The sequence below is a fragment of the Lepus europaeus genome, chromosome 10 (genome assembly GCF_033115175.1).
Source record: "Lepus europaeus isolate LE1 chromosome 10, mLepTim1.pri, whole genome shotgun sequence".
In the NCBI taxonomy this organism is placed as follows: domain Eukaryota; kingdom Metazoa; phylum Chordata; class Mammalia; order Lagomorpha; family Leporidae; genus Lepus; species Lepus europaeus.
Genome location: NC_084836.1, coordinates 121,764,062 through 121,834,793, shown reverse-complemented (window position 1 = coordinate 121,834,793; position 70,732 = coordinate 121,764,062). Strand labels below are relative to the sequence as shown.

Genomic DNA, 70,732 nt, shown 5'->3' with positions numbered 1-70,732 from the left:
CCACGCAGAGCCACCCCACACAGAGCCACCCATACAGAGCCTCCCCACACAGAGCCACCCCACACAGAGCCACCCCCACCCAGAGCCTCCCCACACAGAGCCACCCCCACCCAGAGCCTCCCCACACAGAGCCACCCCCACCCAGAGCCTCCCCACACAGAGCCACCCCCACCCAGAGCCTCCCCACACAGAGCCACCCCACACAGAGCCACCCATATAGAGCCACTGTCACACAGAGCCACCCCACATGGAGCCACCCCATATAGAGCCACCGCCATGCAGAGCCAGCCATACAGAGCCACCCCACACGGAGCCACCCCACGCAGAACCACCCCCACCCAGAGCCACCCCACCCAGAGCCACCCCACGCAGAGCCACCTCCACCCAGAGCCACCCCACCCAGAGCCACCTCCACCCAGAGCCTCCCCACACAGAGCCACCCACACAGAGCCACCCCACACAGAGCCACCCACACAGAGCCACCCCACGCAGAGCCACCCCACACAGAGCCACCCCACGCAGAGCCACCCCCACGTCCACTCCTTCCTGCTTGGTCTGGTGACAGAGGAGGTTGGGAGTGACACGTGGAGAGGGCGGTGTGATACCCCCGGGGCTGCTTTTTTGGGGGAAGGGGTCATACAAGGCGAAGGGCCCCAGGGGCGGAGGAGCCTCGGGAGCGAGCCCGGCGGGGGGCCGAGAAGTGAGGGAGAAGGGATGGGGTCGGGCCATGCCTCCCCCGCCTCGCTATCCGGGGCCACTCGCACCACTCCACCCAGGACAATGGCCGCTTTTCTGCCCCTTGCCAGCACCACGCATGGCCCTGCCCGGCCATCTGACACCATCGCCCACTCTGACGGGTGCCATCGCCCGTGCTGCACCCCCACGGGCCCTGCTGGGTGACGCGGGCTGCGCATGCGCCCAGCCATGGTCCTCAGGGCGCTCTTGGCCTTCCCGGGGCGGGTGGGGGAGGGGCGGGGGGCACGTCCTCTCGTAGCCCCTCTCCTCTCCTGCTCCTTCTTCCCTGGCCTTCCAGACACCCCCCAGCCATGCCAAGGACAGATCAGGCCCTGTCCTCCTCTCTGTCGCTGGCCGCCCCAGACCCCTGCCCCCGGCCTTGGCCTCGGCCCGTGGCCCTCGCGGCTCTCAGATCGGCTTGGCTCGTCCCCTGGCCACGGCCTCACGGCCCTGACCTTTACACCCCACTGCCCCGCTTTCCTCTGACCAGGGGCCCCCCGCTGAGCCCCCATGTCCCACTGGCCTCTGCCCTCGGGCGTCTAACCACGCAGCAAGTGGATCGATGGTGGCTGTTTGGGCATCTGAATTTCCAACTAGAAACTGAAAGGGGCTGTGGGGGAGAGACGCCCCCTCGGGCTCGCCCTGCCTCTCGGCCTCCTGTCTCTGGGGACAACTCGGCTGCCCCGCCATCCCCCTGCTGCCGTGGGTCTGTGTCCGCCTGCGCTGCTGGAGCTGTCGATGCCGGTGTGGAGCAGTCGGTCCTCCGCGGCCAGCAAGCAAGGGAAGGGCCCGCCTCCGAGCTCAGCGGCGCAGCCCCTCCCGGCAAGGCCGCGGACGCCTGCCAGGGCAGGGGGCTGCCAGGCACCGGCTCCGGCTCCGGCTCCGGCTCCGGCTCAGGATGAATGCTGACCGCCCTACTCTGAATTAGCCCGGCACCGGGTCCCATCCCCCAGACCCCTGTGCTCTGCAGACAGAGCCTTGGGATGTGGTGGTCAGGGGTCCCACACTCCAAGGGACCCAGGAAGATTCTCCTCACCAGGGTGCCCACGTGTCGCTGTCCTCCTTGTCCAGGGGGGCCCTGACTGTGCCCCCAGTGCACACTGGGAATGCAGAGGCACCGGGAAGGCCCAAGGGTCTCGGGGCTGTGTGCTGATGACTCAGCCACCTCTCCCGTCCCTACCTCTGGCTCTGATCACGAATCTCCAACAATGATGCCTCCCCCAGACTGTGCGGGGCTCAATCAGCTGAAATTGCTCTAACTTATTATCCATTCTTCTTCCAAAAAAAAAAAAAAACCCACCAAGTTAATATTCTTGTAGGGCTCAGACAGCTGAGGGTTCCTGGCACACTCAACGAAGTCCGAGAAGCGCATTACTCACGGCCTTCGGCGTGGGCTCGGGGGCGGGGGAGCCTGGTGGGCACCAGTGGGGGGCACTCAGGAAGCCTCGTTTCCAGGGACCTGGGCGGCCATGCCACCATCTATCATCAAATCTGAATCTTTTAATAAAATTAAACAGCCTGAAAAATGTTCTCGCTGGTTATTAAAGTCAACCAAGGGGAATATGATTCTAAAGGAGAGGAAGTGCAGTGTCGTGCAGAGAAATGTGCAAAAGACAATAAAACCAGCGGAGGTCAGCTCCGTCTGTGGGCTCTGCCTGGTGCCGCAGCCCCGCCCTGCCCAAGCCCTCCACTGCGGCTGGCTGAGGCCTGTCCTACCTCCCCAAGTCCAGGCTGCACAGGCCTGTTTCCTGTTTATGCTGTGCCATTGCTGCCTCAGGGCCTTTGCACACACTGTGGCCCCTGCCAACCTACCTCCCCCCCGCCCAGACCTCCGGACACTTGGTTCTTTCTCTTCATTCAAGTCCCAGACTGAAGGGCCCCTCCTCCAATGCCCACCATCCACACCCCAAAAAGTAGCTCCCTCTCCCCCGGTCTCTCCTCCTTCACCTCTCTCCCTGTCACCTTCTGCCCACTGCTCGCTCTGTGAAATGGCCTTGTTCTCCTGGCTCTGCCCTGAATATCAGCACTTGGAGTCAGTACATGGGGACACAGAGGAGGGCCCGGGCTCACTGCACCTGTCCCAGCACAGGGGGGCAACCGCCGTCAAGCCTCAGGCCCCGACCTGTGAGCAGGTCACCGCCACTTCAGGTGCACGAGGTGAGGCTCCGCTAGGGGCTGTGGCTCTGAGCACCTGGCACGTGCAGACTCGAGAGGGGCAGGGGCTCCCTGAGGCCACACAGCAAGTGCGGCCCCGGAGCGCGGGATCCGGGCTCCAGCAGGGATAGCACTGGTGTTCCCTAGCGGGACCCAGCAGCAGGCTGCTGACGAGCAGGTGTGCGTCGGCCCAGACAGACGTGTCCCTGCCCCCTGGCCGGACCTGGCTGCCCCCGGACGCCCAGGGGAAAGGTGAAGGGGTGCTTTCCTCCTGGACTGCCGGACAGACGGAGGGGCCCGAGGCAGGCTGGACACAGACAGCCCGGCCCATCGCTCCTGGGCCTCCACAAAAACGAGGTTGGAGCGAGCGAGCGAGCGAGCGGGCGAGTGGAGAGGGAGCATTTGTCTGGCGAGGGACGGGCCAGCCCCCAGCCCTGGCGCAAACCGCAACAAAACAGAGCTAATGTTCTCCATTGTATGTCTGGTCACGTTGGCGAGGAGGGAGGCTGTGTAGCTGAAGATTTCACAGTGCTACCCACCCCCGGGGGAGCAAATGAGCTAGTCTTCCTTTTTTTTGTTTTAATAAAAAGTTTAAATTGTTCACAGCTCTCAGAGGTCCATTAGCTAACAGATGCTGGTTATCAAAGTAAGTTATTTCTTTGCCTTTCTTTAAGCGACTGTGTTTAATCTCGCAGTGGCGCTCGGGCAGGCACAGGGCTCGGTGACATGGGCCAGGCCTGTGATCTCTCCTGGGAGCCGGGACTCAGGTGCGCAGGGCTGCAGCTTCTGATGCGCACACGGGGGCCTGGCCGGGGCTGTGCACTGGCGGGGCGGGGTGGACCCGGGCAGGGCCAGAAGCGACGTGGAGGCCCCATCGCCGGGAGCGTGGGAGTGTGGGAGTGAGCTGCCTGTCGCCAAACTAGAGACCCGGCCCGAAAGCCTGCAGCAGACCCTCCTCCCTCCTGCACCCCCGTGGCCTCTCCGCTGTTCTCTGCAGCCCTCTGCCCATCCTGGGGTCTCTGCATGAGCTCTGCCCTCGCCCACCCCACCTGACCACCCGAAGGAAGGAGCCCCTCACCATGCAGCAGTCCTGAAGTGTGCAATGCCCGCCTTGTCCACTTCGTCATCGCCTGAGGTCCTCTGCCCTCTGAGCCCGTGACAGGGCCCCCTTCCTGTCTGGTGCCCTCCGGGGGTCCCCTCTGGCGGGGGTCCTGGCTGGAGGCTGACTCCAAGTACCAAGATGACAGCGACTGGCTCTTAACACCCACTGGGCATTGTGATGGCGGAGCGGAGCCCAGGCCTTGACCTGGAGGCCGACTGTGGAACGCTGGTGGGGCCGCCCACCAGGTGTTGAGTGTGACTGCTGCTCCTGGACAGGTCCCAGCAAGCTGCTCGCCGCGCAGAGCCCAGGGAGGCCAGGAGCCCCTCCGCCTCCCCCAGGGTCCCGGGCTTCCCACCCTCAAAACGCGGGAGCCCCCGTCTCTCCCCCACCCCACTGGATTCCATTGCTTCACCAGAGAAGGGCGCCCCCCGGAGCCAGCACCAGCTGGGGAGGAGACAGCTGCTAAGGCACTCAGGAGGCAGCGGTGATGTCTTTCGGGCAGGGGTGCGTCTTCTCCCGTGACGCGGTATTTAGTAAACCTACTCCTCTCACTTCTACAATGCACTTTTTTAATCCCTCAAGAGGGTATGGAGGGTGGGACTGAGCAAGACGTAGATTAAAATCACCATGTTACAACCAACTGTGCCTGCCTACTGGCAGCTTGGCACATGCCCTCCGTGCAGGGGCGGGCTGTGCCGGGCAGTGGAGAGCTCCGGGCGCCCCATGATGGCGAGCAGGGCATGCCTGCTTTCTCCTCTGCTTCTTTCTGAAGCCCCAAGAAGTCGTGAGACTCAAAAGGCTCAAAATCACGTGGCTAAGAGGAAAAAAGAGAGAATAGAGCCAACAGAGGTCAGCAAAAACACAGGGTCTGGGAAACCGACGGGCAGTTCGTCATGGACAGCAGCCTGTGCAGAGTGGAGCTCAGAGCCCGACGAGGCCAAGACTGCGGAATCGGGGCCCCGGGCACCTCAGAGAGCAGGGGAGCAGTGGGGCTGGAAACAGGAGGAATCTGTGCAACTCTTGACCAGTCTGTACAAGGAGCTCCACGCCCAGATCCTCCCTAACACCTCTGGGATGCCAAAGGTTTACTCCAGGGACCTCTGGACCTGGGGACAGCCCAGAGCATGGCATCACGTCACAGACGTGGCCAGTGAACGAAGCCCTACACAGTGAACTGTGCCACTGCTTAGCCTCTTTCTCCTCTTGGCTCCTGGAGGGACAGGTTCAGGAGCGACACTGGCGGATTCCCCTCCAGAAGGACCCACACAAAGGCAGCTGGGAACTCCCCAAGGGTGTCAGTGAAGTCCCCGTGCAGTTACCTTTCGTGGAAACCCACGGTCCAGGAAATCCTACCCACGCCTGAGGCTCCCCATCGCTTGTCCAGTGCTCACGCATGTCTGTAAAGGAACACCAAGCACCTCCAGGCATTCGGGGAGCCTCTAAACAGATCTAACTGGCCCGAAAGTGGCCAGCACACAGCCGGCCACAGGGCCTGCAGCATCCTCAGTGCAAATCATCGAGCACCTTCACCTCCCGCGCCTCTCACAGAAAAACGCATCCGTGGTGAAGACCATAACGGCCTCCGTGGGGGAAACATCTGCACACACTAAGAGGAGCAGCGAACTACAGTGACAACTGGAAAAGAAAGGACTCTTGAAAATTATAAATTTGCTAGCAGAGGGAAAAAAAAGGAGGTTGAAAATCGAAGTTTTCCCACAAATTAAAAAAAAAACCTGGAATTAGTTTTTAATAGGCAAGGCAGAAGCTGGAGGTCAGCGAAAAGTGTCGACCTTGGCTTTTATACCCAGCACAGCTGTCAACCCCGGGGCCGGCAGGTGAGAACACTAACATGTGTGTGCCTGTGAAGTTCCCAAGAACACCAGACCCCACCTGCTCCTTTCTGACAGCCGCTAAGGGGTGAGGCGGCTCAACAAGAAAACAGGAGGCTGGAGATGCACGGGAGAGAACCAGCCCAGAAGAGAGCACAGGACGGTGATGAGCACTGGGCAGCAGGCCCGGGCAGCAGCCAGGCCAGGGGGCAGCAAGAGCATGAAACGACCTCTCTGTGGGGACATCGGAGGGCGCAGACTGCCCGAGGCGAGCAGATGTGTGAGGAGAGCACCCGGGAACCAGACACTCAGCTGTAGCAACTTGCAGGGGAACGAAGGGACGCACAGTCACAGGACAGCCGAAAACAACCAGTCGGCTGAGCCACAGGGCCAGGGGAGGAGGCCTGGGATGGGTGGGGGAGAATTAAGAAAAATCCCTGTCTTCCCGGGAGGAAAGCACAGACCACACCGAGCAGGGAAAAATCAACACAAAGTGCGATGGCCACATCACTCAGCAATGCAGAGACGCAGACCGAGGACGGGGGAAGGCGCTCACGGCTGCCTGTGGGAGGAGGTAGCCCAGGGCGAGGTGCAGAGACAGCACTGCCACCGACCCTGTAGGGCCTTCCACCACTCGGGGAGACAGCAGGGTGGGGCAGGATGGCCGGAGACGGGGGCCCCGGGGTCTGGGCGGATGGGCAGAGGGGAGGAAGGGTGGGAAGGGCTGCGTGCGGGCCAGGCCGCCTTCCTCCCTGCATGGGGCTCGCATCCGCTGTGCTCTGCAGCCCCCCTGGGGGGAGGTTAGGGTGGAACCCTGGCTCTTGGCTGGGTTTCAAAGCCTCTTCCTGCCCAGTTCACGTTCACTCAACCTCCAAGTGGCACAAGATGGTTTTCCAGTTAAGTTAAAGTGCACCCTCAGGGGATGCCTTCCAGCTCCGAGGGGGCCACTCCGATTACGGGACCTCGGGCCGGGTCCCGGCGGCAGAGCTGTCTCCAGCGTGCTGGCCACAGACAGTGGCCAATGATGCGCTGCAACCTCACAAGAGCTCCTTCTGTTCTTGTTTCCACCACTGTCCCATCCAACACTTCCCGAACGCCCAAAACAGCCAGGGCCAGGAAGCCGGAACTCAACCCAGGTCTCCCACGTGGGAGTCAGGGAACCACCACCTGCCGCCTCCCAGGCCGCACAGCAGCAGGAAGCTGGGGCTGGAGACGGAGCAGGGACTTGCACCTAGGCCTTCCGGTATGGGAAGGTGTGCCGAGCAGCGCTCTGGCCACAGTGCCTAATGCCCGCCCCCAGATCTTACATTTGAGTGTTTCAAAGACCACCACCACCTTCCAGTCTGGGATGCTGAGTGTGCCCCCTCACCTGGGTCCTCATGAGCCCCATGGCCACAGAGACCTCCCTGGGAACACCAAGAGTGACACAAACCCGGGCAGGGTCAAGGGTCACAGCACTGGTAGTCTTCTCCCGGCTCAGTGCACTTCCCAGAACCCCTGCTGCAAGTCACGTGCTCACTGGCGGGGTAACGCGACTCCAGCCTCCACACTCACGGCTGGATGCCCGCCGCGGTGCTGCCAGCCCTCCGCCTTATCTCACTCCAGGGCTGCGCGAGTTGTCACGTGGCTGTTCATAGCCGCGCAAATCCACACAAAGCAGCACCGACCAGAATCAAGGCAGTACAGTGCGCACGGTTCAGATGAGCAAAGGTCAGGAAGAGAGACACCGCGGCCGGCCAGGGTGTGCGGCAGGCGGCCGGCAGGGGCCCTGAATCGCCAGGTGCCCTTCGGGATGCATCTGAAAATGCAGGTGCCCTGGGATCCGCCCGTTCCTCTCCGGGAACTGAGCCCACCACGGGCTTGCTCACTCGCAGGCCTGTTGGCAAGAACAGCCACTGCCGAGAGGGCGGGCACACAGGCACACGAGCGCACAGACCTCTGGAGGAGCAAGCGGCCCCGGGGCTTTGGGCCACGCACCCTTCCTCTTTGCCTATGGAGTCTGACCACTCCTCACTTTCTCAGAAAGAAACTCAAACTGCTTTCACCGGTGTTGTAACAAGGTAGCACTGTGAGATGGAGCGCAGTCAGCCATGGGGGAGACAGGAGCTCGAGCCACACACCCTGGGGGAGGGGGGCAACATGGGGGGGGTTACTTTGGAAATCAAGGGCGCATCTCCTCCCACCCCAACCCCCGAAACAGGAACATCCTAGCCCCTTGGCTCAGCGGGCTCTTTGGACAAGCTTCCTCACCAGCAAAATGAGCGTCGCTGACCTAAGCCATCTCTCGGATCTGCTTTCTGGTTCAAAACACTCATGATTGTCATCTAAACGCGCTCCCTGTTCCCAAGCAGCAGTCGGAGAGCGGAGCCCTGAGCTCCAGGCCTTTCTGCACAGCACAGCCGTCCGCTCAGAACAAGTTCACACCGAAACGTCCTTTGAGGCGCTCGGAGCACAGAACTGAGCAGGACGCGGGGCGGCTGGCCCAGAAGCTCAGGCCTTGCAGGGCAGGGCTCGCGAGGCTGGCACGGCGCGTGGGAATGCGCTGTGGACGGTGCAGGACACCTGCTTCCCGCCGGGAAACGCGAAGTCCGCTGTAAAACGTGAATTTACTGCGCGCCAGATAACCGAGACGTGCGGCGACAGGCGTTCTTTCCTGCGCCCACTTCTCCGGTGCACTCCTTGTCAAAACAGGAAATACAACCAAGAACACACAAAGGGAAAATTATGAAAACCGAAGCATTCTCACACAGCTCTTAAATGCTCGGTCCCTACAATGCTGACGTCCGCTGAAGTCAGCACACGCCCCCCACCGGCTTCCAGGGCAGCGCCCCACGCACTCGTGAGGCCGTTACTTTACGCACACAGCGGGCACGAGGGAAAGGGAACATGTACATAGATCATTCCCAGTTTCTTAAAGGAAGTCCCAAATGGCAGCAGCTCATAAATTGTCCTCACAAAGGAAACGCCAGCAGCAGAAGGGGAACTGGATGTATCTCTTCGCATTTCCCGCTGCGCAGGGGCTTGAATGGCTGCGCTGAGGCTGTTTGGAGTCAAAGGCACAAAAACAAACTCATTCCCGCTGATTAGTTTCCCAGTGCCTCGGCCAGACTCCAACCTATAGACGGTGCTCACTGATGTCAGCTAAATGAGTGAATGGACAAAGGAAAAAAGGAAATCCTTGTACACGAGGGTCTCGGCGTTAGACAATAAATTCTGACCTTTAAATCCACATTTTAAAAAAACCTGTTTAACGAATCTGCATTCCAGAGCGAAAAAAGCTGAATGTAGTTTACTTTTAAAAACAAGAGATAAGGGGACGCCGACAGGCAGTTCCTAAGAACAGGCCTGCCTGTGTCACACGGAAAACCAGGGAGCCCGCGTGCGGCACAAGCACGTAACTCATCAGCTACATCACAAAGGCTCTGCGTCTCAGCACCAGGCCTTCGTCACGTCGTGTGTTCCGTGTCTTTTAGCAGGTGACCAGGTAACCTGGCTTAGTCCCACCCCACCCCCACCCCGGCACAGCTGTGCAAGGAGACTCGAGGCGGCAGCCCCACCGCACAGCCCCCGGCAGGCTGCGGGGCCTCATCAGAGCACTGGCGGGGGGGGGCACGAGCATCTGACCCGCACCCACGTCCAGCAGCCAGATGACCGCGCTGACATCGGCCCTGTGGCGTAACAAAGCCATCGGAACAGGGCACTGTCGCAGGATCGATGTCTCCTGGTCTAAAAATAAGCGTCAGCATTTATCTAGCAGCAGAAACGACTCTCCCACGGCGCCGCCGTCTCTTAATCACAGCGATCCATACCGTGGCAACACGCCAAGGCGTCAGGATGGCAAATATTTATGGCGAGCCAGATAACAGCTGTGTTTGTTGCTAGCTTTTCCTTCCTTTTTCTACAGATTTGATGCAGACATTTCCTAATGAATTAATTCCATTAAGGAGAAAAACCTGAAGTAATTAAATTCAGCCAATCACTCATCCACCTCCACTATTATCCCTGTTTATGTGTGTGCACGTCTTTCAAATTTTTCAAAATACCTCTGAAATGAAAATAAATTAAAAGGAGACCTCTGCAGCTGAGTGCTGTGACCCCATTGCAACAGCTGGCCGAGGGCCTCGGCGCAGGCGCTGGCCTCGTGCACTCTCGGGGGCTGAGCCCCCCTCGAGGCGGAAGCCCCTGAGCCGCGTGACCCACTTCCCAGAGCGCCCCGGTGCCGAGTCTGGGAGAGACCCGAGACCCCGGCCGCACTGCCGATTTCCAAACCTCAGCAGGCCACTTCGGCGATGCCAGTTTTAATGAAAGCTCGCGTTCATTTTAATTGACGAGCTACGCAAGGCCACCCCAGAGTTTCCCCAGCAGCCCCGTGCCCAGAGCCCCGACGTGTGCAGCCCGGGAGCAGTGAGGGAAGGAACTGGGCACCTCCTCACTGTCCGGAGTACGTTCAGTGTGCACCTGCGTCCCGGACTACCGGGCAGGCATGGGGACACACAGGGCTCACCGGCTCAGTCCCCGGGCACTTTCAGGACCAAGATGGCAGTGCCCATATTCCCTAGACGGATTCAGCCGAAGCCGAGCTTCCTGGACGGTGCCAAATGCCTCACCTGGAGCCTTCATTTCCTGGTAGGCACCACAGGGCCCTCCCTCTCCCCTGGGGACTGAGCCCAGGCAGCTGGCACTGGGACCAGCGTGGCACAGGCGGGCGTGGGCGGCGCTAACGGAGTTGCTGCTCTGTTCCTCCTATGGCAGTTCTAAGCAAGGGCAAAACCAACCAATAAAAAGCCCCCCAACCGCAACAGGCCAGGGAGACCCCGAGGAAGGGAGGCAGCCTTGCCGTGGGGACCTGTGTGCGCCCCGAGCTGCCCTGTTACCGGAGCTTCGCCGGACCCGTGTGTTGGCAGCTGCCGCCGGCCACCTCCCCTCTTCTGGGGACTCTGGAAACAATTCCGCTGCCGCTCACCTCTGGAAGCATTCGTTCCCAGCAACACCACCCACGGCCCCGAGCTCAGCTGAGGGCAGTGTCCCTGGAGCAGAGGGCCCCCACTAACGCCAGCGGGTCAGCACGGGAGGCGGGGAGCCCCGCCAGACCCCTCCAGCACAGCGCCCGAAGCCCTGCAGGGGAAACATCGCCGGCGTGTGCAGGGAAGCCAAGACCCCAGCTCTCAAGTTCTTCCTTCTGCACCAAGGATTTCACAGGCCACAGCCAGAAAGTTGCACCTAGGTCGGAACTTTGGAGGAGCTGAGGCGGGTAGGCGGCATCATACTGGGACGTGGGTTCTGAGTCCGCTAAGATCTGTGTGTGCCAAAGCTACGGGCCGCACTGGAAACCGTGCGGCCGCTCACATACAGTACACATGCTACACACGCGTGCACACGCACAGAGCTCGTCTCCAAATTACTGTGCAAGGCTGTTTAGCTCCAAGCTCTCCTGCATCCCGGCCGGCCACTGGAGTCTTGCTAGTGACTCCGTTCCCGGGATTTGTCGGTCAGCCTTTCGGCTTCCGTGGGTCACGGCGGGCTCCTCATTCCCCCCTAGCTGTGTTACGCAGGTCTAAGTTGTTTCTCTAGGCATAAACTGTCCACTGGTAGAAATCAATTTTGATCTTATCAGTATTTATTACTGCTGGTGTCAGCAGTTTAGAGAGAGGAAAAACATGCAAACTAGGGAGGGGAAAAAATACAGCTGGATCCTCACACTACAAATAACACAGCCTGCTGTCTTTAGCGGGTGTTTTGTATTGTGCCAAGGGAGCTGAAATTATCAATTTACAGAATTCAATCAATAAAAACGTACAGGACTGTTACTGCTTCGGCCCCTCCCGCACGAGCAGCACCATGCCTGGGGCTCGGACGCTGGGCAGCCCTCACGGAGGGGCCGCAGGGCAGTGGGACAGCAGCCAGCACCTGGCCGGCTCGGCCGCACTGCCGGCAGCTCACCCTGCCCACGCCACCTTCATCTCCTCCTTGCCTCACCCTCACTGTTTTCTTCTGCCAGCCCACAAACAGCAGCCAAGATACGAGCACGTCCCTTACGGGCTCAGGACTGGCCACGAACACGAGCAGGGCACGCCCCGCACGCCCCTCTCCTGGCACACGCTCTACTTGGCGGCCTGACAGAACCGACTCTCCCACCGCTGCGCTTCTCCCCCTGGGGAGCTTCCTTCCTCCGGTCACAAAGCCCCACACGGGGCCAGTATTGTGCCGCAGTGAGCCAGGCTGCTGCCTGTGACGTCGGCGTCCCACATGAGATGGGCCCGTCACTCATGTCAGACCCACATGGAGTTCTGGCTCCCGGCTTCAACCTGGCCCAGTCCTGGCTCTTACAGGCATTTGGAGGGTAAACCAGCAGACAGAAGATAGCGCTCTCTCTCGCTCTCTGTCCTCCCCTTTCCCTCGGATGCTTTTTCAAATAAAATCTTAAAAAAAAAAAAAATAAAAGAAAAACAGGCCACGAGCAAGCACGTGCTCACCACGAGACGTCAGAGCATGAGGGAGCAGACAGCTGTGGATTTTACCAGCTGTCAGCTGAGAGTCAATCAAAACGTCTGCACCGTCCGGGAAACCGAGTACCTTCCTCGGTGTACACCAAACACTGCATCACCATCAAAGACGTCCAGCAGGGGACTTCCCCACAGGCCCACGCACAGCAGCTGGCTCCGTAGAGCAGGATGCATGGGACCCACTGCCCCAGGCGCTACCAAGGCCAGAGACCAACCTGCTGCAGGGGCTACTTGCAGGAAATCGGAGGCAGAAGGCACATGACTACTCACGGCTCGCTTTCCTAGGTGCCCGGGACCAGAGGCCGACCCACAGCAGGACAGGGCAGCCTCCCCGTCTGCATGCTGGGGACGAGGCATGCCTGCCACTTCCACCAGCACCTGCAGCTCTCAGTATACAGACTGACCACAGACCTGCCACTCACCAGGCCACGGGCTCCCAACCCAGCTCACAGTGTGGCTTCCCATACACCTGCCCTGGGGCCACAGCCAGGCATTTCCACGGCGTCCGTTGAAGCCAACCACACACACACACGGGACAGCATTTCGCTTGTGGAGAAACAGACTCAAAGGAGAACTTTATTTTGGTGCAAAAAATGTTGGAAATCCAGTTTTTCCTAATTAGTATTTTTCATGAACTCTCTCAGGAACCCCCCCATGTGCACAGATGTCAAAACTGTGCCAAAATAAACTTGTCCTTGGATTGCATTTTCTGCGAACTTCCAGAATCCCCGTGCACGTGCAGGGAGAACACTGAGCAGCACGTTTCCCATGGACAGGGCTCATTTTTATTTATTTATTTATTTTTGACAGGTAGAGTCATAGACAGTGAGAGAGAGAAAGGTCTTCCCTCCGCTGGTTCACTCCCCAAATGGCCGCTATGGCTGGCGCTGCACCGATCCGAAGCCAGGAGCCAGGTGCTTCTCCTGGTCTCCCATGCAGGTGCAGGGCCCAAGCACTTGGGCCATCCTCCACTGCACTCCCGGGCCACTGCTGAGAGCTGGACAGGAAGAGGAGCAACCAGGACAGGGCTCATTTTTAAATCAACCTTCCAACGCCAAAATAAGGGTGACGAGAATACAGCAACTCTGCCCACAGAGCAATGTGACACGATGACAAAGGACTCTTCACTTGGGGCTTTATTTTTCTTTTTCAGTTGCTACAGAGCTGAACAGAGCTGGACTGGTCTTCCAGGGCACCGTGAGCTCACCGTGGAGCCCTCCCAACCAGGCTCCCACCTGCCAGACCCATCAGCCGAGAGGCTCCCTCCCTCCCTTCCCCACCCCGCCTGCCGGTCCTCCCTCCTTAAAATCCGGGCCCGTGGCTGCGCGGCTGCGGCCTCAGGTCCCTGCCGGCCGTGTGGACGGGAGCCCCCCGCCCGGCACACTGGCCTCTCGCCTCCACTGAAACGGGCGCCCGGAGCTGTCACTCCTCAGAAGTGGCCTCTCTGTGACGCGGAAACTCCTCCTGCAGCTGCTGCCAGGAGTCCCACGCGCGGCAGCCTCCGGAGACGCAGCCACAGCCCTGCAGAGGCCATGCCAGCTTTGCGCCTGGGCCTTGGGAGCACAGATGATTTCTAGGCCACGGCATTAACTGCACTCTTGTGACAAAAAGAAAACATGAGATGAAATACATTAAATAAGTTAAATATGCATTGAACATCTCTGAATAGCAGTTCGATTTCACTACATGAACCAACAGTGACTCAGCGTGGTCCCTTTAAGAGAACAAAGCGTTGACTTGTGTTTCTGAGTGCTGGGTCCGCCAGCATGGGCCTCCCGGTCAAGACGCTGTCCGGGCGCCTGCCTCTCCATCAGTCCCAGGGAACAGACTGAGGACGCGGAAGAACATCCGAGGGAGGGAGTGGGCAGCGGGGGCTCCCGGGCACAGGGGCCGCGCTCCCGCAGCCCGACACCCAGGGCAGGGAGGGGCACCCCGCCTCGGCACCCAGGGCAGGGAGGGGCACCCCGCCTCGCAGCACCGCCCGAGGCCCAGCAGCGCTGAAACATCACGACTGTGCAGCTGTCACAGCTCCCCTCGTTCACACAGACCACTCATCCCCCGACCACTGACTATACCGTTTACCCTTCTAAGAGATTGCTATAGTGTGTTATATTTGTGTGTGTACTTGTGTGTGTGTACGTGGGGGCAGGGTAATTTAAAGGCAAGCCCTGTGAGATGTCATCATAGGTTAATTTCTTTTTACACAAGGTTATGATAAGTTTAAACCCCATGACCTGGCAGATCCACCAATCCCACCGAGCGCCCGTTCCGCACGCTGCCCTACAAGGCGATCTTCCCTATGATTACGCCCACGATGAAGAACAAGACCACCAGGGCCAGCAGCCGGGCGCTCAGGCCCTCGTCCTTCCCGGCGGCGGCCAGGGCCGCGATGGGGCTGTTGCTCTGTGCCGTCTTCCTCAGGCGAAGCCCGTCTTCTTCCTGCAAAGACAGACGAGGCCCAGGAAGGGCGGTCAGCCCCAGACAGACGAGGCCCGGGGAGGGCGGTCAGCCCCAGACAGACGAGGCCCGGGAAGGGCGGTCAGCCCCAGACAGACGAGGCCCGGGAAGGGCGGTCAGCCCCAGACAGACGAGGCCCGGGGAGGGCGGTCAGCCCCAGACAGACGAGGCCCGGGAAGGGCGGTCAGCCCCAGACAGACGAGGCCCGGGAAGGGCGGTCAGCCAGAGCGCGGGTCTCCCGGATCTCGGCCCCTTTCACTGCGTACAGACGGAGAGGCTGAGGCTCACGCCAGGAAGGGCCCTCTTCCCTCATCTGTCCTGTGATGCCAGCCCCCTGCCCTCACGGGGCACTCCCTGGCTCCCCATGCCTGATACCAGCCCCCCCTGCCCTCACGGGGCACTCCCTGGCTCCCCATGCCTGATGCCAGCCCCCTGCCCTCACGGGGCACTCCCTGGCTCCCCATGCCTGATGCCAGCCCCCCCTGCCCTCACGGGGCACTCCCTGGCTCCCTATGCCTGATGCCAGCCCCCCCTGCCCTCACGGGGCACTCCCTGGCTCCCCATGCCTGATGCCAGCCCCCCCTGCCCTCACGGGGCACTCCCTGGCTCCCCATGCCTGATGCCAGCCCCCTGCCCTCACGGGGCACTCCCTGGCTCCCCATGCCTGATACCAGCCCCCTGCCCTCACGGGGCACTCCCTGGCTCCCCATGCCTGATACCAGTCCCCTGCCCTCACGGGGCACTCCCTGGCTCCCCGTGGTTTACAGGGAGGTCTCAGGCCAGCGGGGCTGTGTGTACCCTGTCCACGCCTCCCAACTCCTCCTCTCCCCTAGCCCAGCGCCAATTCCTCTGTCCTCCACGCTGAGAACAGGCTACCCTGGTCATCGATTCCTGAAACAGAAGAGCACCAGGAACAAGGAAGCGGGGACCTGGGAGCCCTGAGACGCTCCGGGAGGAGCTGGCCCACCAGAACACAGCGCATTTGCAGTGTTCAGCCGTGACTGGACTTCCAGCACTTTCCATGTAACGCTCGGACTTCTCATTAACAAAAGCAACATTCTTTCTCACAAATACAAAGATACGTGAGCCCATCTCCCCCCCAACGACCAGGATGCATCGGGAGCGGAACCTCTGCTCTTCCCTCACCTCTGGGCCCAAGACAGCACGGCACGCGGGGCCTGGGCCGGGCCCTCCGTCCTGTCCAATCTCCTGTCACCACCCTATCTGCACCCCCACACCCCTCCCCCTCTCCTTCTGCCAAGTGCCTCGCAGCTCCAGAGGCCACGGCAGAGGAGCCCACAATGCTGACCTTCCCTGCAACTCGCTGCTCTGCCTGTGCAACCGTCTCGCACCCGAGAGGCCACTGTGTGTCTCAGCCTCTCCCTGCTGCTCCATCAGAGAGCTCAAGGGCAGAGCCTCAGGGAACACGCTGGCCAAACCAAAGGAGCCAGCGCAAAAGAAGCAGGGTCTGGCAAGATAAAGAGTCTTCCGATGCCAAGACTGTTCTGATAGTATCTTCGACCGCTGCTCACGGGGCACGGCCGATCTCAGGTCACAGTGACACACCTGCTGTCCATCACTTGCAGGGATGTACTTAGAAGCTTCAGGCCTAGCTCAGCTACTCAGCCAAAAAACGAAGTGTCGGCTCCCTAACTTACTCCGCAGAGAGAAGCCGCTCCCTAACTTACTCCGCAGAGAGAAGCCGCTCCCTAACTTACTCCTCACAGAGAGAAGCCGCTCCCTAACTTACTCCGCAGAGAGAGGCGGCTCCCTAACTTACTCCGCAGAGAGAAGCCGCTCCCTAACTTACTCCGCAGAGAGAGGCGGCTCCCTAACTTACTCCTCACAGAGAGAAGCCGCTCCCTAACTTACTCCGCAGAGAGAAGCCGCTCCCTAACTTACTCCGCAGAGAGAAGCCGCTCCCTAACTTACTCCGCAGAGAGAGGCGGCTCCCTAACTTACTCCGCAGAGAGAGGCGGCTCCCTAACTTACTCCGCAGAGAGAGGCGGCTCCCTAACTTACTCCGCAGAGAGAGGCGGCTCCCTAACTTACTCTGCAGAGAGAGGCGGCTCCCTAACTTACTCCGCAGAGAGAAGCCGCTCCCTAACTTACTCCACAGAGAGAAGCTGCGAAGAGGCACTGAGACGGCCGTGAAGGAAGCAGACGGAGCCACTTCCCTGTCGGAACGACCAGCTGCAGTGCGTCTTTCCTGTGCGCCTGGCGCCACGGCCGCTAAGACTGAAAGCTGTCCCGTGCTCGGGTGGCACGGTAAGACAAGAGCACGGCCAGGCCCCAGAAGTGGAGCCAAAGCACCCACCGCCGGGTGTTCGCGATATTCTCTCCAGTACTGTGTGGGAAGCACTCAGGCCTCTGCAGCATTTCCAATGGAAGCCTGACAGCCGCTGTGCCGGGCACAGGCTGAGGTCACCGGCGCCACAGGCCTCCGTGCCACCACACAACTGGCCGGCGCCCGGCCACGAGCTAGAGTCGGGGCCCTCCCTCCACAGCCCCACCTCCTGCTAATGGTGAGAACGCCCAGCGCCACTGGTCTGAAGGACCGCTGCTGCTCACAAAGTTGGCCTCCGGGTCAGGACCACGTCTGTGTTAAAACGGACCACAGGAGCGGGCGTTGGCCCCGCAGCCGTGACACCAGGTAAGACCCAGCCCACACCAGAGCACCTGGGAGGCAGCAGGTGCTGGCCCAGGTGCCTGGAGTCCTGCCATGCCCGTGGGAGACCTGGGTTGAGTTCCAGCTCCCAGCTTCTGCCCCAGCTGTCTCGGGCATGTGGGGACTGAACCAGCAGACTGCAGCTCGCTCTCTCACCGTCTTCAGCTTAGAACAGCACCAGAGTAAAGGTCCGTGTGGATTTTCACCCCAGCGACTGAGGGTGCAGTGGGGTCTGGGAAGTATTCAAAACGACCAAAGGCATTTTATTTCTAGCCTTGAATTTTATTTTCAGTTTTTACTAAGGGAGCTTTTAAACAGGTGAGCAACTTGTGCTGAAGGGACGGTGGTTCTTCACACGAGGGGGAGTTCAGGATCCTTTTGAGACCCTGAGGAAAGCCATGGAACACCACCACCCCCCCACCCCCCCACCCCCGTTAAAATGGACAAAAGCCAAAAGCCAGGGACCTCCATCTGCCAGCGCAGGGCCCTGTGCCCTCCCTCCGCAGACCATCGGGGGACTGGTACCTTGAACTGCCTGTTCTCCTCCTGTAGCCTCTGGACTTCACCTCGCAGCCTCTTGCACTCCTCCATCACCTTCTTCACCTCGGCGTCGTCCAAAGAAGAGGCCAGAGCTTTAGATACCGCTGGTGGCTCTGTCTTTGACGCAGCAGCAGATACAATTTTATTTATTTCTACGTCATGCTGTTCAGACATAAACAAAGCCATGTGTCACCAGCTAGAGAACAGAGGACGTTTTTATGCAAAGGAAAGCAGTTCTCAGGAAACACCACCCGCAGCAGGTTACATCCACACTGTGAACTGTCACGCTTAGCTTTGAAATGGATCACTGTGTCTAGTAACTTGACAGTCGAAAGCAACAGGGCCCTAGCAATTACGGACAAGGACAAACCATGGGGTTTGGCCGAGACCAATACTGCAGAGAAAGAGAAAGGGCTGTGGATATTGCCCCAGCAACTCCCGCCGTGCAGAAATCAGCACACAGTAATGTGCAAGCTCCAAAGCCCGAGCCACAGGAGCCGCACAGCCCCAGGCCCAGCGGGCAGGGGTGGAGCCCAGGAGAGGGTGAAACAAGGCTGGCATCTGCAGAAGCCGCACCCCAGCAACTCGCTGCCAGGAAGGGGCTGCGGCCCCTCCTGAGCTCACCGAGGACAGGGCTGGAGTGGGGGCATGTGGGAGTGCTCTGCGGGTCTAGGGGCAAACCACCGTCCTGGGGACATGTATGGAGACATTCCTGGCTGTCACAACGGGGCACTACTGGGGTTTAATGAGTGGAGGCCAGAGAGGCTGTCGAACGTCCCACAGCGCTCAGGATGGCACCCCCAGCCCAGCCCGTAAGAGAAGCACCCCCACGATCACCAGCAGAGAGGCCACGAACCCTAACGTGGAAGCAGATGGGGGCTGAAAAAGGCAAGTGGGGCCGAGGGGCTGGAGAGGCGGCGCTGGGAAGGGGTCCTGGGCACTCTGCAAAGCATCACCAAGGACCACAGTTAAGGGGAAAGCGGCCCGTGGCTGGGCCTCGTCTGCGGTTTTACCGCCGCCTCTAACTTTGCCAAGCTACACGGGCACCCAGGGATTTATGCCATCGCCGCAGCCAGCCAACAGGCTGCACGTCCCGAGGGGAGAACTGCCTCCCCAGCTGCCCTGTCGCGGGCCGGGGGCCGGGGGCCGGGGGCCGGGGGCCGCTCTCGCAAAGGCCCACCTGCTTGTTGACCTCAGCTTATTCTTTTTCTCCTTCATACATCAGAGGAAGAAAACAATTTGCCAACTTAAATCGTGGTTTTGCAGGAGATGGTATGCAAATAAGTATCAGCTTGCAACATTCAACTTCCATTAACTGTCAGTATACTTACTGGTTTATCATTGTCTGCCGGCAATTCAAACACACATCTAAGTTTTGAATCCATAAGGTCTTCCGGTTTTGCCTCCTTCCACTAAAACAATTTAAATTTCATGATCAGGACATTATAAAGCTGCTGGAAGAATAATTTCTTCCTCTAACTGACAATTTCAGAAAAACACTCTTAATGAGAAAGCCCTACGTATATCAACTAGAGAACTTGAGTCTGCTGAGACTTCCGTGTTCTTACACGACAGGAGGAGGCGAGACGCGCTAGCTTCCCCGCACACGGACTCCACCCCCTGAGGCCTCGCCACCTGACCGCAGCCCGCGCAGCCCGGGCTGGTCTTCGGGGACACACCTGCAGGACACTGCCGCCCGCTAAGCCCCGGCCAATCTCCAGCACAGGGTCCAGATGACCAGGGCACGTGATCTCTCCTCAAGAAAATGAAACTTATCTCCCAGGGGATGCCCTCCAGGGACAGCCTGGCACAGACGTCCGGGAGTGACTTCGGCAGGGCCCCCGCCTCCCACCAGCCTGAGGTGTGGGGTCACATCCCAGCTTACCGCTCCTTTCAGCAGGAGGACGGGGACTTCCAGGCTGTTCTGAGAATTACAGACCAGCACAGCTGCAAGGCCATGACACAGAGAGGAGACAGACCCTCACGCCCACCCCCAACCATGCAGGAGGCAGCCAGAGCAACACAAGCGCCGAGAACCACGACCAGGGAACAGGCCGCCAATGTGATGCCGCAGGGCTGCACACCTGTCGCCCCACTGACACCACAGAGCCCTGGCTTCCAGGGGGACGTCCCGGACACTGCGCGGAGAAACCACACGGCACAGTGCATGTGCACCCTAGGCGCACGTGTCCAGGGAGCAGCAGGTGGGGGTCACTGCCGGATGCTGAATCACCGGGTGACAGACTGCTGGCCAGTCACATGGTCTGTGTCTGATGACTCCGAGGATCACAGATTACCAATTAGTCACGGGGGCAAAAACTGACACCAGGGGCTGGCAGTGCCTCTGGCACTGCCGGCAGGGAGGACCAGTGCCACGACACGCCTCCTCGGGTGAGGGCCACGTGGCATCACCCACAGATATTCCTGCCCAGAACAATGCAACCTCGATTGGTCACGAGGACATCACCGGAGGAGCGCAGGATACGGGGACACGGGCGTCTGACAAACCAAGCGGCCGCGTGCCGACCGGCCTGAAGGAAGGGGAAACAGAGTGGGCTGGGGTCCTCCACCGGAACCGAAAGGGCCCAGAGCCATGTCTGGCCGTAACTCGATGATGCTGACTGTAATCACACTCAGTGATGCGCCTCCTCTCAGCCAGGACAACCGCGCTGGGGCCACATAAGGAGCTGCTCTGGCACTGGTGCTCGGAGGGGTGACGTCCTAATGTCTGCGTTTTACACCCAAGTGGTTCAACAGGACAGAAACTTCAGGCGCAGAGGGGTAGAGCCACTCAGGACACCCACGTCCCACGTCAGAATGGTGGTTTCAGCTCTAGCTTCTCTCCTTCTGATCCAGCTCCCTGCTAATGCGCCAGGGAAGGCAGCGAATGGCAGCCCACGTGCCTGGGCCCCTGCCACCCTTGTGGGGGACCAGCATAGAGGTCCAGGCTCCTGGTTCCAGCCTGGCCCAGCCTTAGCTGTTGTGGGCATTTGGACAGGGAACTGGTAGATGGAAGGTATCTGTGCACACACGTGTGTGTGCGTGTGCACGCGTGTGTGTATGTCCCTGTCACTCTGCCTTTCAAATAATAAATCTTTTTGAAAAGAAAAGAAAGCCTATGACAGAAAGGAAGCAAAGGTGGCAGAATACTAACAAAGGGTCAGTCGAGGCAGCGGCTGCAAGGGGTGGTCACTGCACGTTTTCACCTTTCTGTGCATCAAAATAAAAACATGGAAAAATAAAGGAAAAGCACAAGGCAATTCTTACTCATGATCCAGTGTGAAAGAATTACAAATCACTTTCAGTGTGTGTTTGTTTGTGTATTTCCAAAATTCCCTACAGTGTACATTTTGTCTAAAATTTCTCTTGCACTCTTATAAAAATCACAGAGTCTGTGGAGTGGCCGTCCACGTACATGCAGCACTGACAGAACAAGCACCCGGCACACTTAATCCTCACCGCGCGGGCTGTATTTTTAGCCTCATTTCACCGGGAAAACCAACACCACAGAAGTTAATGCAAGCTGCTCAAGGCCACAGCGTTAGCAGAAGGCAGAACTCTGCTTCGGCAGCGAGAGGGCCGCGTGGCCACGCCAGGCGCCGGCGCCCTCGGACGCTCTGTCTTCTGTGTGCCCCCAACCTCCTCGACCACACATGCTGGCGTGAGGCAGAGAACACAGTCCAGGAAACAGAGGAGCTGGCAAATGCCCAATGATCCTCTACGGAGAGTGGACAGCCTATTACCACAGATCTCTCTCAAACTCAAAAATCCCGGCTCTGCCTTCATTTTCTCTCCAAAAGTTAACCATCAACAGAGATGTCAGTCAAGCTCCCCCAAGTGCATAGGGAAACACTGTGCGGCAACCCCGGGGCAGGAGACGGCTTCCACAAAGGAGCCTCTGGTAACTCTTGGCGAGAGGGAGCCCAGAGCTGCCCTGCTCCCAGACCGCGGGGCGCTGGGCACTGCACGTCTTGTCTGTGGCCTGTGATCCACGCTCACAGCACCAGGATGCTTGTGGACTACTCAGGTGTGTGAAAGTTTACTTCTGAGAGAACTTCCATTATAATCTTCTTCCAGAAACATCAAAAATATAACATCACTTATTCATTTTGTAAAAAATGAAGTCGTTTTAATTTTACCAAAAACAGACACAGCTGAACAGGTGTTTGTTTAAACAAGGGGAAAAATGAAGGAACGCAGGGAGGAACGACAGAGCAGCAGCTCACTGGGACCAAGCGGGAGACGGTGGGGGGCAGGGGGACAGGAGGGCCCTCACAGCCCTGTGCACCTCCTGGGGCAGGAGAGGGGGAGCACCCACTCACACGAGACACAGCCACGAGGGCAAGCAGGAGACGGGGGGCTCTCGCAGCCCTCCTGGGGCAGGAGAGGAGGAGAGGGGGACCACCCACTCACACGAGGCACAGCCACGAGGGCAAGCAGGAGACGGGGGGCCCTCACAGCCCTCCTGGGGCAGGAGAGGAGGAGAGGGGGAGCACCCACTCACACGAGACACAGCCATGAGGGCAAGCAACTGCTGAAGCACACGGAGTCTACAAGTAAGAACACAGTGTTCCACAACACAGAATACAGTGTTATCACAGGCAGTCAAAGCACAAACCTCCCTGAGAACACCGTTCCCCTGTGCATAATTTTCACACACTTTGCCATGCATGCACCCACCATTCTGTACCTAATTGGGTTTTGTTACGATTATTACTGAAAAAAGTAAGAAGCATTCAGTACTTACTACTGCTTCCATATCAGAAGTGTCAGTTGGAGCAAACATAGACTGAACCATAAACTTGTGCTTACTTTTCTCATTGGGATCATAATCGAAAGGCTGTAACATCACTGAGAAAGAAAATATTTCATTAGGAGGGTCCGAGCTGGGTTACCCGCGCCATCGCCACGCCAGTGCTCGTCCTGTGCACGGGGAGCTCTTCCCAGCGTCCTCGTATCTGAGCTTAGGGCCAGCGCTGAGGAGCCAGGCGACCGCATCTTCTCCGAGCCAGGTGCAGAAGGGCAGGGCTGGGTCTTCTGGCTCCCGGCTGTGCATCTTTCAACCCTCCAACCTACCCCCAACCCTGTGGCAGGCCTTGGAGGACAGGTGGGCGAGGGAGAAACCACAAGCCTGCTTCTGTTCCCATCACCTTTCAGAACAGAAAGAGAACAATCCAGAACATTGAAGGAACTGTTTTAGCTTCTCTCCACCCCATTTCCTACATAGTTCATCAAGGTAATGCTCAAAACACAACGTTGCCACCAGAACAGGAGGATATTCAGAGAGCACAGGAAAATCCACAGCTCACGGCCCCTTCTCCTCGCTAGGGACCCAGAGGACACCCCCTCCCCACCAAGGGTCTGTGGACGACCAACAGCCCAGCTTCCGGCTTCCCTCAGCCTCTCCCACAGGGAGACGAGGGCCTGCCCCGTTGAAGAAATGATGGCCGCTTTAAAACCTTGTCTGCTGCAGGACTCGGGCTAAGCCCTCATCTAGCGAGGTTCCCTGAAACACAGCTCCACCTGCGGGAAAGGCCTCCTGTGGCCTTGACTCCGGGCGGGAGCCGGCAGGGACCTGCCACCTCCACGTGGTGTTGCCAGAGCGGGGCTCTGGGCTTTGGGTCAGGAGGCCGTGTGATTCTGATGCCCACTTTTCTGAAGCCCAGAGAAGTGACCCGCTGTGCCTGAGGTCACACTGGGGAGAGGGCAAAGCCAGGCCCCAGCGGCCTGCCAGGCGAGCCCTTGCTCCCGGCAGGCGCCCCGAAGGACCGCCTCGTCCTCGGTCCCTCCTGCCGGCAGTGCTCCCCGTCCAGTGCTCCTCAGTGTCCTCTGGCCTCTGAGCCCAACTCAACACTGCCCAAGGCCAGCACTCAAGGTCCCGGGCAGCCAGGGAAGGGCACTGTCTTCAGCCCTGGTCCATGCCTGGTCCACACCGGGGAAACCTGAGGCTCCACAGGGGAAGCGGCCTGCTCAAAGTCAGGAAGCAGCAGAGACCTCTGGCTCCCGGCAGCCCCTGCACCCCACTGGACACTGCCACGACAGGCGGACTCCAGGATCTGCACTGATGGGGACAGAAAACACCAGCGTCCTTCCCCCGCCTCGAGAGATGCAGGACAAAGTGCGTTACGAGCTCTCCACACATCAGACGGAGAGCACCGGCTGCCCACAACACTCACCAGAGTGCTCTGAGCTACAGGACAGAATTCAATACACGCTGAAGAGCAAACCTATTACCTGGTGGCTTGCACACACACAATGCAACGTCTAGGGTAACTACAATAAGGACATTTGGTCTGAACCTCAAAATCCAAACAGCGTAACCATCGGCAGAGAGAAGGAAAGTCACTTAAGAACAAGGGCCACTCTTCTCGGAACTCTATGCCTGCAGGCACAAAGGCGTGGTGCACGCTGGACAATCCGGGCCTTCACTAGTGGCTTTCTTTTCAAAAACTTCTTTTTACTATAGAAAGGGAAAGACAAAGACAGAGATAGAAACACAGAACAAGACAGAGATCTTGCAACCACTTAGTCCTCAGATAGCCGCAATGGCCGTGGCTGGCCCAGGCTGAAGCCAGGAGCTTAGAACTCTAGCCTGGCCTATCACAGGTGCAGGGGTCCAGGAACTTGGCCATGTTCTGCTGCTTTCCCAGGATCATCTGCAGGGAGCTGGCCCAGAAGCGGAACAGCCAGGACCCAAACGGACACTCATACGGGATGCAGGCACTGCAGGTGGCAGTTTAACCACAGTGCTGGCCTCCTTGGACACCGGGGCTGACAAGCGCTCTCCTGTGGATGGGCCGTCACATCCCTGGGCTTGACATCCAACCTGAAGGACAAATGGCCAGACTGCAGTCAACACCACGGGCACATCTGGAGGGCACAGCGTGTCTTCTCCAACCCCAGGACTGCAAGGAGGAAGACACACCAAGGAGCCCACGTCTCCCGTGTGCTTGGGCCCCCGCACCCACCTGGGAGACCCCAATGAAGCTGCTGGTTTCAGCCTGGCCCAGCCCTAGCCATTGCAGCCACCTGGAGAGTGAACCAGCATGTGGAAGATCTCTCCTCCTGTCTCTCCCTCTGTAGCTCTGTCAAATCAATAAATAAATCTTCAGGAAAAAAAAAAAGCAGCAGTCTATTCTTGGGGTGGGGGGTGGCACGGAGAGCCACTGCCTGCTGGCACCCCGCACTGCTGTGTCGGTGCAAGTCTTGGCTGCTGCTTCCAATCCAGCTTTTCAGCGAACGTACTCGGAAGGTGGCAGACGACGGCTCAAGTACCCAGGCTCCTGCCTCCCACAGGGGACGCAGCACGTGGCTCCTGGCTCTGGCCTGGCCCAGTCCTGGCTGCTGCAGCTATTTGGGAGAACAAACCGGTGGATGGATGGAAGATCTCTCTCTCCCTCCCCCTCCATATCTTCGACTTCCAAAGAAAAATAAATCTTAAAAAAAAAAATTCCTGATGAAGCAATAAAGCTGTAATCTGACTACAGTTCCACCTTGACCACAGGTGCTCTTAATGCCCTAAGGTGAGCAGGCCCCTCGCCCGTCTCTGGGAAAGCGCCTGGGTAACTGAGGGGGCTGTGAGCTGAGCCAGGTGCTCTCCCCAAGCTACACCTTTTCCGCTTCAAAGAACCACGACTGCCCAAGCCTGGTTATTAGGACTTGGGGACACGGCATGGGTGTTCTCAAAGATGAAGGGTGCTGGGCACGCCAAGAACACAACTTACAGCAGCTGGTGCCAGTGACAAATTCACTCTTTTAAGCAAAACTAATAAACATGGAAAAGCTGCGTCTGCCCCCAAAAGCTGTGCTGTTTTCCAGAAACTTAAGACTTCCCTGACGACATCAGCGGGGACGCCAGTCCATGACGAGTATCTGAGGCTGCGTGACGAAGTATGTCAACACGTGGAAGATCTGTGCAGCTCAGAGTTTTCCAAATGACCCACACTTGGCTCACAAAAATCATTCCAAACCAAGAGACAGATGTGCTGTGGGGACCAGAGTTCATGGGGTCCCACATTGTACCAGGACCTCTCAGAGCCACAGTGAGGCTCTGGTGTAACACCACAGGGAAAGTCTCCCCTCCTACAGCTATTGGCTGAGATTAAACCACTTCACATACCCCACCAAAACAACACAGCACCATGGGATGCCAAAGCAGAAGAGACGCCAATCCATCTTTTGTAAAACAAACATTAAAGAAAAATGCACAGATAAAAAAGAATGCCAGTCTTCTCACTACTACTTTTGAAAGGTTATTTTTGTATTAAAAATAATACTCTGCTCACAGGTAACTGATTCACTACTGCCATTCTTAAAGCAATTAACATCCGGAGGCTGCGTGGAACCTCACCGCACGTGCTCCTGGGACATCATGGAGGGGCACAGGTGCCTACGGCCGCGCACACGGCCAGACGGGACTTGCTTCAGGAGAGCAGGAATCAACACGTGCCGCTCACGACACAGCAGCTTGCCGCACTGCCGCTTCCCGAAGCCGCCGCCGCCGCAGAGCGCACGGCCCGGCACCGCGGGGATGGCACACGGCAGCTCAGCCCTCTCAGCCCTCTCAGCCTCGGGGCCCCGTCTTCGGAATGTCTCACAGCCTCCACGAACTCTCTGCTAGACGCCTCCCAACATTCTCCCCACTTCCCCACTGCAATGCCCCAGCATGTGCACCCCACAGGCCCCAGAAAGCTCACCTCCGCCGGTACCTATTTACACACGAACTCCTCTGACCAAAACCGCCTATTAAGGGGAAAAACAACAACAAAAAAGCTATTTCCTGGGAGCTGACGTCATGGCCCAGCAGATTAAGCTACCACTTGCGACACTGGCATCCCGTGTCAGAGTGCCAGTTCAAGTCCCAGCTACTGTGCTTCGGATGCAGCTTCCTGCTCATGAGCCTGGGAAAGCAGCAAATCATGGCCAAGTCCTCAGGCCCCCGTCACCCACGTGGGAGACACGGAGGGAGCTCAGGGCCCCTGGCTTCGGCCTGGTCCAACCTCTACAGCCAAACAGGGAGTCAATTAATGAGCAGAGATCTTTCTGTATCTCTCCCCCTTTGTCTGTCACTCTGCCTCTATTTATAAAGAAACTATTTCCAAGTAAGAGAACATTGGTTCAGCTCTTCACAAGCCGGTCCTGCTCAGATTACTGGCTGTTTCCCAACACCAGGCCTCTCTCCTGGATCCAGAGTCCACACACCAAGTCCCTTTATCTCTAGACCCAGTGATGTTCGCTTGCGATTACCAAAGACTCTGCTCACCACTGTCAGTCCCACCTGGAACATTCCTTTTAGTTCTCCCTGTGCCACGCCCTGCAGGGCTGGAGGTGTCCTGCAGCTTCCGTGTGGCCCAGGGCTCCAGGACCACCTGCAGCATTCCTGAGCTGGCAGGGCTGGGGTGGGGATGGAATGAAGCCGCTCCCTGCAGGTCTGCCTCTCCCTTCCAGTGCACTGAGAGCAGGATGGGGCGTTTCGGGCGCTCACTCACCTTCCTCCAGCTCTCAAAGCACCCTGAATCACGCTCCCTCTGCAGGTCTCCTAGGGCAGCCCGCACGGAGGAGAGCCGCGGCCACCCGCTCCTCACACGGCCTGCCTTTCAAGAGGTTCCCCACCAAGCTGAACGCTAACAGTCTCAGCTGTTTGGAAACTAATTACAGACGCACCCATCCAGCAACCAGAACTCGGGGTCAACAGAGAACCAGTGGTGCCACCAGGAGGTGAGAGCTCCAGCCTGAAGCAAGAAGCCACTGCCTTGGTCGGAGTGTGTGAACACGTTCTGTGGAGACCACAGCTACCTTCCGGGGCCTCTACCTTCTCAGGGACCCATGATGAAACCAGCCAGTAAACATCCATTTCATGTATCTACACCCAAGTTAACCCCAGCTGTCTGCGTGTATTCTGTGGCAGACAGCCCGCTCCTGCCGCACAGGCAGGCGAGCTGCCCGACAGCAGGTGTCCCCTCCGCGGGGGCGGGCGGCGCAACACACAGGCATCGGGCAGCCGCCACGTGCACGCGCCCGTTTTTCTAAGTACTTTTTTAAGCAATCTTTTCCAAAACCCCAACGCACTGTCCTGACTCCTACCAGACACTCTGGTGGAACAACGCACGGCCTTTCTTCTGGTCACTCCTGAGCGGCAGGCAGGAGCTCCTGTCGCATCCGCTCTTGGGGGGGGGGGGGGGGGCTGCACACCGTGCCTCTCGGGACCGATCGACTGACGTGCCCGCGTGCTCTCCCGCCACTGCTGCTCTCTGCACACACCTGCCTTCCGCGTCCGCTGTGCCCTGTGATGAGCAGATCACAGCAGCGGCAGCACAAGCAAACACGACAAGGGCGGAGGCTGAGGTGCCCTCGCGTGTCCGAGGGGGCGACGAGTGACAACATCGCTGTGCGTTGCTCTGCTTGTTCTGCACTTCTCTGTCACAGAGCTGAAGTTACGTTCAGCTAAGTAAGATGTACTAAATGTATTCAAGAAGTCTTCGTGCTGGGGTTGGTGCTGGCATCCAATATGGGCGCCAGTTCGAGTCCCGGCTGTTCCACTTCCGATCCAGCTCTCTGCTGTGGCCTGGGAAAGCAGTAGAAGACGGCCCAAGTCCTTGGGCCCCTGCACCCACATAGGAGAACCTGGCTCCTGGCTTTGCATCGTTTGGGCGGTAAATCAGCAGATGGGAAACCTTTCTCTCTCTCCCGGTCTGTAACTTTGCCTCTCAAATATAAAATATTTTTTAAAAAGTCTTTTTGCTATTTGAAAATGTAAAGAATAAATAAACTGTGTCACAGTCATAAAAAAAGCAACATTCTTCTTTAGAAACCCAAATATTACTGTAAACTTAAAAAACACCGTCGGGGTGGGTGTCTGAGGCAGCAGCTGGTTCATCGCTGCTTGGGCTGCCACACTGCGTATCGGTACCTGGTTCAAGCCCCAGCCCTGCTCCCAACTCCAGCTTCCTGCCCATGTACACCCTGGGAGACAGCAGGGGAGAGCTCAGGCACCTGGGTCCCTGCCACCCACGGGGGAGGCCCGGATGGGGTTCGCGGCCCAGCCCTGGCTGTTGTGGGCATTTGCGGACTAAGACAATGGAAAGATCTCTCTCCACCTGTCTCTAACTCTGCCTTTCAAATAAAAAGAACATAAACTTTTAAAAAAACTTTCTCAAAAGCACACTTCAGTTGAAATTTTGTTAGTAATTGTCTTTTTAGCCAGAATCTCTTTGTCTTTTAAGTATGAATGTGAGTTGTTCCTTTCTGAGTAGTAACCTGGTTTGTGAAAACCAGTCACGAGGCAGGCTCTGCCTATCAGGGACCTCTGCAGCAAACGCTCACGGAGACGGCGGAGACGGCGGAGACGAGTGCCCAGACACCCCGAGCGCGCTCGGTCAACACTTGACGGACAAATGCCTGGCCTCTCCGGCTGCAGGTGCTGTGCAGTTACACTCTGGACTCTGGTCCCACCCGCCCAAGAGCTGCTGCCCAAAGCTGGCTGGCCCAGGGCCACCACACAGCTACATCAACCCGAGGCAGCAAAATCTGGAAAGCATCCTCACCGACGGCAACACTGCGCAGTCACAGTAACCGGCCGACTCCTCACCAGCGGCAACACTGCGCAGTCACAGTAACCGGCCGACTCCTCACCGACGACAACACTGCGCAGTCACAGTAACCGGCCGACTCCTCACCGACGACAACACTGCGCAGTCACAGTAACCGGCCGACTCCCTACCAGCGCCAACACTGCGCAGTCATAGTAACCGGCCGACTCCCCACCAGCGGCAACACTGCGCAGTCACAGTAACCGGCCGACTCCTCACCAGCGGCAACACTGCGCAGTCACAGTAACCGGCCGACTCCCCACCGACGGCAACACTGCGCAGTCACAGTAACCGGCCGACTCCCCACCGACGGCAACACTGCGCAGTCACAGTAACCGGCCGACTCCTCACCAGCAACACTGCGCAGTCACAGTAACCGGCCGACTCCCCACCAGCAACACTGCCCAGTCACAGTAACCGGCCGACTCCTCACCAGCGGCAACACTGCGCAGTCACAGTAACCGGCCGACTCCTCACCAACGGCAACACTGCGCAGTCACAGTAACCGGCCGACTCCTCACCAGCGGCAACACTGCGCAGTCACAGTAACCGGCCGACTCCTCACCAGCGGCAACACTGCGCAGTCACAGTAACCGGCCGACTCCTCACCAGCGGCAACACTGCGCAGTCACAGTAACCGGCCGACTCCTCACCAGCGGCAACACTGCGCAGTCACAGTAACCGGCCGACTCCTCACCAGCGGCAACACTGCGCAGTCACAGTAACCGGCCGACTCCTCACCGACGGCAACACTGCGCAGTCACAGTAACCGGCCGACTCCCCACCAGGAAGAGCTGCTGATACCCCAGCTCCGGCCTCGGGACGCCACTGCAAGAACTTCATGCTCCCAATGGGACTGCAAACAGTGCTGACAAGGGCTCTGTCAGGACGCACACAGCTCCTAATTCTGTGAACTCCAATTAGAAATGATTCAGACACCAGGAAACCTGTGATGTGTCTTTAATCCATTTTCAATTCCCAGGGTACACTTGGTAAAGTGTATCTGTACCTAAATACTGGTATCTTGGACAACTCGTTCCAGCAGCCCCCCCACACACTCATAGATGTTTGCATTTCTACTCTGCTTGGTACACAGGCAACCAATGTGCATAACTGAACTGCAAATGGAAGCATGCTTGCTACTTTAGTGAAATTAGAATTCAGTGAAGGTTATAAAAATATTAAACTTAATATCGTATTACAGGAAGCGTAAGTATTTTTGATGGGCCCATAATTTTACCACTTCACCTGCCGTATCGGCTGGCAAACATGGTTTGGAATATTAATGGAAAACTCTCTCATTATTAAACTCAGTATTAAAAAAAATTCACAACCACTAATGGCTCACCACAAAGACACTGTCAGAAATTATCTGCCTTCAAAACATCCCCTCCATACAGTTCGAAAAATATATTTAATTTTGCAAAGCTAGAACAAACAGGGAGACCCCCCCACTGCACAAACAATTCATTAATTCAAAGTTCCATTTTCCTCGCATCTGAAATCTCAGGAGGAAAAATCCAATCTCCTCTTCTCCAATCTCCAGTTCAGTGTGCCTACTTTGCTGAGGTCCAGATCTGAATAATTCAAAACCATCCCTAGTAGACGGTCGATCACAAGGAACAAGGGCCAAAGCCAAGGCCCCGGGGCTATTAATGCCAACAGCTGCTGCCCAGCCCACGGGCACACAGCCCGGGAACTCAGATCCTAGATCCTGCAGCCCGGACCCCAGAGCTCTTCTTGGAGAAAGTCCCTGCACCATCACCACCACGTCCTGACAGCGCATGCAGGCTGTGCAGGCCACAGCCTGAACCCTGAGGCGGATGGAAGGCCCCTCGAATGTCAGGTGAGCCTGCAAGGTGGGAGGAGCTCACAGGGTCTAGCTCCAAGGTCGCCGGCTCTCCCTGTCCTCACCCACATCCCTGTGCCTTCGAAGCAGACGCACACCATCATCACCCTCATCCTCCCTCCTCCCCCACCCCCTCTCTCCCTCTTTGTCCCTGCCTCTCTTTAAGAGAATGATCTGGAACCTTCTCTAACAGCCAGCACATCCCGGCGGCTTGGGAAACGGAAGAGACGCACGAGCCACATCCTCTCAGGTACACTGTGACGCTGAGCGTAGGCAGGGCGCAGCCTGCTGGGTTTTAAGTTAATTTGACGGCCACCTTTTTACAGAGTGCTTCAAAATTTACTAGTAGTTTTTCACGATAAAATAAACACATATCATAGAAGAAAAAACATGACATTCCTCTCAAAATTAGGAAACTTCTGGAATTAATTTAGTTCTAGAAGGCAATTCAAACACTACACAATCCGTCTTCTCCAGAAACCAGCTTGTCTGCCAAAACTAGAACAAGGCAACCCTACTCACACCCGTGCTCTGTGAGCAAGCAGCACCTGCCCCACCTCCCAGGTGAGAGAACTAGGACCTGCGACAGCAGCAGACTGGCCAGGGCCAGGCGTCCTGCTCTGGCTTCCCAGCCTCCAGGCTGGCAGTCTCTGAGCACAGCAGCCTTGCATGCAGCTGGGGAGAAAGGAAGCTGGGTGTGGACGCTGCACGGCCCGGCCACTGGCATTCGCCTTCTCCTGGGGACAGGCCCTCTCCCTAAGGACTCTGGGAGCTCCAGGACTCAGCACGATGTCACTGCGCAGCTGCACTTGAGAGGACCTGTGGACAAGGGCGGTGCCTTCTATCCCAGGGCCCCCCATCCTAGGGATGCGAGGACCCCTGGCCACAGGCAGCTTCCCCTCAGGCACTGAGCTAAATGCAGTAAAAACAAAGGCACCTCCTCTCAGCTAGGGGAAGGCCTCCAGACACACAGCTACTGTTCAGGTCCTTTATCCCCAAATTCTACGGTAAGGCGACCTGTGAGTGGGGCCAGCCTCCAGCTCTGCTGACACAACGCCCTGGGCCAAGACGCCCACCACCACGTGGCCCTGAGTGGCCACGGCCTCCTTCCGCACCTTGCCCTCTGCTGTGCACAGGGAAGTCCCAGAACACCACCTTGGTCTTCCCTAAGCAGCCAATGACACAGCAAAGCCAACGTGGAAACAGGAGAGGACTGGAGCTCTCTGACGGCACACACTCGTGTTTACAGGAAGCACACGTGTGCTGCACACCGACCCACCTACAGGGATCTTCCATTCAGAAAGTCAGGCCGCTCCCTCACAGCTGCTGGGAAGAATGCGGACTTCGCTGTTGACAGCTTTGCTCCAGCTCCATTTGGACAAGGAACTCGAGAAGGGAAACAAGCAATTAAACGAGGGACTCAGCCTTCAGCACCCTTGACTGAGAGAAAGCCCTGAAGCCCGATGGAGGGAGAGGGCTGGGGCTCACTGGTGTCCGGGGCCTGCCCCTCCAGAGCACGCATCACGGCCAGGCAACCGTGGCGCCTGCTGGCTTCCTGACCCTCCAGCCACCACACTCCTTCTCCGCAGGTAGCAGAAACGACAGGAGCTCATCTAGGTGTGGCTCCAGCACCCGGAAGCCCCTTGGTCACTGCCGGCTGCCTCCCTCCTGACCTCTCAGAGCCCAGAGCAGTTCATGCAGCCTGAGGGGGAAGCTCGTGGTGGGCAGAGCTGGCGTGGGTGCACCCTAATGAGAGACCAGTGGACGCAGGGAGCAAGACCTGCAGAAATGATCAGATCACGAAACACCTCCCATCTCTCCAAAGAGGTGAATCGTTTTCTTTTAGGTGTCAAACGAACAGCTAAATGCACCACAACCAAACTATCATGGGAAAGGCAGCAGGAACTCATCTAAAATGAGCAGCAGCGTCTAAGGACACAGGCGTCCCTGTGACACCGAGTCACCAAGATTTAGAGGATAAATACAGACTTCCCCAAAGCTCCTGTCTGGCTCCAGGAGTTCTAATGAGCTACACGCTTATTTCATTTTGGGAAGACATTTAAAAACTCCAAGCCATCCTTACACCTCTCCAATTCTGAAATCCAGGCCTGATTGCTCTCCCTGCACCTTTCCGAAGTCCGACTTGGGAAAACACATGGACTCCCAGACCGAACCAGGGGGCTCCGAGGGCTGGGCCACGCGCAGCACCCCAGCTCTCTCAGCCGTGCACGACTGGCGGAGTGCCGGAGCCAGCCCCTGGGAACGGCACACACTTAGCTTACGTGAGGAAACACTCCATGTCACGTTCTTCCACAAAGCAAAAGTTCAGTTAGCGCTTGCTTATCTACCGCTAAAGGGCGGGAGTAAAGACCAAACTCAAGTCAAGGCTGAAGTTACCACTTTAATTTTCCTCTAACTACTGGGGTGCAAAGGCTGTGAGCATTAAAACAAAGAGGCAAACAAAAGATGGACAACAAACGGTGAGTGGACCCACTAAGCTCCTGAACCACGGGTGAGAAAAAGTCCACCCCTGCTTCTGCTCTAGGCCGGCTCTGGGGCCCCGCGGGCCCGCCCTCCACCTCTGGCCTCTGTACCTACCAGACACGTTAATGGAGGCCCCTGCGTCAATGATCCCGCTGTTGGGCCTCACGCAGTACCTGCGCGGTGCCGTCGTCTTCACTTTAAAGCACACGTTCCGGTCTGTCGGGTTGCCAAGCTTCAGGTTGGTGGTGACGACATCGGTGAAGGGCCCTGTGGAGTGAGACACAGGCTGACTGGATCGGCTAGTCTCCGGTCCGGGGAACGCGCGACACGGTCAAGGGGAGATGCGAGAGCCAAAGTCGTCTAACAGGGACAGACGGGAGCGATGGGCTCCGGGTGCTGGCTGGCACTCCTGCACCGTGACCCACACACGGCCCTCACCGACACCCCAACTCCGTGATTCCTGCCGTCTTGCAGATGAGGAAACTGGCACAAGGAGACAGGGACCTGTCCAAGCCTCCATGCCAGTTAGCAGCGGTTAGGCTCCACCCAGTTCTTCCCTTTGCCAAATACTGGTTCCCACAGCGGGGAGCACACACAGGACTCCACTTGGGTCCAGAGTGGCAGTCAAGGGCAGGGGAGACAGAGGCGCAGGGGTCTGTCCATGCAGAGCTGCTGCTGGGCCAGTCATGGGGGCTGTGGGAGAAGCCCCAGGCCCTGCTGGACAAGCCGCACCTGAGACAGCGTGCCCAGCGCTGGAGGCCCAGGCTCCTGGGAGACGGAAACCAAGATCGGTGCCTTCGGGATAGTTTTCATGACTATTATTTATTCATTTCCAACTTTATTAGATTTTTTAATTAAAAAGGTAAAACATGCTTCTTAAAACAAACCAAACAATAAAAGATGCATAAGGAGGAAGTTAATAAGCTTTCTCTAGTTCCCCGAGGTACCCAATATTAATAATAGGGGAGAGTTCTCCACATCAGCTATGCACGCACACACACACACTTGGGCGGGCGGGTTGGGGGAGTGGAGTGACAGCAGTGAGTCCTCTGAGGCCGCCTCCCGTAGACACCTGATCCTGGGCAGGGGGCCGAACTCCGCCCCTCTGACATGTACTCAGTCTCTCTGTGATTCTGCCCTTTAGTCCTTTAGAAGAAAGGGGTGATGTGGAGAGTAAGTGCTGTGCACAGAGAAACAGGTACCCGGCTCATCTGTCCTCCAAGATCCAACAAAGACATCCAAAGCTGTGCCCGGAGAGATCTGCCATGGGACCTGAAGCTCCTGAGACAGGACTGTGCCTCACCCTCCGCAGTACACAGCCACCTGTTGATTAGCTCTAGCAACACGGAACTCCCAGGCTGCTTCTCCCAGAGGGGCTCAGGGTGTGGAAAATCAGTCTGATGTGGGTTTAACTCAACACAAATGAAGAAATCAATAATGGTGGAAAGGAAGAATGGAAAAGGGACTCAATTTAAAAATCAAATAAACTATAGCCAGTTATGCTACAGGCTTATTTATGAAAACACAACTTTGTTCCACAGTGACTGATGTGCATATTAAGGGGACGATCTGAGCATAAAACAATGCTCACGTTTGTTTATGCATTTTATCTGCAGGACACACTAGGTAAATACAGAAAATCGCACCCGGCTGGACGCAGCTGGCAGAGAAGCACACGAAACACACACGCATACACGCTTCCACCACCTCCACACACGCTTCGTGCGCTCAGCCCAGGGGTGAGGGCCCCGTTTGTGGCCACAGCGCCCCACGGCGCGACCGCGGATCTCCCGACGCTCACGTCACAGGCAGACTTTGCATGGTTCACGGAGAAGTATCAGAGCTGCTGCAGCATTTGCCATTGGTCCCAGGTCTCTGCCTCTGTCAGCCACAGGGTCCGAGTGCTGCGCCCCGCCCACAGGCGGCCTGCAGTTGCTGCTGCGCTTGGCTGGACACCTCAGGGATGCACCTCACGTTACAGCACATGGACCACACTGCCAGGTCTCTTACTATACTGGGTTACTTAAGCTGAAAGGTTTTCTCATTCCCTGAGCGACAGCACCTCCAAGAACGAATTGCTTACTTCCCCCAAAAGCATTTCTCTGGGGGCCAGGCTGGAGGCTGCCGAGGTGCCGCTGCGTGCAGCTGGGGAAGGCGGAATCGGCTCCGGCAGCTCACCTACAGACACCAGCACGACCAGTCAGCTCCCTGGGGAGAACTAAATGTTACGTGAGAGCGGCTACTCAGGCCCAGGAGGATCTGCAGCTGCCCTGCGGCTGCCAAGGCACCACCCTTGCATCAGTGTCTTGGCACCAAGGGAGAAACAGGATCCAGGGTGCAGAACGGTGCTGGGGACGGGGGAGGCCACAGCTCCCTGTGCCTCTGCCCCTCCTCTCTCCAATGCCGCAGTCTGACTCACAGCGAGGAGGGGCTCACTTTAGCCAGGGCACAGAAAAGCCATCAGGAGAACTAAACAGTGCTCACTTTCCAGAGTCAGAGGAAGCAGCAGGGGACAGCCGCGCGCACGGACGCCCAGCCCTCACACCCACAGCGTCAGAGGGCGGAGCCCTGGACGCGCGGCCCCAGCTCCAGCAGTCCCATGGCTGGGGCAGGAAGGCGGAGGACAAAGATGCTCACTCAAGGGAGACCTGGAAAGCGATGACCTTCAAACACAAAGCCAGGGCACAAAGGCGACTCCAAGGGCCCTGGCCTCAGCGCTCTCCAGACATGAGCCTGAAGCTCCCATTCCAACCCAGCTCCGCCTCTGGAACAGGGAGCATTGCCCCAAGGTCCTCGGGCACCTCCAAGACCGCCAGGGCTTCTTCTGCTGGACGGAACGGTTCCGTCTCTTCCTCTCCTCTCTGAGGGGCCTCTCCACAGAAATACATCAAATTTTACCCTGAACACCAAGCTGCTGGTGGAAAATCCCCAGGTCCACCTGCGACCCGACAGTCTAAACGGTGCCTCACCTTACAGGAGGCCACAGCAGGTGGCCTGGTTAAAAATGCCAGCAGAGCAGGGTGCAATGAACAGCGCACGCGCCGCCTGCAACACTCAGCCCTGAGCTTCGCACGTTAGGCTCCTTGGGCCGTCCTAGAAGCCGTGGGAGGGACACAGGCCCTCAGGGAAACGCCACCTCCAGGAAGACAGGCCGGCCCTCTGCTCCCCGTGCGGGGCCTTGTCCTCGGGGACTTTTATTGAACATAAATTCTGTTCGACTGCAGTCATTACGGGAGATAAGCCATGCTGGTGCTCTCCTTTGCCTCCGTGTTAATGAATCCAAACACACAAAAGCCTCAGAGCATCACTCAGGTTTTTACTAGTCACTCTCATTGCATAAAACTGCCATTTCCATTACAGGATTATGTAAAAAATGGGGTTTTACGGCACCAGCACGCACATCTCTCACCAATGAATTTAAACACTGCTTATAAAGCACAGAGTCAATTTTACAAATGAAATCGACTTCCAAAGTCAGAATTTTCTCTTGGGAGGGATGAGGACAGTGATTTGTGTCTGTAGATTTGCAACACATCCTTTTAATCATCTTCCTCTCTAATCTCCTATGCCTTACTGCAGGTAATGGCTGCACGGAACTAGAAACCAAGCAATTAAAATGTGAAACAGGAGGGTAAAAAAACGATGCAACACAAACTGGGGAGAAATTAGGAAACCTCTTTAAAACTGTTAGTCTTCTTTTGAACACGGTGAACAGTGTTCGTATGTTCATATTAAATATATATTCACCTGTGAACATCTTTGTGCGTGTGATAAAGACGTCCATTAAACACCCACTACGTGAACATGGATTCCCTGCCCCTTTCTAAAAGGCACCTGATCAAGCTATGCACGAAGCGGACGGTTTCCCCTGCCTTCCCCGCAAGCCCCAGTGCTCGGCACTGTGTCAACTGGGCATTTTAGAGAAGTAAGAAAGCCTCGAGTTGACCTGTTTTAGAAAGCAAATTGTAGCTGAAAGCTGAAAACAGGGAGAGATTTTTTGTTAAAGATTTATTTTATTTATTTGAAAGACAGAGTTACACAGAGAGGTAGAGACAGAGAGAGAGGTCTTCCATCTGCTGGTTCACTCCCCAGATGGCGGCAAAGGCCGGAACTATGCCAATCCGAAGCCAAGAGCCAGGAGCTTCCTCTGGGTCTCCCACACAGGTGCAGGGGCCCAAGGACTAGGGCCATCTTCTACTGCTTTCCCAGGGCATAGCAGAGAGCTGGATCGGAAGTGGAGCAGCCAGGACTTGAACTGCTGCCCACATGGGATGCCGGTACTGCAGGCAGGGCCTTACCTGCTATACCACAGCACCGGCCCTCAGCAGATTTCTTGACACTGAGATCAGGTTTCAGGTGCTGAAAAATCTCATCCAAAACAGATGGATAAGCCCACCAAACAGGAAGTTTTTTCCAGAAAAAGATGCCCAGAACGTCTGTAAGCAGGCTCATGCTCTTCTCTAATCATCCACTGGAGGAGAAGATTACAGCAAAACTCGTTCCTTCGGGAAATGTATCAGCTTTACAAAAAGTAACTGAAGGCTTCACGTCCCACCAACCACAAATGGTCACACGGGGGCGCAGGAGTGCAACCCGTGTGGGCACCGGTTCGAGTCCCAGCCGCTCCACTTCCCACACAGATCCCAGCTAATGGCCTGGGAAAGCAGTGGAGGATGGCCCGAGTGCTTGGGCCCCTGTACCCACGTGGGAGACCTGGAAGAAGCTCCTGGCTCCTGGCTTCAGATCGGCACAGCTCCGGTTGTGGCCACTTGGTGAATGAACCAGTGGATGGAAGATATCTCTTTCCCCTTCCCTCTGTCACTCTGTCTTTCAAATAAATAAGTAAAATCTAAAAATAAAAAAAAATCCTATGAGCACCTCCCAGGAAACTCAAAGCTCAGCCCAGCCTCCTCATCTGCATGCCCAGGCACACGTCCACGCATCTGTTCACCCATTCCCCATCAGAAAATGCCAAATACAACCCAACACCAAATGCCATGGATGCGGAGCAACTGGACCCCTCCCTCAGCAATGGCGAGCACGCACCATGGTAAGCCACTCAGGAAGACAGCGTGGAAGTTTCTTAGAAAACTGAACATACTGCTGCCACACGACGCAGCATTTACTCCAATGAGCTGGAAACACACCCACGTCCACACAGGGACTGGCATGTGGACGCGCTCAGCAGCGTTGGAGCGAGCACAACATCCCCAAGTCTGTGCGTGGGTAAAACAGACTGCGGCACACCCAGACGAGCCACGGAAAGGCCGGGGGGAACCTCAGAAGGCAATGAGAAAAGCCGCAGATTACGTGGGTCCAACCACATGATTTTCTGGAAAAGGCAAAACTATGGAGACAGCGAGATCAGAGGGCTGAACAGGAGGAGTGCGGCGGGCTAGTGCGCAGGCCACTGGGACGACATGGTCTGACGCTGTGATGGTGGCTTTGTGTCATCACACATTTGTCCAAGCCCACAGCACGACCACCGCCAAGAGTGCCCCGATGATGGTGAAACCGTGGGTTCACCCCCAGTGGACCGCCGTGGCGTGGGAGGCTGCCAGCGTGGGAGCGGGGCATAAGCAACCGACATCCTGCTCACCTTGCTATGACCTGAACTGTTCCAATCGTCTTTTCTTAAAAAAAAAAGTATTTGATCTTTCATATTAATTCACTTTTGGTAGCACCACTCCCATATGTTATTAAATGTTATTGAGATTGAAAAAAAAAAATGTGTGTGTGAGAGCGCGCGTGCACACAAGGGAGCAGGGAGAATCGACGTGCTGTTCTCCAGATGACCTCCCTCCCTCCCGAGTCCACGCAGTTCTGCCATCAGACACATATCCTCCTCTGTGTTTGTCTCCTGATGGAGCTACAGGACTCTGAAACCCAAATTCCACATGCTACCACGTAAGCTACACACCAACTGGATGTACCGCCTACCAGGTGCTCGCTCTGCAGTGGGTTTTGCAGTGTGCATAAACAGTTGTATTATTTTATATTCCTGCAAACACACAGTATCTCTCTTCACAACCCTCCAAAAAGTAAGCTTACCTCTGGGAAGGCAATCATCTGTCTCCAGAAGCCGACAGCTTCTGATGGGTTCTGTTAAGACAACGGGACTGTGCCAAGGGGGCGGAAGCAGTCCCCGGCCACTGGACGCCTCGTCATCCCGTGATGGTCCACCTTCATTAGAAGGTGCCCCTCTGCCCCCTGCCCTTCCTAAGCCCTCTGCCCAGACCCACACGCTCCTCAGAATAAACACAAACCTCTCTGGCCTCTCGCGTGTGGGCTCCGTAAGCGGCTGAATCCACACGGCTGGGCCACACTTCCAGCTGCGGCTGCGCTCTTCCTGCACACATTCCCTCGTCCACACGCACCGCACCGGGGCACTGGGACCTCTCACGCCCTGCCCGGCCTAACCACCCTTCCATCTTCGTATATGCGAGGACGCCCACCCCGCTCCCCACATCCCCGCAGCCTGGAACAGCGACGCTGTGGCAGATGGGCTCGGTGAGTGTGTGCTGCACGAACTCTGACCCCACACGGCCGCTGCAGACAGGCGCCTATTTCAAAGCCTGGATCGGAAGCCATCACCATCTGTGTGGCTCACACACGGCTGACGGCCATTGGAATGTTCACTTGCATCAAAACAGTACTTTCATCGTAATTATTCGATGATACATTTTTTAAGTTGCCCCCTTCCTTAGAAATGAAAGAAAAATGTCATAGTCACAGATATTCAAAGAGGGTGAGCTAATCATGAATTCAAGAGTAAGGACACTGGAGAAGTGTTTTTTAAAAAAGCTATTTTCTTGATTGAATTGATAGCTCCCACATTAAATAAATGCTTCAGTTACAAAAATAAAGCTTTGCAACTGATGTGTTTAACGGCAAACATCGCATTCCAGTATCTCAGCAGACAGCTAATTACGCGGCTCTATCTTGAAACCACACACACACAGCCACATAACTTTCCTAAAGATACCTTAGAACCCAGTGTCCCACATTAATAAAGGACCCTGCTTTCTATCCTTGGGAGACATCCAGCAGCTGAGCACATCCACCCCCGTCGTCAGAGCAGAAGCCAGCGGAGCTGACCCCGGGCGACACCACCCTGCAGGCTGCTCCCGTAACTCCCTGCCTCCCTAGCTCTTCAGGGCGGACAGGGCCAACACTCAGCCGGCCACCACCTCCTCAGGTGGAAACACTGGATCGCAAGGCATCCGCTGGCCTGTAATCCAGCAGCAATGCAGGGCGGGGTCAAACCCAGGAGAGCGCCCCACCTGGGAACCCGAGACACCTGCAGCTCAGCACAGGTACGTGATCAGTATTCAGAAGCTGTAAGAGCTTCTACATAGAACAAACATGCTAAATTCTTCTGAAGGAATTTATACAATGTTGAAATGAATGAATTAGATGCATTTCAAAAACTGACAGTGTTGGGGCTGGCGCTATGGCCTACAGTGCTGGCATCCCATGTGGGCACCAGTTTGAGTCCTGGCTGCTCTACTTCTGATCTAGCTCTCTGCTATGGCCCGGGAAAGCAGGAGAAGGTGGCCCAAGTTCTTGGGCCCCTGCATCATGTGGGAGGCCTGGAAGAAGCTCCTGGCTCCTGGCTTCAGACTGGCCCAGGCCCAGCTGTTACGGCCATCTGGGAAGTGAACTAGTAGGTGGAAAACCTCTCTCTGTCTCTCCCTCTCTAACTCTGCCTTTCAAATAAAATAAATAAAGCTTAAAAAAAAACAAAAAACCTGATAGTGTCAAAACCATGAAGTGACACCCCATGATCCTACACTGGGAACAGAATGGAGACAGTTCATGCTAAAATCTTCCAAGGAGCAAGGACCAGAGAGGCCATGAAGGGCAGAGAGGCCTTGAAATTATTATCTTGGCCACGAAAAGAAACCTATCTGTAGTGTATATGAAATCTAGATAATGCTGTTCTGAAATAATTCTCTCAGGCCGGCGCCGCGGCTCAATAGGCTAATCCTCCGCCTAGCGGCGCCGGCACAGCAGGTTCTAGTCCCGGTCGGGGCACTGGATTCTGTCCCGGTTGCCCCTCTTCCAGGCCAGCTCTCTGCTGTGGCCAGGGAGTGCAGTGGAGGATGGCCCAAGTACTTGGGTCCTGCACCCCATGGGAGACCAGGAGAAGCACCTGGCTCCTGCCATCAGATCGGCGCGGTGCGCCGGCCGCAGCACGCCAGCCGCGGTGGCCATTGGAGGGTGAACCAACGGCAAAGGAAGACCTTTCTCTCTGTCTCTCTCTCTCACTGTCCACTCTGTCAAAAAAAAAAAAAAAAAAAAAAGAAAAGAAATAATTCTCTCCCTTGTCCAGAATGCCTTGGATCTACACAAATACAGGAACCCTGACTGTGAAGTTACCGGAATCAATAAGCCCACACTGATGGTAATTCTGTGTACTTTATAAAAACCAAGGTTATCACTTGAAACACGCTGAGCGGCAGTGTTCTCACTGATTGCAGACAAACACAGCTGCATCTCTGACAAAAGCCGGCCCACGCACTGGACGGCCCAGAAGCCTCCGTCCTTCTGCACATAAATACTTGGACTATTTTTCTCGAATACTAGCTTTTCTTCTTCTCTTTCCTGAACAGAGAAATGGGGGCCGGTGTGGTGGCACAGCGAGGGGAGCCTCCACGCGGGACATCTGCATCCATCTCAGAGTGGCGGTGCCAGTGCTGGCTGTTCCACTTCAGACCCAGCTTCCTGCTAACGCACATGTGCTCATGGAAGGCAATGAACAGCGACCCAGGTGCTTGGATACCTGCCCGCCATGTGGGATGGAGCTGCTGGCTGCTGGCTTTGGCTGCGACCAGCCCTGGCAGCTGGTGAGTGAACCAATGAAAGGAAAATCTCTCCCTCTCTGTCAGTATGCCTTTCAAATAAATAAGCAAAATTAGAAAAAAATAAATAAGGCCGGCGCCGTGGCTTAACAGGCTAATCCTCCGCCTTGCGGCGCCGGCACACCAGGTTCTAGTCCCAGTTGGGGCGCCGGATTCTATCCCGGTTGCCCCTCTTCCAGGCCAGCTCTCTGCTATGGCCCGGGAAGGCAGTGGAGGATGGCCCAGGTCCTTGGGCCCTGCACCCGCATGGGAGACCAGGAGAAGCACCTGGCTCCTGGCTTCAGATCAGCGAGATGCGCTGGCCGCAGCAGCCATTGGAGGGTGAACCAACGGCAAAGGAAGATCTTTCTCTCTGTCTCTCTCTCTCACTATCCACTCCGCCTGTCAAAAAAAAAAATTAATTAAAAAATAAATAAATGAATAAAATAGGCTGAAAGCATCGTGTAAGACCAGAGCCTCGTCATTGTACTTACATCAGACTAAGACGCATTACAGTCCAGTGTAAGACCAGCGCCTCGTCACTGCACTTACATCAGACTAAGACGCATTACAGTCCAGTGTAAGACCAGCGCCTCGTCACTGCACTTACATCAGACTAAGACGCATTACAGTCCAGTGAGATTTCACACAGAAATTCACGTATCAGTTCCCAAAGGAGCTGAAGATGACCTACTAAATCAAAACTTTAAATGAACAATCTTTATCCCATTGGCTAACAAAATCTAGTAATTTTTCCCTACTTAAAAGACCAAAGTTTGTGATTATCACAAAAATAAACAAAAAGATACCCTGTCTTCTACTCCAAATAAAATTTCACCACGATGGGGAGCAGCATTTTCCATACAGAACAGGATGAGTCCAGAGGAGCAATCATCCCAGTCAGGAGCCCGAGCAGCGAAACAGCAAGGGCCCCGAGTCCCCAGGGCCGCGGCCACCGCCTTACAGTGAGCAGGTCAAGCCAGGCACGTGGTGTCGGCGTCAAAAGTGAGAATCCCCCCGAATGCGCCACCTTCAGCAGGACTACAGGCGGCGAGCGACGTCTGCACCAAATCAACACACGCGGGTTCCCTCCAGACAGAGCCGAGCAGCCGGCCAGCTCAGCACCCTGCAGCTGTAGCTCTGTCCCGCTGCAGCTCTCAGTGTGAGGAGCGCGAGCAGATGGTGGTTCTCAGTCGGGGGGTACTCTGCTCTGGTTTTCCTTTCAACAGAGAACCCAGTGGCTGTATCAGTGACGAGATTACCCACCAGGTCCGCAGCTTCTTCAGCAAAGTCCACAAGAGGCCGGGGAGAAGGCCGCGAGTCGGATGAAAGAGCGCTTCCACGTTCCCCTTCCTGGGCCTTTCGAAATCGTGCTCATTCTTCAGAGTTTTCCCAAATGCCTGCTCTTTGGGAAAGGCTTACCCAGTCTCTCCAGCTGGAAGAAATGATTCCTTCCTCTACTGGGTTCCAATAACAAACTGATGGTCGTCAAACTCCTCTCTGCAGCCTGATGCTCTCCCCTGAGCTGCAGGCTCAACTGCCTACCTGCTCTCTGCACACTAGGTGTCTCGTGTGCCAACAGCAGTCAGACCTCCCTCCCCCAGACTCACTGCCGGTCCTCACCCCTCACCCAGCTGCTACGGCCTCGGCTTCCCGCTTCCCCCACACCCAACGCAGCAGCAAGTTCTGTCGGCTCCATCTTCCCAACAGATGCAGAATCTGAGCGCCTCTCCCCATTCTCTCCCCCACTACGATCCTGGTTACTGTAACCTCCCAGCTTCAGATACCACACCACCCAACACTTCTCCCACGGCCCACTCCCCACGCCAGCCAGTCTTTCCAGAACAGACCACGGCTCAGGATCCGCCACGCTCCCCATCTCACAACAAACCCAGAGCCCCTACCCTCGCCTGTCTCTTGCCTGAGCTCACCTCTGGTGCGCGTGTCCAAGACTCCAGCGCAGGCACGACGCCCTTGCTGCTCCTCCGACACACCAAGCTCCCTGCCACCCGACGACCCTGCGCTTGCCCTCCCCACAGTCGGGAAAATGCTCTTCCCCCAGACGTCTGCGTCGTCTGTACCCCCGCTTTACACAGGCATCAAGTGTGGCCTTGGAGGGAGGTGGCGCGCCCCTCTGCCCTCTCCCCAGCACTTCCTTCTCACTGAGCCCCCCCAAAACCTGACCGCACCATGCATGTCCACCCTGCCCACCAGAACAGCTTTTCTCATCTAGGCCTCTCAGGTACCCAGAACACTGGGCGCACTGCAGGTGCACAGTAAATAATGGATGAACACGTGGGTCCAAGTTCTGTGCTAGGCTCTCAAGCTAGAGATGAACCAGGCACCACTGCTCCCACCCAGAACAAGTAAGAACACCTGCAGAACCCCCATCGGAAGCCCACCCAGAACACACGAACTCAGGATCTCTGGGGCTGAGGCATGGTAATAATACATCTTTTTAGGACATTATCAAATATGCGGTCAGCTAACATGTGTCAGCCACGTTTGACTACTTGACCCTGAAGAAATACACTCCGGAGAGAAGAATCCAATGTGTGAAAGACCTCACCGACGGTGAGGGGGCTCGGGTGGCAGACCTAGGACCCTCACTCCCCGTGCCGGGCCGCACTCTCACTGCACTGAGCGCCACGTGGAAAGTGAAACGTGAACACATCAGCACAGGGCCTGGGGCAGGCAGCAGACGAAGGCAGGTGCGAGCTGAACTGCGGGCCACACTCGGGCAGAAGCGCAGGCTGAGGACCCTGTCCTGGGCCCCCCAGAGCCCCACAGGCTGCAGTGCAAGGGCTACAGCACAGGTGAGTGGAGCTGAGGCAGGAGGGTGCACGCTGGCCCGATCCTGTAGGGCTCTGATGGTGGCCAGAGTCCTGGACATGAACCTGTAAAATCTGCAGAGCCAAAGTGTTTTTAACCAGACGATATGATCAAATTTCAGTTCAGAAAAACATCTCTGGAACGGTACACAGGGTAACTCAGAGGGTCAGAGACAGAGCTGGGACACAGTGTTTCTCCACCATCCCGAGGGGACATGGCCGTGGGACAAAGGCGCAAAAGGGAGGCTGTGCTGACTCATTTATATCCTTAAACGACGTCTGGGCACAGGTCATTGAGAGGTACTCACAGGGAGCCCCCACCCCCTGGGTCACACTCCCAGTGCCTACAAACAGCCCAGGCAGAACCAAGCCAGATCCAGGAACTCAGGCCAGGTCCCCACGTGCACGGCAGGAACCCCACTGAGCCATCACGGCTGCCCGCAGGGTCTGCAAGCCAGAGCCCGAGAGTGAGCCCAGCTGTCCCGGTGTGGGATGCAGGTGTGGTCAGACATTAACCGCCAGGCCAGAGCCCGAGAGTGAGCCCAGCTGTCCCGGTGTGGGATGCAGGTGTGGTCAGACATTAACCGCCAGGCCAGAGCCGGCCCCGTCTGCTGACGTCCGTGGACTGACCAGGGTGTGCCTTTGGCACAGTGGTCAGGTGCTGCTCACGACACCTACATTCCGTATCAGAACGCCCGGGCTCCAGTCCCAGCTCCACTTCTGATTCCAGCTTCCTGCCAGTACACACTCTGGAAGGCAGGAGGTGACGGCGCCAACATGGACATCTGGATGGAGTTCCAGGCTCCTGACTTCAGCCTGGCTCAGCCTCAGGTGTTGTGGGCATTGGGGAGCAGACGGGAGATGTCTGTCTCTGCCTTTGCCTTTCAAACAATAAATAAAATTTAATTTAAAAATTTAAATAAAAAAGTAATAAAAAATAACACCAACTAGGTGTTAGAGGGGTGAAAAAGGAGGGAGGCAGCTATGAGCTGGGCCAGTGGCTTGCCCGCCTGGGTGACACGGGGCCACGTTCAGGAGCTGAGGATAAATCGTGAATGAAGTGTACAGCAGGTGGAGTCTGAGCTTCTATGACAACCACGTAGGCAGGATGCCTAGCAGGTGACGCCCAGCGACCCTGAGGCCTGTCCACACCCAGCAGGCGATGCCCAGCGACCCTGAGGCCTGTCTACACACAGAGCTGGGAGTTTTCTGTGTCAAACAGGGAGCTGAAGGGTTACTTTTTTTAAAAAAAGATATACAAAGGCAGAGTTACAAAGAGAGAGAAAGAATCTTCCATCCGCTGGTTCACTCCCTGACACAATGGCCAGTGTGGGGGCAGGCTGAAGACAGGAACCTGGAGCTCCATCAGGGTCTCCCACGTGAGTACAGGGGCCCAAGCACACGGGCCATCTTCTGCTGTTTTCCCAGGCCATTAGCAGGGAGCTGGATCAAAATAGAGCAGCCAGGGCTAGAACCGGCACTCACAGGGGACACCAGCTTTGCAGGTGGCACCTGAACCCAAGCCACCACAACCCCAGCCCCTGCTGAAGGATTATTAATGAGAACGCACGGGGAACGGTTCACCACAGCACACTGAGGCCAGAACCATGACGATGTCAACATCCCATAGTGGAGGCGGTGGGCAGTGGGGCAGGCACACGGGTTCAGCTACCATCCCAGGCTGCAGTGCCTGGTTAAAACCCCCACCACTGCACACTTCTGGTCCAGCTTCCGGCTGACGTGCCTGGGAAGGCAGCACAGAACGGTCAGGTACGTGGGCTCTTGAAACCCACGCAGGAGGCCTGGCTGGAGTTCTGGCTCCAGGCTTTGCCTGGTCTAGACTCACCTGTTGGGGCATTTGGTGGGTGAGCCAACAGGGAAGCTCTGTCTCCCCTGTTCTGTGGTTTAATTTATAAGACAGAGAGAATTCACCAGAAAAGCCGATGACCTGGTGAGTTACGAAGGGTTTCAGTGAAGGTGTGTGGTCTGAGAACGGAAAGGAAGGTGAAAACTAAGACAGTGATTAAGACTCACTGCCTACCTGAATTAGCGTGATGGAGGCTGGGCGTCCGCGCTGGTGGGCAAGGTCTGGAGAACCAGGTGTCTTTAGGAAGTGGCAACGCAAGCACGTGTGTAGGCACAGGAAGGAATCAAGGGGAGGAGCGACCCAAGACCCCCAAAACAGAGGGGGGTAACGGGCAGGGGTCAGGTGAGGCAGGTGGCCTTGGCCTGGGAGATGGCAGCCAGAAGAGGGTCACCGTCTGCTGTGGAAGGAGGCATGCAGCCAGCCAGCACCTGGCAGCACTTCCAAGTGTTTAACAAAGCACATTTCCACTTCCACTTCCGATCCAGCTCTCTGCTGTGGCCTGGGAAAGCAGTGGAAGCTGGCCCAGGTCCTTAGGACCCTGCACCTGCATGGGAGTCCTGCAAGAAGCTCCTGGCTCCTGGCTTCGGATCGGCGCAACTCTGGCCATTGCGGCCAAGTGGGGAGTGAACCAGCGGATGGAAGGACCCCCCCCCCCCCCGCCTCGCCTTCTCTCTCTTTGATTTTCAAGTAAAATAATAAAATAAATCTTTAAAAAAAAAAGTTATGCTCAGATTTCTGAAAGTGCCATCAGCACCCACAGCAGGGCCTGGGTCGGGCTGGGGTCAGACTCAGGAGAGGTGAGAAGGGGAAGCGACCAGAGGAAGAGCGCCTGGGGGCAGAGGGCAAATCTGAGCGCAGAGAGCGGCGACCAGTGGAGAGACGAGTGATGCAGGAAACCTATAACCTGAGATTACTGGGAGGAGTGGGCAGGAGTGGCCACAGGGGAGCCATCGGGAGGCCAAGGAATAGTGTCAACAAGCTGGATGGCGGCGGCAGCCAACACCACGGTGCGCACACAAATCCACGGGAGACGGGACGCCGAGGCCGTCGCTGAGTTACTGCACATGGCCGTCAGGGGCGTCAGGGCAGAGGGTGGGGGGGCAGAGACAGAGACTGCTGGTTGCAGGAGGAGGGTGAAGGGGGCAGCTGCAGGGGTACACCTGCGGCAGGAGCAGCTTCTCTTTTCCAGAGTGGAGGAGACAATGGAGGAGACCACGGGGGAGACCACGGGGGGACCACGGGGGAGACCACGGAAACCACGGGGGGAGACCACGGGGGGACCACGGGAGAGACCATGGAAACCACGGGGGGGACCACGGAGGAGACCACGGGGGAGACCACGGGGGGGACCATGGGGAGACCATGGAGGAGGCCATGGGGGAGACCACGGGGGAGACCACGGGGGAGACCATGGGGGGACCATGGAGGAGACCATGGGGGGGACCATGGAGGAGACCATGGGGGAAAACCATGGGGAGACCATGGAGAAGACCACGGGGGAGACCATGGGTGGGACCACAGGGGAGACCACGGGGGGAGTCCATGGAGGAGACTGCGGGGGGAGACCACGGGGAGACCATGGGGGGGACCATGGGGGACATCACGGGGAGACCATGGAGGAGACCATGGGGGAGACCATGGGGGAGACCATGGGGGGGCATGGGGGAGATCACGGAGGAGACCATGGGGGGTGGACCATGGAGGAGTCCATGGGGGAGACCACGGGGAGACCATGGAGGAGTCCATGGGGGAGACCATGGGGGGGCCATGGAGGAGTCCATGGGGGGAGACCACGGGGGAGACCATGGGGGGAGACCACGGGGGAGACCACGGAGGAGACCATGGGGGGTGGACCATGGAGGAGTCCATGGGGGGACCACGGGGAGACCATGGAGGAGTCCATGGGGGGAGACCACGGGGGAGACCATGGGGGGGCCATGGGGGGAACCATGGGGAGACCATGGAGGAGTCCATGGGGGGACCACGGGGGAGACCATGGAGGAGACCGTATCGGGATGTTCAGTTAAAACGACTGCCTGGCTGTGGCGCAGTGGGCTAAGCCTCTGCCTGTGGCGCTGGCATCCCACATGGGCGCCAGTTCATGTCCTGGCTGCTCTACTTCCGACCCAGCTCTCTGTTACAGCCTGGGAAAGTAGTAGAAGATGGCCCAAGTGCTTGGGCCCCTTGCATCTGCTTGGGAGACCCAGACGAAGCTCCTGGATCCTGGTTCAGATGGACTCAGCTTCGGCCACTGCAGCCATTTGGGGAGTGAATGAGAGGATGGAAGACCTCTCTCTGTCTCTCCCTCTGTCTGTAACTATACCTCCCAAATAAATAAATAAAATCTTAAAAATATATATATATGACTAGGGGCTGGTGCTGTGGCACAGCAGGTTAAAGCCCTGGCCTGAAGTGCCGGCATCCCATATGGGTGCTGGTTCGAGTCCTGGCTGCTCCTCTTCCGATCCAGTTCTCTGCTATGGCCTGGGAAAGCAGTAGAGGATGGCCCAGGTCCTAGGGCCCCTGCATCCACGTGGGAGACCTAGAAGAAGCTCCTTGCTCCTGGCTTAGGATCGGCGTAGCTCCGGCCATTGTGGCCAACTGGGAAGTGAACCAGCAGATGGAAGACCTCTCTCTCTCTCTCGCTACCTCTCTCTCTGTAACTCTGTCTTTCAAATCAATAAAATAAATCTTTTTTTAAAAAAAATGACTAATTACCAAGCACTGTGATAAACACCAGGTATATAAAGAAGGAAAAAGAAACAATCTTGCTTCCAAGAAGAAAGACAACAAAAGCAACCGTTTAAGAAACAAACTAAGAGACTCACAGGGGCTGCTGAGTTTTCTCGGGACGAGTCCAGATGCCCCTCTGAGAGGGCCACAGGTGAAGGAAGCACTCGTGACAAATGGGACTCCCGGTGCAAAGTTCCGGATGTGGGACTCTCCGGAGTGAGCCACGAAGGTCAGAGGTGCGGATCCGGACCCCCAGAGAAGCCCACTAGGCACTTTTACGTGAAGCACATCAATTCAGCCACCAGAACGAGGGTCCCAAGAAGCCCCCACAAGGACAAATCCTTGCCTTTTATTCCTGTGAACACCTCTGCTGCGCAGGATCCCGAGAAACACTGAAGGAGACGCCCAGGAGGACGCCCCTTCTGTGTGCGAGGATAAACGAGAACACAGCCACCAGTCACTCCTGGGACACAGGAACAAGCCCACTGGAGCCGTGTTCTGGAAGTGGAGACAAAGCAGAGAATGAGACACGGCACACACGGGCACCGCTCCGAGGCGAGACAGAGAAGCCTGGCTCAGAGCATCTCCAGGAATACGTAGGAAAGGCCAGCAGAGGGGTGAGCTTCCAAACAGGAACATCAGGGCTCAGACCGCAGCGTCTAGAAGCCACTAGCACAAAGCGCTGGCAGGTGCCGTGGGGCATACAAGCCCCAGCGACCACCCTCACCAGGCTCGCCTTCCTCCACTGACACAAGCATCAGCTGTCCAGGTCTCAAGCTAGACCTTCAAGGAACACTACCAGGTGTTCAGTTCAAGCTCCTCCCACTGCAGGGAGGAAACCAAGGATGGGGAGGTAGCCGAGAGCAAAACATGGGGGCACCTCCTGGCTGCAGGGGCCGAGAGCCCGGGATGCAAACTCTGCAGGTCCCGGGCTCAGCTTCTTCCAAGTCCACGACGGACATAACGATGCTGACTTCTCAGGAGTACCATTCCACGCCTGCCCACTTCCTATTGGACTACGTATGCTGAATGATGCAACTAAAAGGCAAAAACAGTAGCAAACAATCCAGAAACACATCATTCATATGAGACCTATTCAGAAGCAGAAGACTTAGAATAGGGAGTAGAAGGTAGGTATAAGCTGATAATATTAGCACATAATTTGAAAAATTATTTATTTTGAAAGAGTTGGAGAGAAGGAGAGACAGAGAGAGATCTACCCGCTGGTTCACTCTCCAGGTGGCTGCAATGGCCAACGCTAGGCCAGGCTGAAGCCAGGAGCTTCATCTGGGTCTCCACTATGGGTGGCAGGGCCCAAAACACCAGAGCCATCTTCTGCTGCCCCTCCCAGGCCATCAGCAGGGAGCTGGATCAGAAGTGGAGGAGCTGGGAAACAAACAGGTGTCCATACAGGATGCCAGTGTTGCAGGAGGTGCCTTTACCCACTACACCACAATCAGACCAACCACATAATTTTCAACACTAACAAGTAAACTACTTGGGGTCCGCCCTGAGGTGCAATAGGCTAAGGGGCAATGCTGGTGGCTACGGGGAGTGCCAGCTCCCGTCCTGGCCGCACCGCTTCCAACCCTGCTCCCTGCTGATGTGCCTGGGAAGCAGCAGGAGATGGCCCAAGTACTCTGACACTCAAGCGGGAAACCCAGATAGACCTCCAGGATTCGGCCCGGACTGGTGCTGGCCATTATGGCCACTCGAGTAGTGAATCGGCGGACAGCAGATCTCTATTGTGTCACCTTTCATCATGTAAATAAATCCCAAAAACAAAGCATAGGGGCCGGCGCCATGGCTCACTAGGCTAATCCTCCACCTGCGGTGCCAGCACACCAGGTTCTAGTCCCGGTTGCTCCTCTTCCTGTCCAGCTCTCTGCTGTGGCCCAGGAGGGCAGTGGAGGATGGCCCAAGTGCTTGGGCCCTGCACCCACATGGGAGACCAGGAGAAACACCTGGCTCCTGGCTTCAGCCGCAGTGTGCCGGCCGCAGCAGCCATTGGGGGGTGAACCAATGGAAAAGGAAGACCTTTCTCTCTGTCTCTCTCTCTCTCTCTGTCCACTCTGCCTTTCAAAACAAACAAACAAACAAACAAACAAACAAAACACAAAGCAATGATTCACAATCAGAAGTCAGCAAGAGGGGCAGGCACTGTGGCACAGCAGGTTAACACCGGGCCTGAAGCACCAGCATCCCATATGGGCACCGGTTCTAGTCCTGGCTGCTCCTCTTCTGATCTAGCTCTCTACTATGGCCTGAGAAAGCAGTAGAAGATGGCCAAGTCCTTGGACCCCTGTACCCATGTGGGAGCCCCGAAGGAAGCTCCTGGCTCCTGACTTCAGATTGGTGCAGCTCTGGCTGCTGCGGCCAATTGAGGAGTGAACCAGCAGAGGGAAGACCTACCTCTTTCTCTCTCTCTCTCTCCCCCTCCCTCCCTCCCTCCCTCTCCTATCTCTGTGTAACTCTTTCAAATAAATAAATAAATCTTAAAAAAAAAAAAAAAAAAGTCAGCAAGAGGGGCAGGTGCTGTGGCACAGTAGGCTAAGACCCCACCTGTGGCACCAGCATCCCAACCTGGGTGCTGGTTCATGTCCTGGCTGCTCCTCTTCAGATCCAGCTCTCTGCTAATGACCTGGGAAAGCAGTGGAGGATGGCCCAAATACTTGGGTCCTTGCATCCATGGGAGACTTAGAAGAAACTCCTGGCTCCTGGCTTCAGATCCACCCAATGCCAGCCACTGCAGCCACCTGGGGAGCAAACCAGAGGATGGAAGACCTTTCTGTCTCTTCCTCTCTCTGTAACTCTACCTCTCAAACAAGTAAATCTTTAGAAGTGACCAAGTTAGGACACAGGTTCTCAGGGAAAAGCACAGGACTGGTGAAGACTTTATCACGCTGACCACAGTCACGCTAGCGTCCCAGAGGACTGCGCACTTCACGGACAGGTGTCAATGAGGCCGGTACAGTTAAGCTCCTTTCCTTTCTCTCAATCCTCTTCCTCCATCCTACTGCCCGTGTCCAGTCCTCCGCTCATCTTCCTAACAACATAACAATAGCAGAGCCAGTGCAGTCTCCTGGCCCCTTACCACTCCTCTTCTAAGGGGAAAGATACCCGGCACACTGAAGACCATGGGCTCTACAATGAGAAGGACCTTGGTTCCAAATCCCAGCTACACCCTTAACGCAGGTTCATAACCTGAGTTAATAACCTGAGGATCCTAACTGTACCCAAGTGGTAGGCCTGGAATAAGAGTTAAATAAATGAGCACTAGGAAAGGTGACTAATTAGTGTACTACATAGGCTTGCCAGGTCACGTCTCCAACACTCTAAATAATGCCCGAACTCCACCCCATTTGTATATTCCATTAGGGAACCACTCCCTACCCTATCGCCCCTGTGAGATCAGAACCCCACATGGAATCAACATGGCTTTTCCTTGGCGCCCGGTGAGGGACAGAACCTTCGCCCCCTTGCCCACCGACACCTGGAGGCTAGAATCACTCGGGACCAGGACTTTCTTCCCAGTCCCCAATCCGAGCCAGGGGCCGGCCTGCGGGAGGCTTTCCATCCAAGTACCTGAACTACACCAGAAGCAGAAGCTCACAATCTTCCCCCACAGGAGACCCCAAAGGGCAAGCTGTGCAAGGAAGGACCCCAGGTGTCTCCAGAGGGGGTCACGGTTACACCTGCAGGCACTGCACCCACACACATCTCTAAGGCCACGTCCAGTTCCTGGGCCTGGGCTCTCGGCTCACCTCATACAGAATGAACAAGAATGAAGCAAGCGGGCTCTAGTGGTCCCCTTCAGTCTGACTCTTCCACAACCTGAGCGGAGTCTCAGTTACATAACGATGCACCCTCGGTTCTCTGCCCAAGGCACTGGCCTCTCTGGCCCTAGGACGAAGGGCAAGCTCGCTCTCTCTAGTAAAATTCAAGGTGCATCTGCAAAGGCCTTCATGTGAGGCTTCTGTCTCAGTGAGCGGCATTCTGAACGCCTCCCATTCCCAATTAGTAAGTCACGCACAGGCACAGCAGCAGAGCCACCAGTCACCAGATCCACGAAAACTCCATCCAGACCCGAGGTGCAAGTGAGCCAGCACTCACACGGTAAACCAGCGCACTCTCCGGGCTCATCAGTCTGCACTTTTTCAAAATGCGGTAAGAACTCCCTCCTAAAAATTCACAAAGTATAATTCTTAGGAACTGATGTTCTTCCACACTCCACAGATGTCCTGGCACAAGCCTGTCGTCTCCCAGAAGCGCTGGTCCTCCTCTTCACCCTCACATGACAAGACGCACGTCAGCCACCACTTGTAACTCCGGACCCAACCCCACACCGTGCCTACCAATCGGCCTTGTGCTCCCAGCCACCTGCTGAGCATCCTAAAGCTTGGAAAGACAACCCAAGGAACTTGAATGCCTAGGGCTCTAAGCCTCATCACAAGCAATTCAATCAAACCCAGGTAAAGGGCCCAGGGTGGAGCCCACTGTCCCACAGGACTGCAAAAGAGGTGCCAACCACACAGTCTTAAACTGCTCTTTGCCCAAGATACTTACTTCTCAAATAGGCAAAGAGCACAGGAGCCCACCAAAAGGCCACCCGCAGCCATCAGCAGTCCTGCAGGTGCCCACGGGGGCACACACAAACACCGAAGCCCAATGGGGACATGACTTGAGACACATGGACAGGAATAGCAGTCCGCTAAACAGAAACGGCTAATAACCCTTCTCAAAGTCCTGTGAGGAAGAGGCAGGAAGTTTGGGGAAAAATGAGCTGGAAGATTTTCAGTTTCTGTCTCTAGCAGCCATGTATGTAGCTCCACCCCCTTGCGAGTCAATTCAGTACACCTGCACTCCCACAATGCACCTGTGTCATCCAGGCCTGTCTAGCAGGTGTCATGATGAACACGTGGAAGCTGAACTCCACAGGGAAACTCCCAGAAAACCTCACACACTCTGAACAACGCCCAAACTCCACCCCACCTGCATATTCAATGAGGGGACCGCCCCCTGCCCGACCAAGGGGACTGCTGGCGCCGTGGAGAGCAGGCCTTTCTCTGGCGTTCCTGTTGGCCCCTCTCTTCCCCCTGCACTCTCCCTGGGGAGTTTTACTCCCCGTGCGGTCTCCCACACTCACGCTTGAATGTACTCTCATTCTCTCACTGTCAATAAAACCGACACATCTTTTATGCCTCTGCTTTGAATTCTTATCTCATGAGTGGGGAAGAACTTGGAATAAAAACTGGGAAACATATTCCCATAACAAAGGGATGAAGGGAAGTCCTAGGAGTGTATTTCTGTAGTTTTACAGTTTCGTGCAATTAATGTTATTAAAAGAAAGCATTTCTAGGCTTCCCTGTGCGACTATGCCACGTTCTAAACAGCACCCCCTCCCCCAATCACCCCACAGAGCACCGTAAGGAAGTTTCTAAACACTCTAACAGCAAAACAGACGGACTTCTGTGGGGCCCGTGTTGTGGCACGGTGGGTAAAAGTGCTGCCCGCGACTGCAGCATCTCACGCTGCTCCACTTCCAATCCAACCCCTGCTGATGTGCCGGGGAAAGCAGTGGAAGGTGGCTCAGGCCCCATCACCCACGTGGGAGGCCTGGATGGCGTTCTGGGATCCTGGTTTTGGCCTGGCCCAGCCCTCACCGTGGCTGCCATTTGGGGAGTGAAGCAGCAGATGGAAAATGTCTCCCCACCCCCACCCCCTAGAATCCTGCCTTTCAAATAAGTAAATACACCTAAAAATAAGCATAACAAAATAAACAGATTTCTAGAGATGCTGTTTTGCCACACCGGTGTTTTCCAATAACCTTACGATGACGTGGAGTTGGGTAATTCTGTCAGCCCCCGGAACGCGCTCTTCAAACAGCCCCTTCTCGTAAAGCCCGCCGCCAGGTCCATCAGGTGAGGCCTCTGAAGGAGGCACCCACTCGCCCCCCGGACGAGGGCCGAAGCCATTCTGCCTCTGCCTCGGGGATGCTGCCAGGAAGGGGCCTAAAAGGACAGGAATTGAGGAAGCTGCCTGGAAGCCATAATGCAACTTCGCTTTGAATGCAACCCAGGTGCAGAAGGCTTTTATTTTATTTTGCTTTATTAAAGGCACTCGCTGGCTACGTTGTCGTGACTAATGGAGCTGGGCACCCGTGCTCGTCTCCCCTCATCCTGCTGAAAGCTCAGGGGCCGCGGCAGCCCGGCAGCCCGGCAGACTTCAGTAGGCGGGGACTACCGGAGGCCATCTGGCAGGTAATGCTTCCTGGGGACTCCAGTTCCAGGTGCGGGAAGTCAAGCCTGGGGGCAGCCGTGAGTGATGACCAATGCAACTTACTCCCGGCCCCTCCCCTCACGTTCAACTACTTACTGGTAACACTATCAGGTCAAAGTGCACAGTATTTTTGCCTCCGGCGTTTGAAGGAAAGATGCTAGATACTTCTAATAAATAAAAGACAGTGATAATGTTTAGGAGTTCAGCTCTTAAAAGCACCAGTTCAGACTAATTATTTTATAAAGCCACACTTACACGTGGCCACTGAGAGGCGCGTGCCCACGATGCACACCACGTCCCAGAGCTGAGCACCAGGCCCACCACGGCCCTCTGCGTCCCCAGGCAGCTAAGTGGGAAGAAACGGAAGGGAGCAGGCAGGGGAACCAAGTTAACCTCTAGCTCACACTTGTCCAGGAACGCAATTTCAGAAGTAAATCCACCATCTGCGAAGACTGAAGTGTGCCTGCGATGTGCACGCTGGTTAATAATTAAATAAGTGAAGGTGGTCTAGTAGCATGGTTTGAAGCGGCACCGTACGGAACCTTCCGCGCACCGCTGACACTTGGCTGTGCCGTACAAGTCTGCTCCTGCGACCAGGAAGGTTAACAGAATCAGTGCCACACCAAGGCTGAGGACTTAATGGTGCACTTGGCACCCAGAAGGCAGTCACTGCATCGAATGGCCCGTGTCCACAGGCTTTCAGATCTGTTTTATCTTCCCAATCTTAAATCCACATCAGCTTCAGGGCCTGAATGGACGACTCCAAGCCTGCTTTCCTCATGCAGAACAGCGCCCAAATCCCTGTTCTCTGGAGAGCAGTGATGAGCTCCCCAGCCCACAGGCACTACCACACCTGACACCCCGACCGACCATCGGCAGCACTACCCAAGACTTCCTGAAGGCCAACGGTCTAGCCTTTGAACAAAGCAAAGGTGAATGGATCCACAGTGGGTCCACACCTTACACCGGTGCGGATTCTTCTCTGACCGACTGTCCGGGCTGTCAGCACCTGGACAACAACCGGACAACTAGAAGACGCACCATTTGCCACAGAAGGAACCTGACCGAAGGGGACGTAGAGGGCAAAGATGGAAAAGGAGACGTCAAACGCCCGAGTGACTCCTTCCCAAAGCTCTCTGTGAGATGAACACGCGGGAGCCCAGAGCGGAGACAGAAAGAAAAGGATCACGCCCTGGAAGGCCTGAGAGCAAGAGCACAGCACCAATGGAAACCACACTGACACACACTCCACAGTTTCCAGAAACTTCTCCCGCCTGAAGGGGCTCCCACTAGTGTGGAGGGCTTCGCGTGTCTGCTGGAGCGACCACGGGGCAAGGCCAGCCTCACGAAGCCGCCAGGTCTTCCCTTGTCTCACGCATCAGCAATGCAGCACACTGATCTTCAAGGTCACACAAATCTGTGTTCTCTTTATCTTACGTGACACCCTTAAATTTAACCAAATTCCCAGTGTCCGAAAGAATGTGATGGTAGACAACCCCACACCCTCAGCTTAGGCTTCACTTAAAAGATGAACGATAGGCAGTTCAATTACCACTGTCTGGGGCCAGCGCTGTGGCACAGTAGGCTAAGTTTCCACCTGAGGCGCCAGCATCCCATACAAGTGCCGGTTTGATTCCTGGCTGCTCCTCTTCCGATCCAGCTCTCTGCTGTGGCCTGGGAAAGCAGTAGAAGATGGCCCGAGAGCTTGGGCCCCTGCACCCATGTGGGAGACCTGGAAGAGGCTCCCAGCTCCTGGCTTCGGATCGGCCCAGCTCAGGCTGTTGCGGCCATCTGGGGAGTGAACCAGTGAATGGAAGACCTTTCTGTCTTGCCTTCTCTCTAACTCTACTCTTGAATAAATAAATAAAATCTTTAAAAATAAAAAAGTATTCTTTGGAAGTAAACCTTTAAAAAATGATCACTTTCTTAAGCAAAGTCAGCTTGTGCGCTGGATTCAGGGCTGGCCTGTAGCACAGCGAGTCAGGCCGCTGCTGCCATCAGACATCCCCAGCACGGGTCCAGCGCTGGCTGCTGCAGACACCTGGGGGTCAACCAGCGGATGGACATCTGTCTGTCGCTCTGCTTTCAAGTGAAAATAAACATCAAAGGGGGGGGGGGGGGCAAAGAAGAGGTTGGATTCATCTGGGTCAAAGGCCAGAATTCAGAATTGTTACCCTGAGTAGCCTGCAAGGGACCAGTTAAAGGTGCCACTTCTCATCTTGAAATGAATGCTCTATCCACACACCAAGCTAGGGGACTGAGTCTTTTTTTTTTTTTTTTTTAAGATTTATTTATTTGAAAGTCAAAGTTACACAGAGAGAGAAGGTGAGGCAGAGAGAGAAGTCTTCCATCCGCTGGTTCACTCCCCAGTTGGCCGCAATGGCTGGAGCTGCACCAATCTGAAGCCAGGAGCCAGGAGCTTCTTCCGGGTCCCCCACGTGGGTGCAGGGGCCCAAGGACTTGGGCCATCTTCCACTGCTTTCCCAGGCCATAGCAGAGAGCTGGATCAGAATGGGATGCTCGCACTGCAGGTGGCAACTTAACCCACTGCGCCCCAGGGTCCGCCCCAGGGCACTGAGTCTTTATTCTAACTTTATCGTCAGTTTAAAATAATAACCCAACAAACAAAATGCCCACAATGTGGTTCACACAGGCAGCAGACGCCTCTTCTCAAGTCACAGGCTAACAGGCTCAGCAGGCTGACCCCACCACTTCTCGCGGCCATTTTCCTGGCAAAGCATCCAGCGACTTTGGCCACCGTGACATCAGTCAGCCCGTGGCCACAGAGATCACCGTCCACTGCCACGCCTTCCAGGCAGAACAGTGGAAGTGAAAAACCAGCTGTCTAAGTACAACCACGCTCTGTCCTCAGCGCTGTGAACGGTACTGTGCACCGAACAACTTCCACCGAGCACTGTGTACTCAGCCTCCCTGCAGTATTTACAACAATGTACAGCCCTGCGCACTCAGTCCTCCACACAGCCCTGCGCAACTGCCAACCTCCACAGGGCACTGGGCATTTGGTACTCTACAGCCCTGTGCTTCCAGTACTCCATACAGCACCACACGACCACCACCTCCATAGGGAATTCCACAGCTGCTGACCTCTGACCTCGAGAGTGTCATACAGCCACTGACCTCTGACCTCCAGAGTATCATACAGCTGCTGACTACCACCTCCATAGACTATACAGCTGCTGACCTCTGACCTCCACAGATATTATACAGCCACTGACCTCTGACCTCCATAGAGTATTACACAACTGACCATCAACCTCCATAGAATACTATACAGCCACTGACCACCACCTCCATAGAGTACTATACAGCCACTGACCACCACCTCCATAGAGTACTATACAGCCACTGACCTCTGACCTCCGTATTCTACAGCCACTGACCACCACCTCCATAGAGTGCTATACAGCCACTGACCTCTGACCTCCGTATTCTACAGCCACTGACCACCACCTCCATAGAGTACTATACAGCCACTGACCTCTGACCTCCGTATTCTACAGCCACTGACCACCACCTCCATAGAGTGCTATACAGCCACTGACCTCTGACCTCCGTATTCTACAGCCACTGACCACCACCTCCATAGAGTGCTATACAGCCACTGACCTCTGACCTCCGTATTCTACAGCCACTGACCACCACCTCCATAGAGTGCTATACAGCCACTGACCTCTGACCTCCGTATTCTACAGCCACTGACCACCACCTCCATAGAGTGCTATACAGCCACTGACCTCTGACCTCCGTATTCTACAGCCACTGACCACCACCTCCATAGAGTGCTATACAGCCACTGACCTCTGACCTCCGTATTCTACAGCCACTGACCACCACCTCCATAGAGTACTATACAGCCACTGACCTCTGACCTCCGTATTCTACAGCCACTGACCACCACCTCCATAGAGTGCTATACAGCCACTGACCTCTGACCTCCGTATTCTACAGCCACTGACCACCACCTCCATAGAGTGCTATACAGCCACTGACCTCTGACCTCCGTATTCTACAGCCACTGACCACCACCTCCATAGAGTATTATTCAGCCGCTGCCCAGCACCTCCACACGGTAATATACAACCGCTGACCACCGTACAGAACTACGCATTTTCCAAGCAGTGTAACACCTCTACTGTGACTCCTTCCAGACTCCCAAAGAGACAGAGCCGCCTTGAGTGTCATCCCCGTAAGCAGCCAGTGCGCCAGGCGCTGGAAGTGACCTGGTCAGCCCGAGGTCACGCATCTTCAAGGGAAGAACCGGGACAGAAGCCGGACTTCTCTGCACCCAGGGCCTTTGTCGTGACATCACACCGGAGGACAAAGCACCAGGGCCGGGGGTGCTGAGGGCGTCCACTCGCGCTGGACAGCAGCGGCTCCTGTCCACACCAGCCCTGTGTGCACGTCGTCCTGCAGCCCTGACAGATGTCCTCTGCTGTCGTCATGAGAACACCCCCGTGTCCCCAGGAAACCCAGCTGCCTCGGTGTCCCTGCCCGCTGGGAGGTTCCCCACCCACTGCCCGCCCGCCTCCACTCCACGCGCGAAGCTCAGCTCGGCGGGGCCCTCTTCCCGGAGCACCCTGCACCACCTCCCATCGCCGCACCGCCCGCCGCCTCCAAGACTTCAAGTGCTAGGGAGGAGCGAGTGCTTCCTCCGGCGTGGGACAGGCACTCGGGAAACGTCCGTGGACCGGAGGCACGGAGGTGCCAACTCACAGGGGCACACAGGCCAGCTGGCCCGTCCACGTCGGCGACCTGGACCCCCGTCCCAGCCTGAGGCCTCTACGCCAGGTCAAGCCAGACGCTGCTTGGCCGGATGAACCCAACGTCGGTGACAACACGGTCGAGTCTGTCATCCCGGGCGCACCGAGTCGCGGCTTTGCCTAGCCTGCCTCACCCGTGCCCAGACGCACCGAGCGAAGGCATCGCACGCACACAGAGAGCCGGACCCCGCACACCCCACGCGTGCAGAAACACGAGCGGCAGCAGCGCTGGCTGACTGGGAGCTGCAGTTCACTCACTCCCGGCGTCTCCGGAAAAAAAAAAAAAATAAATTGCAACTGGAAAGCGTGGCTTCCCCTAGACGCCTGCGGCTCGGAGACCAGACGGCCGCCCTAGGCGCAGGCCCCGGAGCGAGGGTCCGCGTGGCCTCCGCTGGGTTCCGCGGGCTCCTGTCGGGGTCACTCCACGCTCCACGGGGGCTCCAGCAGCCACAGTTCTGGACGAGGCCCAGGGGTCGGGCAGTGCGCGCTCCGAGGTTGGGGTCCACGTGCGCCGTGTGCCAACTGCGCAGCGCAGGCCACAGAGCCGGGGCGCCCGCGGCCAGCCGCGTGCGGACGGGGCCACGGCCACGCAGCGGCGCCCTGTGCGGCCGGCCAGCGCCACTTCCTCGTGGGACCCGGAGTCCGGCTCGTGCCCTGCGGAGGCCCGGTCCGTCTGGTCCCCCCACGCCCAGGACGTGCGCAGGGCGGGAACGCCGAGTCAGGCACGGTCCGGGACACGGACACGGGGCCCGCGCGGGAGCCTCCCACGGGGGAGGTGTGGCTCGCGGCTTCCGGGGCCGGGAAGGCCCGCGCCGCGCCGTCGGTCCTCGCGGCCTGGCCCCCGCGCTGTCCGCGGCCGGCCGGGCTGCGCCGCGCACTGAGGCCCCTTCCCGGCCGGCGCAGCCCGGGCCTCGGCCAGGGCCTCGGCCAGGGCCCCGCAGCGGCGCCGTCGGGCGGGGGCCGCGGCCTTACCTCGGAATCTGAGCTCGTGCTGCGGCTCGAGGCTCAAGACCTGCTCCACCTTCGCCATGGCGGTCGGCGGGCAGCCCGGAGCGGTGGCCAAGGCCGCGCCCCCCCGGGCAGAGCTACAGAGCGGGGCGCGGCGCGGGCGCAGGGGCGGAGGGCGAGGGCGAGGCCGCGGTGCCCGGCGAGCTCACGCCGCGACGCACGCACGCCGCGACGCACGCACGCACGCACGCCGCGACGCACGCACGCACGCCGCCGGCTGGCTGGCTCGGGCGGCGGGAAGCTGCGCCCTGCGCCGGCTCCGGGGGGCGGGGCCAGAGGCTGCGCGCGCGGAGGCCCGTGGGGGGGGGGGGGGCGGCAGGCGCGCAGGCGCAGCCCCGGCGCGGGGCGGGGCTGCCTCGGGGGGCGGGGCTTGGCGGCGCTCGGGGGCGGGGTCGGAGTCGGGCCGGGGCTGCGGGTGGGCGGCCCGCTGGGGCCCGCGGCGCCCAGAGCCTCGCTGCAGCGGGGCGGGGACAGTTAACGCACACTTCACTTGGCTCCCGCCGTGCCAGGCGCCGAGGCTGTGAACGCTGGGGGAGGTACTTGTTAGTCCGGGCCGGCGCCGCGGCTCAACAGCCTAATCCTCCGCCTGCGGCGCCGGCACAGGTTCTAGTCCCGGTCGGGGCGCCGGATTCTGTCCCGGTTGCCCCTCTTCCAGGCCAGCTCTCTGCTGTGGCCTGGGAGTGCAGTGGAGGATGGCCCAAGTGCTTGGGCCCTGCACCCCATGGGAGACCAGGAGAAGCACCTGGCTCCTGGCCTCGGATCAGCGCGGTGCGCCGGCCGCAGCGGCCATTGGAGGGTGAACCAACGGCAAAGGAAGACCTTTCTCTCTGTCTATCTCTCTGTCCACTCTGCCTGTCCGGGCGAGTTGGGACAGACCGCCGGCGGCTGCCCGCTCGTGTTCCGCGCTCTGCCGGGTGCTTGTCGACCCGATGCCCTCGGCTAAGGGGGCAGACGCAGTGCGTGGCTGAGCGCTGCCGGGGCCCAGATCCGCGTCCCCTCGGAAGTGGACGCTGGGCATCACTGTTGCCTTTAGAGCCACTTCATTCTGTCACCCACGGGCTGGGTGCCTCGGGCGGCGCCTGTCGGGTCCACGGGCCCGGGTGCCCTTGGGCGGCGCCTGTCGGGTCCACGGGTGCACTGGGCCGGCCCCACCTGTCAGGGACACGGGCCCGGGTGCGCTGGGCCGGCCCCACCTGTCGGGTACACAGGCCGGGTGCGCTGGGCTGGGCGGCGCCTGGTCCACAAGTGCTGTCGGTGCTGCTCTTCCCACTTCTCTGTGTGCTCTACGTTCTTCACAATAAAAAGGTGTTTTTTTAAAAAGATCGTCTCTGTCTTCCACTTGAGCGTCTGGACCGTTCACACTCTGGGTTGTATTTCCATGGTCGTTTCTGTTGGTCCTGCCTGGGCTTTGTTGGTTGGTTTGTCCTCTCCTTTCTTGCTTCTTTAGAGGTGACTTTTTTTCTAATTCTGTTTTACACACTCTATTTCTGTTGTTCGAGGACTTATTTTACCCTAGAATTTTCGCCAGGTGTTCACATAAACTCCTGTTTTAAGAATGTCTATACTCTTGGGGCCGGCGCCGTGGCTCACTTGGTTAATCCTCCACCTGCGACGCCAGCATCCCTTGTGGGCACTGGGTTCTGGTCCCGGTTGCTCCTCTTCCAGTCCAGCTCTCTGCTGTGGCCCGGGAGGGCAGTAGAAGATGGCCCAAGTGCTTGGGCCCTGCACCCGCATGGGAGACCAGGAGGAAGCACCTGGTTCCTGGCTTCGGATCAGTGCAGCGCCAGCTGTGGCGGCCATTTGGGGAGTGAACCAACGGAGGGAAGACCTTTCTCTCTGTCTCTCTCACTGTCTAACTCTGCCTGTCTAATAAAAAAAAAATGTCTATACTCTGTCCCCTTGAAATGTAAGGGCTCTGGAGTGCTGGAATCCTAGTCCCCCATCCCTAGGTTCTGGGCTATAATCCTAGTCCCCCATCCCTAGGTTCTGGGCTGGAATCCTAGCCCCCCATCTCTAGGTTCTGGGCTATAATCTTAGTCCCCCATCCCTAGGTTCTGGGCTATAATCCTAGCCCCCCATCCCTAGGTTCTGGGCTGGAATGCTAGCCCCCCATCCCTAGGTTCTGGGCTGGAATGCTAGCCCCCCATCCCTAGGTTCTGGGCTGGAATCCTAGTCCCCCATCCCTAGGTTCTGGGCTGGAATCCTAGTCCCCCATCCCTAGGTTCTGGGCTGGAATGCTAGCCCCCCATCCCTAGGTTCTGGGCTGGAATGCTAGCCCCCCATCCCTAGGTTCTGGGCTGGAATGCTAGCCCCCCATCCCTAGGTTCTGGGCTGGAATCCTAGCCCCCCATCCCTAGGTTCTGGGCTATAATCTTAGTCCCCCATCCCTAGGTTCTGGGCTGGAATGCTAGCCCCCCATCCCTAGGTTCTGGGCTATAATCTTAGTCCCCCATTCCTAGGTTCTGGGCTGGAATGCTAGCCCCCCATCCCTAGGTTCTGGGCTATAATCTTAGCCCCCCATCCCTAGGTTCTGGGCTGGGATCCTAGCCCCCCATCCCTAGGTTCTGGGCTGGAATCCTAGTCCCCCATCCCTAGGTTCTGGGCTGGGATCCTAGCCCCCCATCCCTAGGTTCTGGGCTGGAATGCTAGCCCCCCATCCCTAGGTTCTGGGCTGGAATGCTAGCCCCCCATCCCTAGGTTCTGGGCTATAATCTTAGTCCCCCATCCCTAGGTTCTGGGCTATAATCCTAGCCCCCCATCCCTAGGTTCTGGGCTGGAATCCTAGCCCCCCATCCCTAGGTTCTGGGCTGGAATGCTAGCCCCCCATCCCTAGGTTCTGGGCTGGAATGCTAGCCCCCCATCCCTAGGTTCTGGGCTATAATCCTAGCCCCCCATCCCTAGGTTCTGGGCTGGAATCCTAGCCCCCCATCCCTAGGTTCTGGGCTGGAATGCTAGCCCCCCATCCCTAGGTTCTGGGCTGGAATGCTAGCCCCCCATCCCTAGGTTCTGGGCTGGGACCCTAGCCCCCCATCCCTAGGTTCTGGGCTGGAATCCTAGTCCCCCATCCCTAGGTTCTGGGCTGGGATCCTAGCCCCCCATCCCTAGGTTCTGGGCTGGGATCCTAGCCCCCCATCCCTAGGTTCTGGGCTGGAATCCTAGCCCCCCATCCCTAGGTTCTGGGCTGGGACCCTAGCCCCCCATCCCTAGGTTCTGGGCTGGAATCCTAGCCCCCCATCCCTAGGTTCTGGGCTATAATCTTAGGCCCCCCATCCCTAGGTTCTGGGCTGGAATCCTAGCCCCCCATCCCTAGGTTCTGGGCTGGGACCCTAGCCCCCCATCCCTAGGTTCTGGGCTGGAATCTTAGCCCCCCATCCCTAGGTTCTGGGCTGGGACCCTAGCCCCCCATCCCTAGGTTGTCAGCTTTCACTGAAGTGTGTGTTAAGTCTGATGGTTTCCATTTTAACCCCAGGAGACGCCGTTGACTTGTTCTACACAATCGATGCTGCTTAGTTGCGTTGTTAAGCTCAACCACCCAGCTCTTTGCTCGTTTTCTCTTCCAGGGTCTCTGCTGAGGCCTGGGCTCGCTCCCCCGTGCCTGAAGTCCCTCCTGTAATTGCATTTTCATGAGGCTTTGTTGGCGCAGATCTTCTCTCTTTGGTCCTTGCCTGGAAATGACCTTGCTCTCTCTGTCCCTGTTTCGGAGGACACTTTGCTTGCCGGGCTGGCGAGGGTGCCGCCCACCGTCTCGCTGCCGCCGTGGTCCCGCCGCAGAGCCAGACGCTGCTCTTCCGCCTCCCTCCCAGGGTTCTCACGCCTCCCTCCCAGGGTTCTCAGTATCCTGTATCTGTTTATTTATCCGGCCCGCCGTTCTTTGGGCTTTCTGGATCTGTTAGCTGCTGTTCTGCGTCCTCCTGCAGAATTCTCAGACAATACCTTCTTCAAAGTTCGTCTGACGTCCCTGAATTTGGTAACCAACATACACTCACATCTCTGCTGTGTGCGTTGCACTCACACTGCGCTGCCGCCATCGGCTCCTTCCATCTCCAGAACCTTCAGCGGTGACTTCCCGATGGGGGCCGGAGGACGGAGAAGGGTGGCGGGGTACGGGGCAAGAACCAGTGTGTTCCTGAAGTTGTATTTATGAAATGCATGAAGCTCGTATTCCATAAATAAAAGGTTTCTGGGAAAGAAAAAAAAATGGCTTTGTATTTCCCCTGCTCCCCGCCCTCGGCAACAGCCATTCCTTTTGTCTCTATGACAAAATCACAATATCTGCCCTTTGGTGGTCGCTTTATTTCCGTTAGTGTAACCTCCTCAGGACCCAGCCCTGTCATACATACATGAGAGTTTCAGTGCTACATGTTAAGTGTTATCTCAACCTGGTTTTCTCACTCTGTGCTAGTGGGGTTCTGAGTTTCAGTTTTTCCTACTAGCATTTTTCTTTTTATTTTTTCTTTTTATTTTTTGACAGGCAGAGTGGACAGTGAGAGAGAGAGAGACAGAGAAAAAGGTCTTCCTTTTGCCATTGGTTCACCCTCCAATGGCTGCCGCAGCCGGCGCATCGTGCGGATCTGAAGCCAGGAGCCAGGTGCTTCTCCTGGTCTCCCGTGGGGTGCAGGACCCAAGGACTTGGGCCATCCTCCACTGCACTCCCGGGCCATAGCAGAGAGCTGGCCTGGAAGAGGGTCAACTGGGACAGAATCCAGCACCCCAACCGGGACTAGAACCTGGGGTGCCGGCGCCGCAAGGCGGAGGATTAGCCTATTGAGCTGCGGCGCCGGCTCCCTACTAGCGTTTTTCAAACAATGTACGTTGTTTCCCAATAGTGGCTTATAAATCAGCTTAGTAGGTTGTTAGCAGCATTGAGAGAAAAGAATAGAAAATATTGGAATGCATTATATTATTTCCTTTTTAAATATTTATTTATTTGTTTGTTTATTTGGAAGTCAGAGTCACACACAGAGAGGAGAGGCAGAGAGAGAGAGAGAGAGAGAGAGAGAGAGAGAGAGAGAGGTCTTCCATCTATTGGTTCACTCCCCAGTTGGCCACAATGGCCGGAGCTGCACTGATCCGAAGCCAGAAACCAGGAGCTTCTTCCAGGTCTCCCACACGGTGCAGGGGCCCAAGGACTTGCGCCATCTTTTGCTGCTTTCCCAGGCCACAGCAGAGAACCGGATCGGAAGTGGAGCAGTCGGGACTCGAACCGGTGCCCACGTGGGATGCCGGCACTGCAGGCAGCGGCTTTACCTACAAGGCCACAGCGCCGGCCCCCGTGATATTATTTCATAGGACTTTGTGTCAGTTGTCTTCATCAACATGCGTATACTTACCTATGCTGTGAGTCGAGTGAAATGCATTCATCATGGTGGCTGTGGGAGAAAAGGTGGGAAGGAAAGAAGACGACACTCTGCTGCGCTCTGCTCCTGACTGCCCGCTGCCCCCGGGCGCTGTCCGAGCGAGCCCCTGGCCACCTCTCCCACACGAGCTAGACAACTCGTAATTCTGCGTGGTTTTTCAGTGCGATAGGAAGAACCACAGCTACGTGAAGTTAAGGACTGGTTTAGAGTCCCACAGAATCCGCCGCTTCTCTGACCTGGATTCGAGCCTGGAGCTCGTCCTTCACGTCCCGGGACAGCTGCAGTGGGCTCAGAGGCGGCCCTCCCACCCGCAGCGCCTCTCGTCATCACGGAACTGGAGCAGCCGCTTGGCTCTCTCCAAGGCCCTGGCCCTGGTGGGCACTTGAAATGCAGGTGATCACGTGATCCGTGTGGTTGGCTGTCCTGAGCCCGTGGGAACCCCGCCGTGGTCCAGATCCCATGGGCACTGCCATGAGACACGAGGATGTGGCCAACTCAGTCCCAGGGTTCTGTGTGTGAGGGTCTGCTTCCTGGACCACTGTCAGTCCCAAGCCTCCAAGCCAGGAAGGCGGAAGTGACACCAGTGACTTACCAGGGATCATTTAGTTTAAGGAAATGGTTCCACAGATAATGGAGACGTGCAAAAACCAAGACACAAGGCGTCGGAAGAGTGGGACCTGCAGGAAGCAGCTGCCAGATCTTTTTCTTTTCTTTATTCCCTTAAGATTTATTCATTTATTTATTTGAAAGGAGGAGGGAGAGGGAGGGAGGGAGGGAGAGAGATGGTCAATATGCTGGCTCACTCCCCAAAAGCCCACAACAGCCAGGGCTGGGCCAGGCCAAAGCTGGGAGCCAGGAGCTCCATCAGGGTCTCCCCTGTGAGGCAGAGGCCCCCACACTTGTGTCATCGTCTGCTGCCTCCCAGGTGCACCCAGCAGGGAGCTGGATTTGAAGTGGGGCAGCCAGGACTTGAGCCAGTGCCTCGATACGGGTTCCAGTGTCGCAAGCAGCTGCTTAGCGCTCTGTGCCACAAGGCCGGCCCCACAGCTACCAGTTTCTGGGGTGGGGGCGCACGGGACCCTTATGGTCAGAGGAGAGGCTTCCTGGAGGTGTGAGCCCTGGCTGGGCAGGGCGGGCCCCCGCGGGGATGCCTTGAGGCTGCCTCTGGGGTTGCCAACAGACTCTGGGGACTGGAACTACTGCTGCCGGGTGAGAGGAGGACACTGAGCGGAGCAGGAAGCAGCAAGGCCTGTCCCCCACTCCCACCTTCAGGTCGCGACCAGGGAACCTGACAGGAAAGCCCTTGGCTGGGGAGGAGCGGCTACGCCAGGCCCCGGCGTCTCGAGTGGGGAGGAACGGCTACGCCAGGCCCCGGTGTCTCGAGTGGGGAGGAGCGGCTACGCCAGGCCCCGGTGTCTCGAGTGGGGAGGAGCGGCTACGCCAGGCCCCGGCGTCTCGAGTGGGGAGGGGCGGCTACGCCAGGCCCCGGCGTCTCGAGTGGGGAGGGGCGGCTACGCCAGGCCCCGGCGTCTCGAGTGGGGAGGGGCGGCTACGCCAGGCCCCGGCGTCTCGAGTGGGGAGGGGCGGCTACGCCAGGCCCCGGCGTCTCGAGTGGGGAGGGGCGGCTACGCCAGGCCCCGGCGTCTCGAGTGGGGAGGGGCGGCTACGCCAGGCCCCGGCGTCTCGAGTGGGGAGGGGCGGCTACGCCAGGCCCCGGCGTCTCGAGTGGGGAGGGGCGGCTACGCCAGGCCCCGGCGTCTCGAGTGGGGAGGGGCGGCTACGCCAGGCCCCGGCGTCTCGAGTGGAGCACAGAAGGGTTAGTTTGCAACTGAGCAGTAACAGCCTTGGAACTCCCACTCCTGGGGCCGGCGCTGTGGTGCAGTGGGCCAGGCCTCTGCCTGCGGTGCCAGCATCCCATACGGGAGCCGGTTCAAGTCCAGGCTGCTCCTCATCCGATCGAGCTCCCTGCTAATGACCTGGGGAAAGAGCAGAGCATGGCGCAAGTGCTTGGGCCCCTGCACCCACGTGGGAGACCCAGAGGAAGCTCCTGGCTCCTGGCTTTGGATCAACCCAGCTCTGGCCATTGCAGCTGTTTGGGGAGTGAACCAGCAGATGGAAGACCTCCCTCTCTGGCTGTAACTCTACCTCTAAAATAAATAAATAAAAATCTAAAAAAAATTAACTCCCACTTCCTCCTTCATTTTGTTAAGTGTAGTAGACATGCTGATTGTTGTCCAATATCTGAAGTGTGTGTAGTTTTGATTCTGTTGTTTCTGCTGGCTCTCCCGCAGGGTGTGTGGTTTGCGACCTTTGACCTTATCTGTGACTATCCTGGAAGGTGTGGCTTTCTCATCACCTCCTGCCATATTGGGCATCACTCCAGAACTCAACTCACTTGAAACATGAACCGCCTTGTTGTTATCACGCGTCTGCCTTACGCGTCTGTGAGTGTTGGCTGGGCTCAGCCAGGTGGTTCTTTGGGAGTTTAGCGCCAGCCACAGAGCTCAAAGGCGTAGTTACGTTGCCCTCACTGTGACTCCAACCGCAGGTCCCGGGTCTGATGAGCCACTGGAAGGCTGTACGTGCGGAAGGCACTCGACTCACAGTTCTGCTCTGTTACGGGGAGACTGGAGCAGAGTCAGGGGTGGGTGGGTGTTTAGCTTACAGGTTGCGAGGTCCACGTCCAGTGCCAGTGACCCTCAGCTTCTGCCACTGCTCCTGACTCAGCCTCCTCCAGTGCAGATCCGGGGCAGCAGTGATGGCGCACGTGACTGGGCTCTTCGGTTGGCACTGTGGTGCAGTGGTTAAAGTCCCCGCCTGCAGTGCCAGCATCCCATATGGGCGCCAGTTCGAGTCCTGGCTGCTCTGTTTCCGATCCATCTCCCTGTTAATGTGTCTGGGAAAAGCAGCAGAAGATTGTGAAGTCCTTGGGCCTCTGCACCCACGTGGGAGACCCAGAGGAAGCTCCTGGCTCCTGGGTTCGGATCAGCGCAGCTCCAGCCATTGTGGCCATCTGGGGAGTGAACCAGCGGATGGAAGACCTCTCTCTCTCTCTCTCTGTCTCTCTCTCTCTGTCTCGGCCTCTCTGTAACTCTTTCAAATAAATAAAATAAACTATTTATTT

At 57.0% G+C, this 70,732-nt stretch overlaps 1 protein-coding gene across 1 annotated transcript; it reads right to left on the bottom strand.

The window, feature by feature from the left end:
• Positions 1–13,441: 13,441 nt before the first annotated feature.
• On the bottom strand, positions 13,442–62,367 carry VAPB (VAMP associated protein B and C). The gene is made up of 6 exons (XM_062204407.1): positions 62,216–62,367; positions 34,024–34,176; positions 22,736–22,839; positions 19,320–19,400; positions 17,974–18,150; positions 13,442–14,762 (listed from the first exon to the last, which is right to left on the bottom strand). Exons 1-6 carry the CDS (start codon positions 62,271–62,273, stop codon positions 14,604–14,606), a joined length of 732 nt encoding a protein of 243 aa, XP_062060391.1. The 5' UTR covers positions 62,274–62,367; the 3' UTR covers positions 13,442–14,603.
• Between the last annotated feature and the right edge of the window lie 8,365 nt (positions 62,368–70,732).

Bases quoted from the DNA above. Each gene is read 5' to 3' on its own strand.
- VAPB (XM_062204407.1), bottom strand. From the start codon at position 62,273: ATGGCGAAGGTGGAGCAGGTCTTGAGCCTCGAGCCGCAGCACGAGCTC. The intron at 34,177-62,215 runs GTAAGGCCGCGG...CTCACTCCACAG, and splicing joins GCACGAGCTCAGATTCCGAG to GGCCCTTCACCGATGTCGTC. The intron at 22,840-34,023 runs GTAGGTACAGAG...TTTCTTTCTCAG, and splicing joins GGCCTCCATTAACGTGTCTG to TGATGTTACAGCCTTTCGAT.